General features: G+C 43.3%; 2 protein-coding genes across 3 annotated transcripts; one reads left to right on the top strand and one right to left on the bottom strand.

Moving 5' to 3' along the window:
* Positions 1 to 8,994: 8,994 nt before the first annotated feature.
* Positions 8,995 to 18,646, top strand: LOC111159771 (fibroblast growth factor 23). The gene is given in 6 exon segments (XM_022522369.1): positions 8,995 to 9,070; positions 9,073 to 9,129; positions 9,132 to 9,168; positions 9,170 to 9,369; positions 14,708 to 14,811; positions 16,386 to 18,646. Coding segments are annotated over 6 exon segments (912 nt in total). The 3' UTR covers positions 16,824 to 18,646.
* A 9,620-nt stretch (positions 18,647 to 28,266) lies between these two features.
* LOC111159813 (TP53 induced glycolysis regulatory phosphatase) lies at positions 28,267 to 58,162 on the bottom strand. Of its 2 annotated transcripts, XM_022522434.1 has the most exons (6): positions 58,051 to 58,162; positions 47,554 to 47,591; positions 43,235 to 43,356; positions 35,236 to 35,313; positions 31,197 to 31,307; positions 28,267 to 30,334 (listed from the first exon to the last, which is right to left on the bottom strand). In XM_022522434.1, exons 1-6 carry the CDS (start codon positions 58,080 to 58,082, stop codon positions 29,903 to 29,905), a joined length of 813 nt encoding a protein of 270 aa, XP_022378142.1. In that variant the 5' UTR covers positions 58,083 to 58,162; the 3' UTR covers positions 28,267 to 29,902. The 2 variants fall into 2 exon arrangements, with proteins under 2 accessions (XP_022378142.1, XP_022378143.1); XM_022522435.1 differs by lacking the exon at positions 31,197 to 31,307 and having other exon boundaries at positions 58,051 to 58,155.
* Positions 58,163 to 72,089: the final 13,927 nt, after the last annotated feature.

Here is a 72,089-nt window from a genome sequence, read left to right as displayed (position 1 = left end):
GGAGAGAGAGAGAGCGATCATAGGCAGACAGAGTGGCAGGCAGAGGCAGAGGGAGAAGCAGGTTCCCTGCCAAGCAAGGAGCCCGATGCAGGACTCGATGCCAGGACGCTGGGATCATGACCTGAGCCGAAGGCAGCTGCTTAACCAACTGAGCCACCCAGGCGTCCCTGTTTTTTTTGACAAGTTTTAAAGATCTATTTAAAATAAACATGAAGTAAAAAAAAAAAAAAAAAAAAGATTTTTCTTGGAGGGCAAGGAATGAGAAAGAGAAAGAGAGTCAAGGAGGGCCCTTGATATGTGAAATGTGCAGGGGATTTGGGGAGGGGGTTACAAAGGGACAGACTTTTTGCTGAGACTCCTTCATTCAAAAGCTGTGTCTCCCACGCTCCCCGGCTACCCGAGCTGCCCCATCTGACCCAAGTCTTTGGCTTTGCTCTCAGTGGAACAAACAGAACCCTGTTCTTATCACCCAAAGTGAACCTTTTTTGAAATGGTTCACACAGGCTGGGCCACTCCCCGCCCGGGACACATGTTGTCTTATCTCCCGCGGTGGAGGTGGAGGCCAGGAGAGGGTTTCCAGTAAGAAGAAGGGCGGTAGCGGAAGGGAGGAGGGGTGAGGAGAGAAGGGAAGGAAAAGGGGCTGGAAGCTGCAACGGTTGCACTTGTCCTCTGTCCTCAGGTCTCCAGTTGCATTCCGACCTCCAGGGCACGGGGGCTCCCCAGCGAAGGCACTGTCACCCCCTCGGTGGTGCTACATAAGCTTCTTGTTATGGCACCAAGGGCAAGGCAGCAGGGCGTGAATTCAGTAATCTTACAGAGGAAGGTGTATTTCATTTTGGAATGTATAATGAGGATACTATTTATGTATTTAGATTTACACTTGAGTACATTGGTCAGGCTGAGCTTGCTGTTATAGTGACCTATACTATCAAATTATAAAATATATATTATCATCTATGTGATAGTCAATATTAGATGAAAGGCACTTTCCTCCATTAAGTTTATCCTTAACCCAGTGTGGACATGATAAGCAAGGCAGGGGGAGAGAAATGATCCGGCACCAGAGAATTTAAGCCCCTCCCACCCCCATGCACAGGTAGACGATCGTGTGTAGCAGGTGACAAAGCACATAGTTTGGAAAGGGGTAGGGACTGGAAGACAAGCAGTGACCTTCTCCAGAGAAACGCCCAGCATCGCACACCCCACCTCCCCAGTTTCCAGCTAGAGAAACTTGGGTGCAGACAAAGGAAGTGATGTCCGTGCGGTTGCATGTACAGATTTAAAAAGAAATGAGTTCGGATTCTGATGGGGAGCTGCTCAATGGAACAGGGGTGGCTGAGAGATTTGCTTATGTCTTATTTAAAGGAACGGAAGTTAACTCATGAGCCATGTGCAGTGCAATACTTCCTGTTTTAGTGCATTTCATTGATCTGATCCTGAAATGAATCCTTCCAGGCAGTGATTAAATTTTAACACCTGTTGAGGCAAACACCACTGCTGGCCACTTTTTAAAACATACTTTTCGTGGGGGTTCCTGGTTGGCTCTGCCAGTTGAGTGACCAACTCTTGATTTTGGCTCAGGTCATGAGTTCAGGATTGTGGGATGAAGCCCCACGTCAGGCTGCACACTCAGCGGGGAGTCAGTTTGATATTCTCTCCCTCTCCCTTCTCTCTCTCGCTCTCAAATAGATGAATCTTAAAAAATAAAATAAAATATACTTTATTTTTTAGAGCAGCTACAAGTTAACAGAAAAATGAAGCAGAAAGTACAGGGAGTTCCCATATACTTTCCTCTCCCCGCTCCCTTCCCGCACACAATTTCCCCTATCATCAGCATCTGGCGTTAGGGTGGTACATTTGTTATGATTGCTGAACCAAACTGATACGTGATTACAAACCAAAGTCCAAAGTGTATTTACATCAGGGTTCACAAGCTTTATGTTGTGCATTCCATGGGCAAAGGTGTTTTGGCAAAGGCATCATGTCATGTACCCACCATTACAGTAACACACAGAGTAGTTTCAGTGCCCTAAAGATCCCCAGTGGTCCAGATCTTGGCTTTGTGTGCCCTCCTGGGGCCCAGCTCCCCTCACTGTGCAGTGGCTCACCGGGGGTGCCGTGGGACTCCCACCCACAAGGACAGCACAGCTGGCACCAACTGCAGGCAGTCAGCTCTGAGCCCTCGTAGCCTAGAGCGCCCCACTCACCGTGGAAAACCTTTGCTCTTAGGGATGCCCCTGGCAGTACCAATCCGGATCCTTCTCATCCCAGTATACCTTCTATCACTGTCTCTGAGGTCTCTCTTCCCATTCTTCTGTCTTCAGAATTCTCATACTCAGTATGGCTGTCTTATACTCTCAGAAAACTTCAAACCTCTAAGTAAACAAGCACTCAGATACACTTAATGGAAGCATATTTGATTGATTGATTGATTGATTGATATTTTCTGGTAAACAAATAGAAGTTTAATAACAAATATTATAGTAAAAGCAAGTTAAACTTATTTTGTTACTAAATCAAGTGTCAAATTATATGGAGGTATTTGTGCCAAATTGTAGGACTAAGAATTTCTTTTTTTCTTTTTTTTAGTTTTTGATGTAGTATTCAATGATTCATTAGTTGCATGTAACAACCAATGCTCATCATAACATGTGCTCTCCCTAATACCCATCCCCCACCCCTCCCTTCTGTAACCCTCAGTTTCTTTCCCAGGGTCCACAGTCTCTCATGGTTTGTCTCCTTCTCTGAATTCTTCCCATTCAGTTTTCCCTCCATTCCCCTGTGCTTCTCTGGACTATCCCTTATGTTCCACATATGAGTGAAACCATATGATAATTGTGTTGCTCTGCTTGACTTATTTCACTTAGCATAGCCCCCTTCAGTTCCATTTGAAAGCATATTTTAAGTTAAATATATGCTTGTGTTTTAATTAAATACTCTCAAACTGGCTATTTGTACAAAACAAAACATTTTTACATTGTGAAATAAGTTCAGAATAGGTGGTAAAATTTAATGTTATGCATTTGAAAATTGAACCCTTTTCTTTTTTTTAAATTTTTATCGTGTTATGTTAGTCACCATACATCATTAGTTTTTGTTGTAGTGTTCCAAGATTCATTGTTTATGTACCACACCCAGTGCTCCATGCAACCCGTGCCCTCCTTAATACCCACCACCAGGCTCACCCATCCCCCCACCCCCCTCCCCTCTAAAACCCTCAGTCTGTTTCTCAGAGTCCACAGTCTCTCATGGTTCATCTCCCCCTCCGATTTCCACCCCCCCTTCACTTTTCCTTTTCTTCTCCTAATGTCCTCCATGTTATTCCTTATGTTTCACAAGTAAGTGAACCCATATGATAATTGACTTTCTTAAACCTTTTCAAAAGGGTTAAGTATCTAGAACTCAGGTGCCTACCCTTCTCATCAATAGTCATTACTGGACCATCAGGGTCAATATTTATGAATTTATGAGACCCACTCGTGGGTTTCACTGGCCCAAGTGGCAAAAGTGAAAGCCATTGCCAGCTAAACCTTCTAGAGAAGCACCTTAACATTTCATATGGATTTGAACTCTTTTCCAAGCTTTGATGTTTCACTTTTGAGTGCTAGGCTTCAGTCCTAGGCATCCTTGGAAGAAGGCCTGTCCTGAAGACACATCTTCCCAGGTGCCTTTATTTGGGAAAAGCTACCATGATTAAAAAAAAAAAAAAAAAAAAAAAGGCTGGAAATTTTGTTTGGGAGAGGGGAAACTTAAACAACTCGTTTGGAGGGAAAGAAGAGAAGGGGAAAAGATTGACCTCACGGGACATACCAGTTCTGGACTAACAGGTAGTTAAGTTCCTGCGGTGACCTGCTGGCCCACCTCACACGACTGTTTTGAGCATCCAGTGGGGTACTAGATAAGAATGTGCAGGTTATAGGTTGTGAGTTGCTGGACAAATGCAAACTATATTCTGCTCAATGTGTTGTAGGCTCCTGGAAGAGCAGGACTATATATATTTTTTTCCATTCTTAGGCTTCCCTAAAGATTTTCTACAAAACACTAGCCATAAAATTGGCTTTCTGTAAATAGTTATGTGTTGATTGAATGAATACATTAGGACAAGAGAGAATCTGCACCCTCTAGGTGCAAAGGACAGGAACTGACTTACCCAAAGCCTTCCCCTTGCCCTCTCAAACTTCTAAGGAAGCATGTACGTTTTGGGGGGGTTTTTGTTTGTTTTTTTAGAAAGAAATCTTTTTTTAAAGATTTTATTTATTTATTTGACAGACAGAGATCACAAGTGGTAGAGAGGCATGCAGAGAGAGAGAGAGGAGGAGGTAGAAGGCTCCCTGCCAACCAGAGAGCCCAATGCGGGACTCGATCCCAGGACCCCAAGATCATGACCTGAGCCGAAGGCAGAGGCTTAACCCACTGAGCCACCCAGGCACCCAGGAAGCATGTTTTAACTGTCAGGAAAACAAGATACAGGAGTGGCATTTTCAGGAAGGCTGGAGCACCTTCCCCAGACAACTTTGAGAAGAGAAGAAACCACTATTTGTCCAGGATGGCTTAGAAATCCATCTCCCTGAGCCCAGGGAGTGAAGACAGTGAATGATGGAAACAAAGCTATGAAGAGGCAGGAATAGCGAGTGAGCAGGGGTCTGTAATCCTACCATCTGTAGATGGAGCTTTTAGACAGAGTGTCAAACAGAAAAGAAAACAGTGAGCCACCTTGGGACCCAGCTCCTGTTTTTTCCCTCACCTTGATCCCCTCTAGGTGCAAAGAGCAGGAACCAACTTACCCTGGACTCTCCTCTCACCCTCTGAAGCTTCTAAAGAGATGTCACACATACCAGGATCTAGGAAAAGGCTGCTCAGGGGTATGGTGTACTGATTTAGTGTTCATAACTAAAATCCCCTAGAGAGACTCCTTTACATCTTACCCTGTACATTTAGGCTGGAAATCCTGAAAGGAAGTGGAAAATCGAGCAGGCCACTGAAGGCAGGCTTGGTCTCTATGTACTAATTTCAGTGCATTGTTGGGACTCAAAGTGATGCTTTGGATGCATTAAGTGTATCCAGATTTAGTGCAGATTTTTGCCATTAGACTCCAACCTGGTCTCCCAAATGTTGTCTCCTGAACCCTGTCTCCTGAACCTCCTGTCTCCTGAACCACATCCCCTGGAGTTCTGGAAACTGCCTGATACCTGCAGAGAACTTTGGTCCCTCCTCTCATCTCCTGTCATCATCCATTGAGCACTTGAAGAGGTAGGCATGGCTGGCTTTCCCTGTGCATGTATCTTGCTACAGTTTTAAGGACCTTTGATTCTACACAGCAAGGTCACAGAAAACTATCAATTCAGTACAACAATAAGGACAAATCATTATTCCCATAAGAAGTTTACTTTAATGAAACAGAGACAGTGATTACTCCGTCATTCCTTCCATTTGCTCTAGGTTGAATCAGCTTGCATTCTTCTGTATCCTCGATGTACCTTTGACACATTCTTGTGAAGTAGGAGACCTTGTCTTTTTCCATACTCCTCCCCTCTTACCACAGTATCCCATATGTAGGTGAACATGAAGGGGCCCTCATTTGAATCACAGCTAACTGATCAACTGTGGATTGTGATCTAGCTTGTCGCAAACCTAAGCCTTAAAATCATTCCAGTGGCCTCATGTTGCCAAGCAGTTCCCAACAAGCCTAATCTGCCACTGAGGGGAAATTTCAGCTCCACAGAGAGGAATCACCAACCGATAGCAAACTGGGTACCTCTGAAGCCCCCAGGAAACATGCTGGAAGAATTGATGCATGGACGGTTCATGCGCTTGGTCAGACCCATCAAGACAACACACCTGGACAGTCTGTCTTTAGTACATCTTTCCTGAGAAGTTTTGTCAGACCAGAATATTAGAAACTCAGAGTTGGAAAGAGCCCCTGAGTTCATCTATTCCAACCCTAGGTCTGATACAGGAATCTTCTTTACATCTCTTGCTCCTTGCAAAGTCATTTAGTATCATCAACATCAAGGTGGGTGGTATCTCCCAGGTAGCTTTGGGGGAAAGTGCAAATAGTTAGGCTGCACATTCAGTAGGCCTAAGGTTAGTGTTGGGGTAGTTATGGTGATTCTAATGGGTCGCCAGGTTTGGAACCCACTGGTAGGGAATTCAGCTCGGAGCTGTACGTTCTGCTGTCTGTGTGTGCTAATGGGCATATCCTCTCCTCCACTCTCAATTTTTCCATATCTCAGTGGAAAGAATTATTCTGAGATTCTGTACTCTCCTTTGCTGTCACCAAGTGGGCAATGCTTCTTCTCCCTGCCCTGTACCCATTCCCGTCAGAAGTAAGTCTACTGTCCTAGACTGTCCTCTGCCTTCAGATCCAGTAGGTGTTCAGGGCTCCTTCTCGGAGAGAAGTCTGGAAGTGGATTAAGCTGGCACATCAATTCTCTTTTGTAAAAACATGAGCTGAAGCCACCAGGGAGGTCCCCCTCCAATCACCACAGGAACAAGTGAATAACCACGTACTTCCTGAGACACCTGCATTGCCTTCCCACTGCACTCAGGCAGGTGCTAGGAAGTGCCCTTCTCTGTCCATCCTACAAGGCCCCCTCAAGTCCCGCTTCCCTCAAAGCTCTTTTTGACCACAGTGTCCACCCTTTGTGCTCTCATCCTCTTCTGAATGTCATTAACATTTCCATTTTTAAAAGATTTTATTTATATATTTGAGAGAGAGAGAGAAGAAGCAAGCAGGAGAGGCAGAAGGAGAGGGAGAAGCAGACTCCCTGCTGAGAAGGGATGGCCCTGTTGCAGTACTCAATCCCAGGACCCTGAGATCATGACCTGAGCCAAAGGCAGACGTTCAACCAACTGAGCCACCCAGGCACCCCACTGTTAGCATGTCTTACACATCTAAGAATTTAGTTCTTTTCACACAATGCTTTGTACTAAACAAGGTTTTCTTCTGCTCAGTTATAGTAAAGACCTTCAAGGATGTTTGTTCTGCAACATTCCTGGAACTCCTTCCTCCTTTCTCTCTTGCACAGAGACGTTTCTTGATACCCGCTGATTGTTTCACGGTACTTCCCATCCCTACCTTTTGCAACCAGAAAAGGAAATGTGGAGTTCACCACTGGCAAATGTTCCTGAATGATTTGTATTTCAATTCTGAATTCTAAGATGTGGTACTATATTTATGGGTCATTCTATGATCATTATTAAAGAAGACTGTCTTATAAGTCCTAGATCATCTACCTAACCTGGGAAGGCAGCACCCCATATCTTAGAGGCACAACCTGAGCAAAGGCCTGTGTTTGCTAGAGAAACACTGGACACTACTATGCCTTGGTGCTACTTGCACTCTCTTACTGAATTCCTGGGTCCAAGCTCTTTTGCCCTAACATGTTGTATGGGTTTACACATCTAGCCAAGTCATTAAGCGGTCTGGGGCTGGACTGTCCAAATTCAAATCCAATGTCAATCCACATATTGGCTGTACATCTTGGGGACACAGTACTTAAACCATGGGCATCAGTTCCCTCATCTGTGTAAAGGAGGTAGCAGCATCTCCTCAAAGGGTTATTATGATGATGACATGAGGTACTACAAAGAAAGCACTTAGTAAGCTCTCAGTAAGTGTTAAGTTGTCATTGTGATTATTACTGGAGAAGCAACCTAGGGAACCAGGAGACCCTGTCCTAGCTCTCCCACTTAACTGCTTTGTGACTTTGGACATATGAATCCACGATTGCCATTTCTTCGTATATAAAATCAAAATATTGATAATGTCTAGTGGGACTGTCTCACAGGGTTGCAGTGAAATTCAGATGAGCTAATAGATGTAAAAATTAGCATTTTAAAATGTTTTCTAAGCCATTAAAAACCTGCACAAATACAGGATAACAAATGGCATCTCTTGTCTGCACCTGTATGATTGTACATTCCATTGTGCTTTGTGCAATGGTTACTTATGGTTTCTGCCTCCTCTGTTAGCTCATGACCTCACTGAAGCAGAGATCACCTAGCTCTGTCATCTGGCAACCGTGATGTCTAGCCTGCATGCACTCAGTGAGCGGAAAATTGGAAGAGGAGCAGTGTCCTCATGTATGTATTTTCCTAGTATGCGTTGCAGTAGTTGCTCCCCATTGGACTACAGGCACGGCACTCTCCCCCCCATCAAATGTAGCTTCCCAGAGTGCACACCTGTAAGCAGGGTCTGCAAGGAAGTGTCCAGCCCCAGAAGCCAGGCACCCAGGAGACACTAACACTGGGACACCCTGGCCTGCTGCTCTGCCCCTGGGACCTTCCCAGGTTCTGATCCCCTGTTCTCAGCCACCAGCCTTCCCATTTCCATGAAGTCTCTGAGTTACTCTATATACAGTTGAATATAATACCAGTTTAGTTGCCCTTACACAGTCCGAACTAGGAAAACTGAGAACTCAAATCTCAGAATTTCATAGAGCAGCAGTGACCTCAAGGCCTGGTTTCCTTTCTTCCTATTTTGAAATCTTCCCAAGGTGGCAACTTGGGCTTTTGGACCTCTGTTTGCATGAAGAAGGATCTCAGAGGGTGCTCTCTGCCTGATGGTGTCCTGTATTATTTCTGTACCTTCAAGACACCCACCCGGTGCTGTGCACAGAGAAAGCACCGGATACACAGTTGCTGATAGGAATTAAAAGGATGGAGAAAACCAAAATGAGTAGACTCAATGAGAGATTAATTGCACAGGAGTCTGTCGAGTGCAGGACCGAAGCTGGATTTTTTGTGTTTTTTTGGTTTTTTTTGTTTTTTTTCCAGAACTGCTGGCTCCCTTCACATTTCCTGGTGGAAGTGGGACAGGTCAACAGACAACCCAGAATCATAGATAACTTTTGCCCACACATCATTCATTTTTTGGAGCGCTGGCATGAAATTGAGGGGTGTGTGTATGTGTGCGTGTGTATAACGACGTGCCTTCCGTGAACCTTGGAGGGCTCTGCATTCTCTTCCAACGGGCTGGTTACAACACAGAGGATGTGGACAGTGGAGTTTTTCCTGTTTGATGTCACACGGCTACCCTTTAAAAGTCCGAGGGAAAAAAGGAGGGAATCCAGCTAGGATCCGCAGGCCAGATACCCACAAAGAAGAGGAGGAAAAGGCCTGGGAGGCACAGGCAGTGTCAGGTTTCAAACTCCAGCCAGCCATTCAGAGCAATGTCAGGGACCCGCCTTGGGCTCCTGGTCTCTGTCCTGTGCTGGGTAGTCAGAGCCTATCCCAACGCCTCCCCGCTCCTCGGCTCCAGCTGGGGTGGCCTGACCCACCTGTACACGGCCACCGCCAGGAACAGCTACCACCTGCAGATCCACAAGGATGGCCGTGTGGATGGCACACCCCACCAGACCATCTACAGTGAGTAGGGGGAGTACGGGCTTTTTTCCGACCGGGAAGGATGGAGAGCTCCTCCGTCCACCCACCTCCAAGGGATCTGGGGAGGCCTTGGGCTAGACCAGAGTACTACTCCAGCCTCCTAGCTTCTTGCCTGGAATCCAGTTGTGTGTGTGTGTGTGTGTGTGTGTGTGCACATGCACACATGTGTGCTTAGCCCCCTGGGAGAAGATTCTTAATTAGCATTTACTTGTTTCTTCCAACACGATTAATTTGTCTTAACTATAATCCCTCTTCCCACAATAGCAGCACTCTCACTTTGTCCTATACAAAGAGTCCAAAAATGCACAGAAAGAAAGGCAAGGAAGCTGAGAGGGGGAAAAACCAGATAGGTCATTGACACTGAGTTTGGCTCATAAACTTTGGATAGGGCTAACAATGGAGGTTACAGAGAAGATTCCTGTATCAGACCTAGGATTGGGATAGATGAACTCAGGGGCTCTTTCCAACTCTGAGTTTCTAATATTCTGGTCTGATAAAACTTCTCAGGAAAGATGAACTAAAGACAGACTGTCCAGGTGTGTTGTCTTGATGGGTCTGACCAAGCACATGAACCGTCCATGCATCCATGCTTCCAGCATGTTTCCTGGGGGCTTCAGAGGTACCCAGTTTGCTATCGGTTGGTGATTCCTCTCTGTGGAGCTGAAATTTCCACTCAGAGGCAGATTGACCTTGTTGGGAACTGCTTGGCAACATGAGGCCACTGGAATGATTTTAAGGTTTAGGTTTGCGACAAGCTGGATCACAGTCCACAGTTGATCAGTTAGCTGTGATTCAAATGAGGGAGCCTTCGTGAGCACCTATATCGGGGATTCTGTGGTGAGAGGGGGAGGAGTATGGAAAAAGACAAGGTCTTCTACTTCACAAGAATGTGTCAAAGGTACATCGAGGATACAGAAGAATGCAAGCTGATTCAACCTAGAGCAAATGGAAGGAATGACAGAGTATTCACGGTCTCTGTTTCATTAAAAGAAACTTCTTATGGGAATAATGATTTGCCCTTATTGTTGTACTGAACTAAATGATAATTTTCTGTGACCTTGCTGTGCGGAATCAAAGGTCCCTCAAACTGTAGCAAGATACATGCACAGGGAAAGCCAGCCGTGCCTACCTCTTCAAGTGCTCAATGGATGATGATGGGAGATGAGAGGAGGGACCAAAGTTCTCTGCAAGTACCAGGCAGTTTCCAGAACTCCAGGGGATGAGGTAGGGTTCGGGAGACAACATTTGGGAAACCAGATTGGAGTTTAATGGCAAAAATCTGCACTAAATCTGGATACACTTGGTGCATACAAAGTGTTGCTCATTTTATTCAAGAGATATTTAACAAAAGCTTTTACTGAAAGAAACCCTCAAAGACACGTCCTCGAGCATGATGGAGAGAATGTGAGAAGGCTCTGGTGAGATGTGTGTGGAACAGTGTGAGTGCTCTGCCTATAAGCCAGCAGCCTGAGCTGGAGAACTCTTTCCTCAAATATCTACTGGCATCAGGCTCAGAGGAGGCACTCATTCCAGTGGGGAGTGAATTAAAATGATTGAGAAGAAGCAAAATGCAGGGAAATTATTTCAGACTTTTTTGTTGTTGTTAGGAATGATTTTATTTTGTCAGATGTAGACAATAGCCAAGAATTATGTCTCTAGAAATCAACATAAATCATCAGAGGGCAACTCGGGTTGGGGGGTCCTGGTGGGGGGAAGGAGACTTACTTGTCCTACTTCACATAACCCTTTATACTATTCAAATCAGTCATTGTGTCATTACCCAAATAAATGTATATACAAAGGTCAAAAGCAAAAACGGAAAAAGGAAACACTGAGGCGTGCAGATAAGTAGCACAAGTCATTCACAGACTGGTGGAGGATATGCTTACACTGATGGAGGGTGTGTGGTGTTTTATCCCTCCTAATTAATTATACCTTGCTGGTGAAATATGGTTCATTTGATCATTGTGCTTTAGGCAATTCTTGATTAATAGCTGAGTGCCCAACCCATCTTTGGGTTGTCAGTCATTGTGAAATTACCTGCCTGTAAGATTCTATAACTTCCCTTGGGACTCACAGCACTGATGTCAGAGAGCCTCTCTGATATCTGTGTCTCTGATCCTACTATGAAGAAGGCCACCCTCCCACTCCCCACCATCCCCCTTTTGTTGAAAACAGCAGAAGAGATGCCTACTCCCTGTGGTTAATACCACGTCCAAGATCCTGATATTTTTCCTTCTTCCATTTTCCCCACTGGTGCTCTCTCTACTTGAAGCTGAATTATCCTGGGGCTCTTTAATCTTGCAAAATAGTATCTTTCTTTCCAGGAGCTCGAAGCACTTTACATCCACCATCATCATTTACCAGCATGAGAATAGAACAGAGCCAATCATTGTCTACTTTTTTTTTAAGATTTATTATTTATTTGATAGAGAGAGAGCATAAGGGGAGGGGCAGAAGAAGAGGGAAAGGGGGAGAATCCTCAAGCAGAGTCCCTGCTGGGCACAAATCCCAGGATCCTGAGATCATAACCTGAACCCAAATCAAGAGTTGGACGGTCAACCAACTGAGCCACCCAGGTGCTCCGATAATTTCCCACTTCTAGAGCAGAGTGAAGGCAAGTGGCAATAGTAAAATTACTAGCATTCTAGAAAGTGTTTTTATTGTGGAGAAAAATATTATCTCATTACACCCTCAAGATGACCAAACGAGGTCAACGATCCCACTACCTCTGAAAAACAAAGGTTAAGGAGCTACACTGGCTCGAGGTCACCCAACCCCATGCTTCTTTTGGGATCACAGGCCAGTCCATTAGGCCCACCTGGCTGCAATAGGTTGTCGTGCCTTCCTTCTGCCAGATTCTGCCCGAGAACCTCCGTGGCCTGTGAAAACACGCCTTCCGCACAGGCAAAGGGAAGGCCACCTGTCTCTTCCCTTTTTTGCACTTTCTCATTGGTTCCTATTGGTTTGACTCAAGACTGTGCATCATCTGTAGCAGCTGCTCAAGGTTCCCCTCCAGGCTGTTTGCTACTGGGACCAGCCCCAGAGCCCAGGAGCTCCCGTGGCTCGCACACGGCCCACGCCGACCCCGAGCACCAGACCCGCGTGGCTGCCCAAGTCTGGGCTTGCCATAAGTGGCAGGCCAGCACATGCTACCTAATGCCTTCCATTTGCTCCATGCTCCTTGAAAAAAGTCACTTTTCCAACCACCATTGCGTTTATTTCTGATCAGAACCCTGTAAAGTCAGCAGGCCAGCTACTATCACCCTCTTTACACAGCTAAGGAACCCGAGGCTGGAACAATGACTTGTCCAAGGCTACTGAGTTAGGAAGTGGCATAACTGGGACCAGAATCTACGTGCCCTGGTTCCTGGCTCAGTGCCCCTTCCCTGACCCTCTCAGGGGCAGTGTGACTTGGGGTTCTCACGGGTTCCACGGATCTTGGCACTTGGTTTTGTCTCCTCAGGCTGGGGGTGGTTTCTGTTGGAGGTGATTGCTGGGTTGTAGGAAGAGGATGTTAGAATGGCTGTCCTCACCTTAAATCCTGCCTCTGCACATAAATGGGGATGCTGCTGGCACCCATGTTAATACTAATAAGACTAACCAGATCCCAGTTGTTTTGAGAATTTAAAATCTGTAAAGTACCTAAGTGCAACCACTCAAAACCAGTGACTATGTGTAATTTTTTCCCAGTTAGACTGAAAATTCATCAGGACAGAAACTTATTTTTACACATTTGTTTCTCTCAGAGCTTGTCCTAGGATTAGCCATTTTTGAGACCCATAGGCAGACCTCATTATGGGCAATTTAAATAACCTCTGCACCTCCTATACCCCACCCCACTTCCAGAAGCTTCCCTCAAGGCTGACCCTTAGCCAAACGTGGGAACAAATTAATGTTTCTCCTTGGCCTTCTTGCTTTCTCATCTTTCTGGGCTTGCTCCCACCTTCCCTCCCTCTGTCCTATATCATTCCAATTTTAGTCCAAACGAAGCTCTATCCTCAGCTGGGGTCTAAGTATTGTCTGCTACTCTCCTCAGAGTTGAGCCTACTCAGGGAAAGGGCGGAGACCCAGGTGTAAGTCACCCCACTTCCTGGGCACAGATCCTGGGCATTTTCAACCTCTCCATACTACCTTTCTAAAACAGAAGTTCGAACAGCTGCCAGGGGGTTGTGAGGCCAAAGGAGACGCATATGGAAATTCTGTGGTAAGTAAATGCAAGTGACTCCAAAGACTTAAATGATTTTTAGCAGAAAATGTCAGGTAATTAAGCAGCATTTGGGGTGGAACTCTTGCTGAATGATACTCTTGCCACAAAACAGCTTTAGACTTTAACTGGTCCTTGGTACAATGCATTGCAATTGTTAAAATTACACGAGAGCAGGCAGTTACTGATTATTTAAAGTGTGGGTGGTATGTGTGGGGTTTAGGCCCTTGTTGGAGATTGGTTGTTGAGTGGGGACCCTGAAGGACCATGAGGGACTGACCTGGAGTGGACACCACCAAGCAAGAAGAGGAAGGACAGAGAGTAGCAGTAAAGACCCAAGAAGAAATTCTGTCCATCCATGGTATCTAATAGACACAGAGAAATAAGCCCTCTCCTCCCAGGGAGCTCACTCTAGGGGAGGCCCTAGATAACCTGAACTTGGTCAAGGTCGGGTGAATGACGTACACTCTGTAATGCAGGTGAGGGCATTCGTTCTGAATAGGGAGATTAGGAAATTCTTCATAGCAAGTGACATCTGAGCCTGGCCTGGAAGGATGAGAGACTTCAATAAGCAGAGAAGGGAGGGGGAGATCAATTCTCACACAGTTCTGGATTCATAACGGGTGTTGCGTGAGGGATCATGGACTACCGTGCAGATCCCTGAGTGAACATCAGGCTTTATATACAAGCTGGATCCTTAAAGGACATCTCGGTGTAGATTTAAAAATCCCAAAAGCCCAGAAGGCTTGTGAGAGCGTGATGACGGCCACAGACATGAAGAGGCATTAGCCGGGCAATGGGGGAAGTAGAGACAGAACAGGGGAGAGGGAAACACATGTCCGGCACGGAGGAGAGAATGCTGGGAGTTCAGAGTACTCCGTACAGACACGAGGTGGAAGTAGGGGGCAAACAGGGGGGCGGGGGGTGTGGGAGTTTGCAAGGGGGGAATCAGAAGAAATGAAGCTGAACAAGTAAGGACAAGGGAGGGTGAAGTGAAATCAGCACGCTGAGAATCCACCCAGCAAGTTTTCAGGCAGGTGCGTTTTCAGGAAGGGCTCGAAGTTAGGAATGGGACATGCAGCCAGGTTTTGACCTCGATGATTTTCTCCGTAGGTGCCCTGATGATCCGATCAGAGGATGCTGGCTTTGTGGTGATCACAGGGGTGATGAGCAGGCGGTACCTCTGTATGGACTTCAGAGGCAACATCTTTGGATCCGTGAGTTTCTTTTTTGGGCTGGCCACCATTTAAAGATAATCCGTTTCTTTGCCGGAACATAAAATCTTAGAAAGATTCCATTGGCAGTGCTTGGTGATGTTTTCACGGAGTTATTTAGTCAACCTAAGTAGCAGATGTTCAGGTTTATGCAGTTGGGGCTTGAACCCACGTAGTCTGGTTCTGGAGTTCTTAGCCTCTAGTCTGATCGCCTACGGGCACCCATCTATGCATCTACACAGCACCTTGTACATGGGTCCTCTAGTGAGAAGCCATGCGTGTCTTCCTGATTCTTTTACAACACCTTCTTGACCTCAGGCTGGTTCCCTCACTTTTCTCCACATCAGTTTCCTCACCTGGAAGAAGTAAATTGGGATCTCCCTCCAGTTAAAGATCTGTCATGGGGACACCTGGGTGGCTCAGTCAGTTGGGGACTTGCCTTTGGCTCAGATCATGATTCCAGAGTCCTGGGATCGAGTCCCTCATCTGGTTCCTTGTTCAGCAGGGAGTCTGCTTTTCCCTCTCCCTCTGCCTGCCACTACACCCCTGCTTGTGCTCATTCCCTCTCTCTCTGTCAAATAAACAAATAAAATCATTAAAAATTAGAAAAAAATGAAGACCTCTCATGAATGATCTCTGCCTTAACTGTGGTCGCTGGTCATTCAGATTGGTAAGCATAGGATTTCCCAAACCACAGGTTGCAGGCATATTCCAAAGGATTTTGAGATCATACCGTAGGAGGACTGCTCATCTCAGGAACCTCTTACCACCAGACAGACCCACTAGAAATACCATGACAGCAATGACTTCCTGTTTGGCTTGCTGCCGTGTCCCAGCACCTACTACAGTATCTGGCCACAAGTAGACAACTCTTTGTGGAACAATATAGGCATTCAATTAAAATATCTCTGGACCACATTTAGGCATATAGATAGTCCTCATCTGTAAAAACACTCCGTGGAGTTTGAGGATTAACAGAAACAACATGCGAAGGTCCTAGAAGGCTTTCGGTAAAACCCAGTACTAGTTAGTGGCAGAGTGAGGGTTCAAACCTAGTCATCTGTTGCCAGAGTTCCCAGCCCCAAATCCCAAAGGACATTATCTCTGAGTGTGAGTACCCTCAGTTATGTCTGACCCTACAAATCCCATCCCCCGTCCTTTCTCCAGGCAAGGAGACAGACCCAAGCCAACTTCCAGCCAAAGGCAGAGGCGGGAGGGCCCTGGTTGTACTGAAGTTGGCGGTCCCTCCAGAAGCTGAACAAAGGGCTGCGGTGGCCAGCCCAGAGCCGAGCCAGCGGGTGCAGGACGGGCGGAGGGCCCCGGGCTCGGGGGCTGTGGGGGACGCCGCTGCCGCTCCCTGCAATTCCCAGACGTGCTGCCTGCTTGGGCAACTGGAAAGCGCAGGCCAGATCCCCCGCAGAAGGGAGCGAGGGGTTAAGGACGGCCCCCTGATGGAGCCCCGCAGGGAGGGCTAAGCCAGGCCCAGCACCCCCACCCTGGAGGGGCTGGCGGAGTCCGGGGGCGGAGCAAGCGGCCCGGGGTACGCGGGGCGCTCACCCTACCGCCTTCCCTTTCAGCACCTCTTCAGCCCCGAGAGCTGCAGGTTCCGACAGCGGACACTGGAAAACGGCTACGACGTGTACCACTCCCCGCAGCACCGCTTCCTCGTCAGCCTGGGCCAGGCCAAGAGGGCCTTCCTGCCGGGCACCAACCCGCCGCCCTACTCCCAGTTCCTGTCCCGGAGGAACGAGATCCCCCTCATCCACTTCAACACCCCCAGACCGCGGCGGCACACGCGCAGCGCCGAGGACATGGAGCACGACCCGCTGAACGTGCTGAAGCCCCGGCCCCGCATGACCCCCGCACCGGCCTCCTGCTCTCAGGAGCTCCCGAGCGCTGAGGACAACAGTGTGGTGGCCAGCGACCCATTAGGGGTGCTCAGAGGCAACCGGGTGAACGTGCACGCGGGGGGGATGGGCGTGGACAGGTGCCGGCCCTTCCCCAAGTTCATCTAGGGAAACCAAAAAGGAATCCTTTCCCAGCAGCCTTTCAGAAAACCAAACTGTCTTCAGGGGGACCCGCGCCCTCCGCAGTGCAGGGAATGGGAAGGTGGGGGTGGAGCGGGCAGTTAGCGCCAGGAGGTCCCCCGAGAATGTACCTTTAAGGCCTGAGTCATGGCGGTTTCACCGCCTTCCCCACCCCGCCTATGCCACCTGTCCGAACTCTGAAGCCCAGAAAGATAAAACTAGAAGTTTCGCCTTGGTGAAGGAGAGAGGGATTCCCACCCCGACCACCACCCATCCCCCCAACACCCCAGGCAGTTCCTCTTCCCTATGCCTCTCCTCTTCATCAGTCCAGCATTAAAACCCAAGCACAGGCTTAGTGAGCTCACCGCCTGGAAGGTGAAGGGAAGAGCCAATGCCAGCAGCATCTCCACTGCTCCTGACGTTTGTGGCACCAGCCCCGCCCGACCCTGTTGGCATTTGAGTCTGCAACCTTGACTAGGGCATTAACAGCTGACCTGGGCAAATTGGTAAAATCCTAATCTCAAGGCTTTTCTCTTCCTTGAGCATCTCTGGAGAAGAGCTGTCAGAAAGATGGGCAGTAGGCTGGTCAAAAGGGAACTAGAACGCTGGGACAACCGAGGCAAGAAATCAAGCTAGAAAATTCAAACTCCCTATGGAGTGGACCCCCCTTGCCAGGCTCTCTCCCCTTCTATGTAGGCAGAGCCGAAGGGACGAGAAGGACCCTGCCTGCTCCCAAGCAGACCGTGACATAACCCTGTCTATGGGCCCCGTCTTGGGCTTTAGTGAATTTGGCCAGGGGAAGAGCTTTGGCATTGGCTCATGAAAATCTCCCCTGCTAGGAAATGGAAATTTTTTTTTTTTAATAAATTTTTAAATGGAAATAAATTCAAATTCCCCTCTGAGGCATTTATGAAGCCTACTTCCCAGCTGAGTAGTATTGCATTCAGGATTAAGTACCAAACCGACACAGGGAGGGAATCTTGGGACAATGGGATTGCTCTTGGGTTCCATTTTCTGTGGAAGTGAAGTGGCATCAAGGACTCAGGGGAAAAGAAGTCCGATAATCAGGGGACCAAAATGTAGGAGTTACCCAAAGACAACACTGTCGGCTCTTCTCTATGCTCTGCTTATAGCTCTCCAGCACTGGCTCCAGAGGTAAACACTCCTGGGCTGACATGTTCCGGTCTTGGCCACTTGCAAATTCTGGGGGCATTACATGAAGACAGTTTTTGGTTCCGTGAAAACCCATCCTCACTTACCCAACAGCTGAGGCACCAGCCAGGTGGGCCTGATGCTCAGCCTCCCTCTACCTAGCCTTAGCACCTGACTCAGAGTCTTTCTATGGAGTGGCGGGGGTTGGGGGTTCCCATGTTCCTACCTCTGTTAGATGGCCGCCCACAGAGCAGAATGCTAGCTAGCAACAGCTTCTTCACATCACCTTGCTTTTTCCCACTGCCATCATGCACCCAGCCTTAGAAACAAATCCGTTCTTTTTACTTCTGAAATATCGGACAACTCTTTTCACTTGATGGTTTTAAGCTGAACTTGAAGGACTGGTTCCTATTCTGAAATGCTAAAACTATGTATGCTCCCATATAGCAGTGCATGGCAAATATTTTCTCCATAGTTTTCATTTCCTGATAGAGATATTACACTGTTTATAAGCTTTTGGAAGCTCCCCCATACTGATAACTAGACATAAAATCCCAGAAAGGACTCTGGCAGAAAACTGGTCATTATCTTATACACGCAATACCATTTATTAGGGGTTCTTCCTTTGGCAGAGCCGGGGTGGTCCCCACAATTTCTTACGTTCCTTAGCATGTGGCAATATTTATTTATTTATTTGGAAAATTTGCTTATCGCTCAATATTTATAGATATTTATAAAAGTGTAACCCCACCTTTTTTCCTTCTTCTGTTTGAAAGAAAAATAAAATTTATCTCAGCTTCTGTTAGCTTTTTCCTCTCTGTATTACTACATGAAATCATGTCAGAATATGATAACGAAAGGGATTATGGGAGGGCAGCACTGTGAAAATCCAGAGACCACAATACTGAATTCAAATAGAGTGTCAGAATTTTAAAAGTCAGTCCTTGCCTTTCATAAGTGGACTCAGCAATTTTGATTGACAGCATTACTGAAAGCAAGGAAAATTTTTTATCGACCCTGAATTTCTGATCACTCCAGCTCAGAAGTGTTTTAAGGAGAGAATTTTGTATTTGGAAAATACCCACAGAGTTAACCACGTCAATATCCCAGTGAATAATTTGCGATGTACTTACTGGACACAGTGTTACTGCCCTATGAGACCTCGTAGCAGGACACTAAGATAATGAACCCACTTCTCTTTCTGAAGCTGGGGCCCCTAGAATTCGTTCTTTCATCTCTACCTGACAACTCCCCAAACACAGGGAGCAAAGATGCCCACGAGGCCTTTACATCACAATTACATACAAATACACATTTGTATTCAAATTTACATCAGCTCAAGACTACAGTTAGTTTTCACTGCCTAGCCTCTTTCCATAAAAAACGTAAAAGAATTTAGTGCCACGTTTGCTATTTTAACCCGCCTTCGAATGATCTTCTGACAACCCCAGACTGTCTTCTGACTGCATCCAAGAGTCTGAATACCAAGTCCTCTGTACCACAGAGAAGGGTGAGGGACAGGAATCAGGACAGATACAGGACTAGAGGTCAAATGCCTTATTTCTTTAATCACATAAAACGTTAAGACTTTCCAAAGGCAGATTATTGTTTTAAAATTTCTCCTGTTTTTGTTTTTAACATCGCCTCTGCTTCTAAGGTTCATCCCTCCATAGTATTTCTGAAATAAAAGGCAGAAGGGATAAGTGATTCTGTTTTATTTCTGGCCCAAATAGAACAGTGCCAAAGTAACCATTTTGGAATAAATAGGTCTTCCTTCCATTACAGAAGGAGAATTAAACGCTGTAGAGAAAAGATGTCCTATAAACATTGCCCCTCCACAGGCTTGGAAGAGTTCTGTTCTCTGTCCATGAAAGTTCTCCCTGAAGAGAGGAAAATTTAAAACTTTTAACACAACACAGTTAGTGGGGTGAGAGTGGGAGAAGGTAAGTGAAGAAAAATGTGTACATCCCACTTTTATGATACATTGTGCAATCCGGCTGCTAGAAGCTTCAGAGATCTAACCATAGGCAGGACACCCAGTATTTAAAGCCTAATCTTTATCTTGTCCTTACAATTATAAATCCTGGTGGGATAAAGATAGCATCACAGCCCTTACACGTATTTGTATAAATACTTACTGTTTGTGCATAACTTGCACACATCCTAACTTACTGCCTAACTTCCGGCCATAAGACAGAACTGGTACCAGATGTGCCATCTACCCAAACAGCTAGAAAACAGAATAGATGAGGCAATTGTTTTCAGACTATCATCTTTGGGAGAAAAGCAGCAAGTCCCCATGATCACCTCTCCTGTCCTCACAACATGGAGGAGACGGAGCCCAGGCAGGGGCGGCAACTGCCCTGCTCTGAGAAAGCAGCTGGCTTCGTGGGGGCAGGGGCGCTGGAAGGCGAGCTGCGCGGAGGGGAGCTGTCACAGTCTGCGCGTTCGCAGCAGGCCTCTGGCCAAGGGCTGGGTTGCACCTGCACAGGGCAAAATTCAGCAAGACCCTACAAAGACCTTCTGCTACAGAACTGGGAGATGAGCAGGGAGTGATACCAGAGGCCATAAAAATGCTGAGAACTATCAGAGGTCCAACGAGGCCAGGGTGAAGGGGCTCACTGAGCACATCAACATTTAACTGAGACATTGAAAGGCTACATCTTTAGAATGGGCCCTTAAGAGGACACACCCCAAAAACTAAATTTGAAACTGAAACAGACCTGCTGTAACAGGGAATCACACCATGCCTGACAAGGCCACAATGCTCTGCCGCTAATTTAACGGTCTTTCAAAACAAACTCGATGCCATTTAAAGGAAGATGACATAAACCAGACTCCATACATAGTATCACCCATACCCTGTGAGAAAAAGGGGAAAATGGCCCCAAGTCAAGAGAAAATACAATCCCTAGAAACCAACCCAGATGTTGTAATTAGCAGGCAAGAACTTTAAAGCAGCTATTATAAATACATGTGAGGTTTTAAAGGAAAGTATGACAGCAAAGAATAAACAGATCAGGAATCTCAGGAAATTTTTAAAAAATCTATACTTGAAAAAGAACAATAACTGGAAAGAAAAAAATTATTAAATAACCTTTAAAGTAGATTGGAAAGGAAAGAATAAATAGTGGGACGGCTGGGTGGCTCAGTTTGTTAAGTGTCTCCCCGGGATCGAGCCCCATGTCAGGCTCCCTGCTCGTCAGGGAGCCGGCTTCTCCCTCTTCCTCTGATGCTTTCCCTGTTTGTGCTCTCTCTCTCTTTCTCTCTTAAATAAATAAAATCTTTTAAAAAGGAAATCAGTAAGGATAGAAATATCTGAGAAACACTTTATTTATTTATTTGACAAACAGAGATCACAAGTAGGCAGAGAGGCAGGCAGAGAGAGAGGAAGGGAAGCAGGCTCCCCACTGAGCAGAGAGTCCGATGCGGGACTCGATCCCAGAACCCGGAGATCATGACCTGAGCTGAAGGCAGAGGCCCAACCCACTGAGCCACCCAGGTGCCCCTGAGAAACACTATTAATGAACTTCACAGAACTTACATTTTTAGGACACTAAACCCGACAACTATAGAAAAATACGCTTTTCAGGTCCAGGTACATACGAAATGTCCATCAAGATGGATCCTATACAGAGCCAATAAATAGTCTCAACTCAAAAATTCAAAATCTTACAGAAAAAAATCAGTGATTGAATAAATAAATAAATGAGGGAGAAGAGTCTACTCTCTCAGGCAGAATTCCAAAAAAATCACGTGGATACTCTGTCTTCAAGGAGGGGAATGTAAAACTCCGCCATTCAATCTGACTTTCTCCCTAAGGGTAACCTGACCACGGAGAGACTTCACAGACACTAGCTCAGCCAGGTGATCAAGATCAACATCGAAGTCAATGTCAATAATTAAAGGAATATGTCGTGTTCATATACATACTCTTGATATGGGATAAAAATGGTACTTTGCCTGTATTCTTCTCTCAAAAAATTATAACCCAACTCTAATCAGGAGAAAAACATTAAAGTCCCACAAAGAGGGATCTGACAAAACATCCAACCAGTGTCCCTCAAAACTACCAAGGTGATCAAAAACCAAAGTCTGACGATAAACTGACGAGCTAAGAGGGACCTGAGGAGACATAACAACTAAGTGTAATATGGTAAAAATGGGATTGGGAGTTCTGGAACAGAAAAAAAATTAGGTAAAAACTAAGGGAATCTGAATAAACAATGTGCTTTAGTTAATAATAAGGCATCGGCAGTGATTCATTAATTGTAACAAATGCACTATGATAATAAATGATATCAACGACAGAGGAAACTGAGCACAGGAAACTCTTGGTACTACCTTCTCAACTTTTCTGTAAAAAAATAAAGTCTGTTGAAAAATGTATATGGAAATACAAAGGACTTGCAACAGCCAAAGAAAAAGAAAATAAGAAAGCCAAAAATAGACCCACATTTACACGGTCAATTGATTTTTGGCAAAGGAATCAAAGCGATCCAGGGAGAAAGTCTTCTCCAATGCTGATGGAATAACGAGATATTCATGTGAAAAACCATGAACCTCAACCCCTTACACAAAAATTAATTCCAGAAAGAACAAAGACCAAAATGTAAAAGGGAAAACTATAAAACTTCTAAAACAAAACAATAGGTCTCCATAATCCAGTTAGGCAGAGATTTCTTAGACTACAGGAAGCAATAACCATAAATCAGTCTTACGAAAATTAACAACTCCTCATTAAAAATATCACTTAGAAAAGTCAGTTAAGTGTCTGCCTTCGGCTCAGGTCATGTGCTCAGAGTCCTAGGATCAAAGCAGACTCCCTGCTCAGTGGTGAGTCTGCTTCTCTTTCTCCCTCTGTGATCTCTCTCACTTTCACTCTCTCAAATAAATAAATAAAATCTTTGAAAAATATTAAAAATGAAAAAATAAAAACTGTAATATTATGAATCCATAAAAGTGTATATATGCTCACACATGCACACAGATAGCTGACAAAGAACTTATATCTCCATAACATATGAAGAGTTCAAGCTCAAAAATAAGAGGACAAACACAATTTTAAAAAGATATTTTGTGGGGCGCCTGGGTGGCTCAGTGGGTTAAAGCCTCTGCCTTCGGCTCAGGTCGTGGTCTCAGGGTCCTGGGATCGAGCCCCGCATCGGGCTCTCTGCTCAGCGGGGAACCTGCTTCCTCCTCTCTCTCAGCGTGCTACTCTGCCTACTTGTAATCTCTGTCTATCAAATAAATAAATAAAATCTTTAAAAAAATCAAAATAAAAAAATAAAAATAAAAAAGACACTTTGCAAAGAAAGCTACATAAATAGACAATATGCATGTGATAAAGTGCTCTATATCATTAGTGAAAATTAGTAAAAATTAGAAAAAAATTAATAAAAAATTATGACCTCTGCAAGATACCACCACATATCCACCATCATGGCTAAAACAAGACTTAGGATATCCAATGTTGGTGAGAATATGAATTGCCATACTTTACTGGTGGGCATAAGATGATATGACCACCCTGGAGAAAAGTCGGACAAATTTTTCATAGACTGAGCACACATCCACAACTACTCTGTTACCCAGCAATTGCACTCCCAGGTGGCTACCCAAGAGGAATGAAAACATATGTCCACAAAAGACTTGGAGAAAAAAAAAAGTATTTTCAGCAGCATTTTCATAATAGCTCCCAAGTTGGAAATGGTCTATGTGCTCAACAACAGAATAGACTATGGTATATTTACACACTGGAATTTAATGCAGTAATAACAAGGAAGACCAAGGGACGCCTGGGTGGCTCAGTCAGTTGACCGTCTACATTTGGCTCAGGTCATGGTCTCAGGGTCCTGGGATTGAGCCCCGCATCAGGCTCCTTGCTCAGAAGGGAACATGCTTCTCCCTCTGCCTGCCGCCCTGCACCCCACCCCCTTGCTTGTGAGTGCTCTCTCCCTCTTTCTCTGCCAAATAAATAAAAAATCTTAAAAGAACACCACCACCAACAAACAAACAACGAAGACGGAGATTAGCAACGGGCACACCTGGCATCCAGATCTTGGTGTCTAAATGTCATTTCCACTAAAAGGAAGCAGGGTTTTTGGAGAAAAAGCCAGTTCCCAGGACTGGGGCTGGAAAAGAATAATCCGAGTTGGGAGCACCTTATTATGCCGGAAAGTAGTGCTTAGAGAATGACGGGAATATACCAACAGCACACAAGAAGCACCTTGAAAGGGCCCTCATGGAACAAATTTGGGACCATCTGAGCACAAAATAACAATACTACTGGATTCTGAGTCACTGAATACCCCTGAGTTCACAGTGGTATAAATAAACAGGGAAGAAGGGAAAGTTCTTTCCTACTGTAGAATACCCACTAATAAATACAGAAGTAAAACCAGAAAATAATCAATGGGGTGCCTGGGTGGCTTAGTTGGTTAAGCATCTGACTTCAGCTCAGGTCATGATCCCTGGGATCGAGCTCCACATCAGGCTCCCTGCTCCACAGTGTCTGCTTCTCCCTCTCCCTCTGCTGCTTCCCCTCCTCGTGCTTTCTCTTTGTCAAATAAATAAATAAAATCTTTAAAAAAAAAAAAAGAATCAATGGAGACTAAAAGAGAGGGCAGAAACTCAACAAGGAACCATATAAACAGCAACTTTGTGGCAGACAGACTTAGACATACACCATGGACTTCCCGATGAGACTCATGAAAGACACAACCTTTCTAGGGTAATTCAGACAAAAAGCATCACATGAATGTAATAATAATGAGAAGTATCAGGAGAAAAATAATAAATAAATAAACAAACAAACACATACATAATTTCTTTTTTTTTAACAAGGTCAAGGAAGACAGAGAGGCGAAGAAATGATTCCACATCAGAGGAGAAGGAAGAGACCTGACAATTAAACGCAGCAGTCCTAGGCTGGACGCTAGAATGGGGAAAAATCAGCCATTAGGCACATCCATGGAATAATTAGAAACATTAGATATGGTCTGTGGATTAGATAATAGATTGTACCAATATCAAATTTTGGTATTTATTCTCTGGCTTTATATGAGAACGTCTTTGCTCTTAGGAAACACACAAAGAGCATGACATCTCCACCTTACTCTCAGGTTTCAGGAGGAAAACACACACACATAAACACATACATACATATGTTACTAGAACTATTCTCTATTTAGTGTGAGCAAACAGCAGCTCAGGTGTATTAAGAGACCTGATGAGCCACAAAGCTATGAGCCAGGCCTAGAACTTGCATTCAAGTCTTCTGACCACAAACCTTTCCTGGGTCACTGACTGCTCCCATCAGACAATGATCAATCAACAAACGCTCTCCATAATCCTTAGCGTAGGCCCACCTCCCCTTACCTTTAGCCTTCTTCTACTACCACTCTCCCAACTCCCACTGCAGGTCAAACGTGCAAAATAAGATCCCTGCTCAGGGTCTCTGCATTCTTTCTACTCCCTGCCTGGGTTGCTTTTCTCCCAGAGATCAGCAGAGCTCATTCTAGTCCTTCAGAACTCTGAGAACACTTTAGAAAGCCCTATTGTACTTAACCCTAAATAAAGCAGCATCTTCCCTCGTGTCTCTATTCCCCTTACCTTGCTCCATTTCTCTCTCTCACTGATCACACGCCGACATGTTACTTATCTGTCTTCCTTGACAGACTACAGGTTCCACGAGGATGGAGACTTGGTCTATTTTTTTGTTCACTGCTATATATTTGCAGCTCTGATAACAGTTCTAATAGTTCTTATAATAGCCTGACATGTGGGTGCCATGCTTGGGAAATATGTATTGAGTGACCAGATAAATTAACAAATGCACTGGATTCCAAATAAATCTGCAACTGAATTTTTCTGGAAACTGATTCTAAAATGTATATGGAAGAATAGAGGAGCACAAAAATAACTTGGACAGCTACAAAAATGAAACAAGAAAAATGACACAAAAGTAGCCACAGAGATCAGTACAACAGAATACAGTCCAGAAATCAACCCACACCATAGATGGTCAATTAATCTACAAAGGAGGCAAGAACATGCCACAGGAAAAAGACAGCATCTTCAACAAATGGTGCTGGGAAAACTGGATAGCTACATGCTTTCCTACCCCACACACAGAGACAAACCCAAAATGGACTGAAGACCTCAAGTGAGATGTGAAACCATAAAACTCCTAGGAGAAAATATAGGCAGTAATGTCTCTGACATCAGCCACGGAAACATTTTTCTAGATATGTCTCCCCAGACAAGAGAAACAAAGGCAAAATGAAACTATGGGACTATAGCAAAATAAAAAGTTTTTGCAGAGCAAAAAAACCATCCACAGAACGACAAAGCAATCTACTGATTGGGAAAAGATATCTGCAAATGATATATCTGATAAGGCATGAAAATTCAAGATATAGAAAGACTTTAATATAATCCAACACCAAAAAAATAAATGGCCCAATTAAAAATTAAAATTCTAATTTTAATTTAATTTAATTTAATTTTAATTAAATTTTAATTTAATTTAATTTTAATTAATTTAATTTAATTATAAATTAAAAATTTATAGACATTTTTCCAAAGAAGATATACAAACAGCCAACAGACAGATGAAAAGATGCTCAATATCATTAATCATTAGGAAAATACAAATCAAAATCACAAGGAGGTATCACATCTATCAGAATGGCTAAAATCCAAAAACCAGAAAATTACAAGTGTTAGCAAGGATACAGAGAAAAAGGAACCTCTGTGCCCTGTTGGTGGGAAAGCAAACTGAGGCAGCCACTGTGGAAAACAGTGTGGGGCTTACTCAAAAAATGAAAAATAGAATTACCATATGATCCAGTAATTCCACCACTGGGTATTTACCCAAGGAATATGAAAACACTAATTCAAAAAGATATATGCACCCGTATATTTACTGCAGCATTATTTACAATAGCCGAGACATGGAAGCAACGCAAGTGTCCATCAACAGATGAATCCATAAAGAAGATGTTGTATATATACACAAGGGAATATTACTCAGCCACAATAAAGAGATCTTGCTATTTGCAACAACATGGATGGACCTAGAGGGTATAATGCTAAGTGAACTAAGTCAAAGACAAATACCACATGATTTCACTCCTATGTGAAATTTAAGAAACAAAATAGAAGAAACAAAACAAAAAAAAAAAAAAGAAAGAAAGAAAAAAGAGACAAACAAAAAACCAGAATTTTAAGTGTACAAAACAGGTTACCAGAGGGGAGGTGGGTGGGGGCGTAGGGGAAATAGGTGCGGGGGATTATGAGTACACTTACCATGATGAACACTGAGTAACGCACAGAATTGTTGGATCATTATATGTGTACACCTGAAACTAATAAAACTTGAATTAAAAAAAAAAGAATGTAACAAGAGGAATTATGTACCCTACCAGATATTAAGTTACAAAGCTACAGGAACTAATTATGATATTGTTATGGGACTACCTAACTCACTAAAACAGAACCAAGCCCACCAACTCCAGCAAATATGGGCCCATGGAGGTATGAATAGAGTAGAATCACAAATCACTTGGAGAGACTCCTAATAATGACGTTGGGTAACTTTTTTACTACAAGGAAAAAATATATAAATTTTGAATTCTTACCATATATCATAGAAAAATAATCTCTAGATAATCTGAAGATCTAGCATTCAAAAAATCCTTTAAAAATATAAGAAAGTTGGAAGCCACTCTATGACCTCCTAGTAGAACACAATAATGGACACAATACAATGACCTGACTTAATAACAAAAGACACTTAACATTAAAAAAAAATGCTTAATAAACATCATGTAAAAGGTAAGTAAACTGGAAGATATTTGCCATGTTACTCTGCAGCTGACTAAGAAAAAGCCAAAGAGTCCAACAGTAAAACCAGGCAAAGATCGTACACCAGTGATTCACCAGTGAGGAGATCCTGTCAATACACATGGAAAAAATGCCCAGACTCGTTAGGAATCATGTACCAGTTCATTAAAGCAATGACATTATACTTTTCACTCATCAGATTCATAGAATTTCATCAGACAGCATCAAGTGTGACAGAAATGTAAAAAATAGGAACTTTCGAACATTGCCAGCAAGACGGAAAACCAGGCCGGCGACTCTTAAGACCCCTTTGACTCTTGTCAAACTGGAGATGCACATTTCTTATGCCACCGTACCAAGAGAGAGGCGGAAGGCTGTTCCCTGAAAGAAAATACTGAATATACACAAATGTCCACTACAGGAGACCAAATGAACAAAATGTGCCACGTGTATTTAATAGAATGCAGTGATACTAAGTACATCCATACATATCAATATAGATAGAGCCCCATGATATAGTACGTGAACATACAGAATACAGATTTGATGATATTTATGTACATTTGAAAAAACACTGAAGCAATACCGTTTCCTTAAGATCCAGGTAAACGTCGGGAATGGATAAATGGACACACAGACGCACCACCGCACCGTGGTGGTCTCTGCAGAGTACAAGAGGGCATGGCACTCTGGGGACTAGTTAAAGGAACCTCACTTACACCTCAGTGTGTTAATTTCTTTAAAAAAAAAAAAAGGAAGAAGGGGGAAGTTATTACTTCTGGATGGTGAGAATGCAGACATTTATTATTATTCATCCTTCTCGATCCCCTTTTCAAGTTTCTCACTTGCGGAGTCCTCCCTCCAGTGCCCAGCCACGTGCTCTCTTCCAGCGCCGGCAGGAGAGGGGCAGGGATGGAGCCGCTGAGAACGGTGTTAATACTGAACTTCACGTAGGACTTACAGGCTGTCCACGGTAAATTTGGACTACGTGTGATTTTGGCCTTCACCGACAAACTTTAGTATTAATACTCTCGTAAAGTGAGACTCACAGCATTCATCAGCATGATAACTTAAAAGCAAACTACACGGAAAACACTTTCATTTCGGTGAGGATTTTTTGCGGGGCCAATCTTGAGTACAAAATTCAGTTAACCAAAATCTCTTTGCTCTGGTGCCATCTGGTGGACAAAGGAAGCATTACCCCCCGCCCAAAACCCCACAGCTGGGATTACCAGAGCAACATTCTTTCCACGGAAGCATCCCCCTTCCTTCTGCGGTTACTGTGTAGTTCGCTAGTAACCACTGACTCTCATCAGCCTTCCCCAGACTAAATTCTTCAGCCTATAAATTGGTTGAGAAAGAGCTGCTCTTTTATCTTCTTTTGCTCAGAGATTCCTTCTTCAATGTTTCTTAGTCAAATGATGCTTTCTCTTCTTTCTCACCAGACCAGTCTGCAACCATGATCTCCATTCATCCATATTTCAAACCCTCCATAGTAAAAAATTCAGTTAAAAATTTCAGTGTCGTTTTGCTTTATACAAAACGGAGGATGGTTAAGAATTTTTAATTTAAAGGACTTTTAAAATACAGTATGTTCTTATTATAAATATGCAATGGGAATTATAAATAGTTCCTTCTTTTAAGCACTGGGTGATATAGTAAAAAGCATACAGTATCTTACCAAGAGCCAATAGAACAGGCTAGATTTTTCAGATATAAAAGAAAAATAACAACATAAAGAAAAAGCAAAAAAATAGTTACAAGGTCATGTATCCCTCAATTTGCAATACTGAATTCCTTGCTTCATTTACAATCCAAATATGTAACTGACCAGGGTGGTAAAATTACTTTGGAAAATGCCAAGTGTACTCAAGACAAGATAAGTCAGTCCTAAATGGTTTCCATTAGTGTTCTCTGTGGCCATGATTCCATTCAAGCTTTATAACCTGCTGTAATAGCTTTTTAACTGTTTCCAAATCAGCACTAGCAGAGGATGGAAACAAAAAAAAGCCAAAGGCACTCCCTCAGAAGTTCAAAATTGCTAGATTTTGATGTAGATTTAAATTTTAGCGAGTTTCAGTCCCTCCATTCAGATGATCCTGTAGGTACATACAAACACACTGGATTGTTGGATTCACTTCTCTTCCTTTCTCAAAGTTTACGATAAAGAGACTAATCCCTGTGTTGGGACTGACTGACATAAATTCGGACTTGTTCAGAGTAGAGGGTAAGGAACACTTAAGGTCAGTCAGAAAATAATTAAACAGGCTTTTCATGTAAGCGCCATGACTCACAACTAAGACACTGGCGACTAACGCTGGTGCGTCACTGTCTGAATTAGATTCAGAGGCACAGGTTTTCCCTAAAGGAAATATCTCTGCCAGAGAAGTTTCCAGACAGCTGCTCGGCGCTCCTTGGGAGAACTGTTCACTCTGACCTTCTTCTTGCAGGATCAGTTGACAAAGAATATCGAAAAAGTCTTTTCCACGCATTTTCACCTACAAGAAATTAAAATAAAGTGGCATTAATGACTGACTTAAAACACAAACATAAAACACGACTGACCGGATGTTTCTAATAGGTCAACAGAAGGATTACAGAAGCAGATAAGATTCTGTGTCTAGTCATCCGCTCAGCAGTAAATGCCTACCAAACTTCTGGAATGATGGAAGCACACTGGGGGACAAGACACAATTTCTAATTCCTCACTTTGAAGCGTTTACAATCTAGTTAGGGCAACTCACAACTAAAAAAGAAGCCCCTCGAAGTGTTAACTAGGTAACTGCATCTAGAGCACATCAGTTCGGTTAGAGCAACCACCGACAAGGACACAATGTCTTGCCTTGACTAAACTAACAGAAAGTCCTTCCAAGAAAATTACGAAAATAAAAAATAGAGGAAGCAATTCCCAATAATGCAAGCCAAAAGCAGAACACTCCAAAGAAAGGCAAGCGCGGCGATGGGGTCACTTACAGAGCTAAAGACACAGGAGGGAGAGACTTGAAGGTTGCGAGTCTTGAATTATTTTGCCTCGAGTGTTTTGCCTACCACTCTCCTTGAACAGCACCCACTGCTCTCCTGCCTACTACTACCACTGCTGAAGGTACTGCTGCAGATTCAAAGACTTTTCTTCAAGTACCATTTAATAACACATGTCCTTTAAGTCCGGTGTTGGCAATGATTGTCAACTTAACAGTAAATAAGAAAGACAGCTTAAAAAGGAAAAACAAAAACACGACACAGAGTTGTTTTAGGAACCAATGTTCAAACAGCTTAGCTAAGATTCAGAGATATTTCATTTACAAAAGAAACCCAATTTTACCTACTTTGATGTTGGCAAGTTCACCCAGGGCTATGTACCTGGTCTAAGGTCTCTCCTCCAGGTGGTGTGAACATAGGGCATTCTTCCCCAGCTGCTTTGGCCATGGCCCTTAGCTCACTTAGGGCCCTGCCTTCTGCAACCCCGTATTTCTGCAATGGTCCAATAGAAAAAAGTGCCTCAAGTGAATTTGCGATACAATGATTAAGTACATGCTTGCGACAAACTTGGAACAATCATTGTGGCAAGAAGCTTGGTTTCCTTCCACTTTATTATATCTTTTAAACTGATAATGGGGCTTTATTGGACAAATACAGAGACTTGCACAGACTCCAGGGCTAGGGATTAACACGCGAAGCGCACCATGATTCAGTCAGTCACCTCCTATCTGCACGTACTATCCGTACTCTCTCATTTGATCCTAATAACAGCACTACGAGATGGGTATCTTCAGCTCCATCTTCATAAATGGGAAAGCGGAGTTTCAGAGAGGTTAAGCAACTTGTCAGTATTCCCACAGCCAATACAGTGGAGCTGAAATTCAAACCCAGATCTGTGTGTTTTCAAAGCTCATTAGCTCTATAGATTCATAAAGACTGAGCCACAGCCAGGGACACAGAAGTCACCAAAGAAATACAAGTGACCAAGAAATAGGAAATGTACTGCAGCAGGAATCTATAATGTAAAAATTAAAATGGCATCTTTCAGAAGCTGTTAAATTAGAAGACCGAAGACTTCCAATTGCTAATGTCTATGTGAGAAAAACTTTCTCCTACGTCTTTCATGAGAAAAACATTCTCCTACATCAGGGAAATTTAGCAATATGTATAAAAAGCTTTAAAAAAAAAAAGTACACACTCAACAATTCCACTTCTAGGAAATGTATTAGGTGTGTGTATAAAGAACTACAAAGAAGGTTTATTTTAACATTATTTATATCAGTGCACAATCTAGTCACAACCCAGGAATCCACCAGTAGTAGCTATGCAATATCCATATATTGGAATAATGTAGTCACTAATTAGGTGATCATATCCATGTGCATTTATTAGCACTGAAATACACAGGGAGAAAAACTAGTTAAAAAACAACACATAGAGAGGCACCTAGATGGCTTAGTCAGTTGAGCGTCTGACCCTTGATTTCAGCTCAGGTCGTGATCTCGGGGTCATGAGGCTGAGCCCCGTGTCAGGCTCCCCGCTCAGTGGGGAGCAGACTGCTTGAGATTCTCTTCCTCTCCCCCAAGTTGTGCTTCTTTCCCCCCGCTCTAAGTTAAATAAATAAATCTTTTTAAAAAAACACATATAGTAGGGGTACATTTAGAAAAATGCGTACACGATCAGATAGACAGACAAACATGAAAAGAAGTCAAGAGCACACATACCAACATGTTCAGTTATTTGTGCAGGGTAGAAATTTTGAACTGTATTTTTCCCCAAACTGTTCTTACTTTTAATTCCCTACAATGATAACAGATTACTTGCATAATAAAATATTTAATAAAATATTGAGATAAATCGCTTGTTATGGTTTACGCTGATGGTGCCCCAAAATTCTAACATCGCCATCAGACAGAAGTCCTACAACGAAATGTTTTTTTTATAAGACCATATGCACAGTTGTCAGGTGCTCTTCCAATTCCCAAGTTCAAATTCTCACATCCTCACCTATAACTGGAACAACCTGTATTATAAAGGAGAACATTAAACATTGTTACTTTGTTTTTTTAAGAATAGAAACATGCATTCATTTGATATTCCGTGCTGGAACACATCAGGCAATGAGGCGAGAGCGGTGAAGAGACCAGGAGGGACACACAGCTCCCCACCCTTGCTGAGACCGCAGTGTGTGGGGTACTAACCTAGTGCCATAATGGAAGGAACTACTGGACATGGACACACACAGCAGAGACGGCTAATGTGCATTTGTGGGGCAGCAGCAGGTCAAAGCCTTAGGGTGAACGGAAGTTGGCCAGGTTTGGAGAGCACGTATCCCAGGCGGAGTGGAGTACAGATTCAGAAGTTCAGGGAGGAAAGAGCACAGGGTGTTTGGATGACTCTGAGCAGATCCGCAAGAGGCCTGTCACCAGCAGTCCAGAACATGGAATCCAGGGCCGGGTGGCCTCAGCCTGAATCTGAGCTGTGCCACACACTAACTCTAGGATGCTGGGCGCAGACTTGACCTCTGTGTGCCTTGCTTTCTGCAGCTGGAAAAATGAGGTTTCTAAGTCTTCATGACAGGGAGGTGTTGTGAAGATTAACAAAGCTGCAGGGATCGGACCGGGGCCAGCGTGTGGGGAGCACCATGCCAATGCTCGCTGGAATTATTAAGGCTGGGCGCGGAGCACAGGGAAGAGGAAGGAGGCAGATGGAGGCAACAGATCGTATCCTGCAGCATGCTGACAAGCCAGGCTGGAGCCTGGATGGGCTCCTGAAGGTAAAACGGAAACAGTGAACTGTTCTACACAGGTGCGCAGCAAACACGTTTTCCAGACTACTCCGGCTGCAGCACGGAGATCAGATGAGAAGAGTGAGCACAAGTCAGAGGACAGGAGAATCGCTGTTCCGAGGGAGCTAGGGGACGGAGGACACTGAATGTACAGGACAGCAGCAGTGGGTGCGCAGAGGGATGGGGCGCTCAGGAACTATGACACAACAGCAGATGGTAGGATGTGCAGGTGGGGGGCAAGTGCACATCAAGAACGTGTGGTCTGAACAAATGGGTAAAAGCAGGGGCTGGGGAGAGACGAGGAGGTGTGTCCAACTGAGCCGCAGGGCACACACGCAGAAATAAAAAGTAGGTAGTTTGATACGTGAGCTTAGGCAAGAGATCTCAGCTGAACATAAATATATACATGGACACCCACTGAGATCACAGGGGAGGATGGAGCTACTCAAGAAGAGAGCACGGAGTGAGAAGAGACAGCCCGGCCAACGCTCCCACTCTCCCCACTGTGGGTGACAGGCCCCGCCCAGCATTCCACTGAACTCACAATGCTGGTTTAGCACTGGGCCATGGCTTCTCACGCAGAGTGAGCCTTTCTGAGCAGCAGCTCTGAGCAAGTTGTAGTGTATATTTTGGATGAGCACAGAGAACGCGTGCAAATTATGAAAAGCAATTCTTTAGAGATGCCCCAGCCATTCGACGTTCCTCCCCAGTACAGAAGAAATCACAGGGCTGCCAGGGACATCAGCCTGCTTACAGGCCTGCACTGGAGCAACAACTGCCGCTCTAGGAGGAAACGTGGGGTCAAATCGCAGATCTGCAATTGAAGTGTGGCTTTAGCTAGATCCCCATTTCATCAAGATTCATTTCTAATAGATATAAAATGGGCATAATAGAGTCTATTGAAGCTTAAACTCAGGAAGTATGATAGGGAGGCTGAGACGAGAACTTTGCACTTTTACATTCCACTCTCCTGCACTAGTTCTCACGAGCAGACGTTGCTTTTACAATGTAGGATGCCTGCCTTACACAAATTCAGTAATTACATAAGATACTATGTATGAGCACATGTAAAGCCACAGTCACACAGCAGGTTCTTAACATGTGTGAGCTGGTTCCACATCCCTCACAAGAACGCATCAGATAGGGCGCCTGGGTGGCTCAGTTGGTTGAGCAACTGCCTTCGGCTCAGGTCATGATCCTGGAGTCCCAGGATCAAGTCCCGCATCAGGCTCCCTGTTTGGCAGGGAGTCTGCTTCTCCCTCTGATCCACCCTCTTCTCATGCTCTCTCTCTCTCATTGTCTCTCTCTAATAAATAAATAAAATCTTTAAAAAAACAAAAACAAAAACGAATGTATCACATAGGGGCACCTGGGTGGCTCAGTCATTAAACATCTACCTTTGGCTCAGGTCATGATCTCAGGGTCTTGGAATCGAGTCCTGCATCAGGCTCCCTGCTCAGTGGGAAGCCTGTTCCTCCCTCTCCCACTCCCCCTGCTTGTGTTCCCTCTCTCGCTGTCTGTCAAGTCAATAAATAAAATCTTTAAAAAAAAAAAAAAAAGAATGCCTCAGATAAACTGAGGTGATTTACTGATAACTCACGGTGAAGAAAAATATGTAATTAAGTTACTTACTCTTTCTCGAAGTCTTGAATCATACTTGACTGTCAAATCTTTGCAAACGTTGCTTTTCTCCAAAATCCCATGCACAGTCTGAAAGCAGAAAAACAAGTTTCTTTTCTCATAAAAATAGTCATTCTGGCCAAAATGTCAAAATACATCATAGTAAAAACAACAACAACAACCACCTGGGGGCACCTGGGTGGCTTAGTGGGTTAAAGTCTCTGCCTTCTGCTCAGGTCATGGTCCCAGGGTCCTGGGATCGAGCCCGAGTCGGGCTCTCTGCTCAGCGGGAAGCCTGCTTCCCCCTCTCTCTCTCCCTGCTTCTCTGCCTACCTGTGATCTCTCTCTGTCAATAAATAAATAAAATCTTTAAAAACAACAAAACAAAACAAAACCTAGAGGGGTGCCTGGGTGGCTCAGTCCATTAAGCATCTGCCTTTGGCTTAGGTCATGATCCCAGAGTCCTAGGATTGAGTTCTGAGTCGGGCTCCCCACTCAGTGGGGAGTCTACTTCTCCCTCTGCCACTTCCCCTGCTTGTGCTCTCTCCCTCACTCTGTCTCTCAAATAAATACAATCTTAAAAAAAATAAATAAAAATAATTTTCCTTTGTGAAAGTTGCCTCTCTTCTGTACTGCTCACCCTTTGTCTCTTCACACCAATTTGGATATTTCCTTCTGCACTATATTCTAGTTCAGAGGTCAGCAAACCATATCCCAAATCCAGACAGTGGCTTGTTGTGAATGAAGAGCTATTAGAAAACAACTGCTTACATATCATTTGTGGATGCTCTCATAGTACAACAGCGGAGGTGAACGACTGTGACGGAGAACATACAGTCCATAAAACTTAAAATATGTACTATCTGGCCCTTTACAGAAAAGGTTCCAGTTCATTAATTCTCCATTCAGGTGTGCCTAAATTACTGTTAAACCCATCTACCAAGTCTTAATTTCAGTTACATTTTCCTTTCTAGAATTCACACTTTGTTCTTCTACATCGTTTCCAGTTGTCTGCTGAAATTCTCAATGCCATTTTTTAATCTATGCATTCAACGATTATTTTAAAGTCTGTGTCTGGTAACCAGTTATCAAAGAACTCTAACAGCTCTTTCTGTTGTCTTTTGTTTGGGCTCATTTTTGTTCACATTCCTTTCTCTCCTGGTGTGCCTGGTTACTTTTGATTGGCAAGACGTGGTACTTGCAAAACTGTAGAAATAATTTAAGTCCACTATCTGCCTTTTTAATCCCCTCCCCATACACTAAACATTGTCATCATTATGGTTCTCTATTATCAATATTTGTTTACCTTTATCTTTACCTTTACCAATGTCTTTGCTCACCACTCTTTTCTGAAACTCAGACTTCCATTCTGGCACTATTTTCCTTCTTCAATTATCCTTTCAACGTTTCTTTATAGCCTGTTTGTCCAAAATGTCTTCATATCACCTATACTTGAGAAAATGTTTTGCTGGACATAAAACTCTAAGTTAGTCTTTATTAAAACTCAGTACGTTAAAAATAAAAACTAATTATTAATACTAACAAATTTGTTGAGAGTCTAATACTGGCCATTAGTGGATGATGTCTGTCCTTCTTATCCTCTGGAGCTTTGCAATTTTGTTATTGTAAGCATAGATATGAGTTTCTTTTTATTTATCTTGACTGGGATTTTTCACACTTACTAGAACCAACAGTTCTGGAAAATTATCAACTGTGACTTCTTTGACCCCTTTCCCATTTTAATATTTCCTTCTAAAAGACACCAGACTTCATCATTTCTTGATTTCCTTTAAGCTCTTATATTTTAATTTATTACGTTGTGCTACATTTCAGTTACTATCTTGCATTTACTTAATGAGCTAGCGACTATTTCAGCCATGTTTAATCTATAATTCAGTACATCCACTGATGTTTTCATTTTTGGTTTATTTACTTGTTCTGTATTTTTAAACCAATTTTATTGAGGTACAATTTACAGCAAAAAAAATACACCTATTTGAGTGTACAATTCACTGAGTTTTAAAAAATGTATACACCTATCTAAATACCACCAAAATCAAGATATGGAAGAATTCTGTCACCCTAAAACATTCCTTCGTGTTTGTCCCAGTCAATCCCTCCCACTCCTGGCCCCTGGCAGTCACGGATCTGCTTTACATAACTGAAGATTAGATCTGTCTTTTCTAGAGTCTCCCATAAATGGAATCCTCCAATATGTACTCTTCTGTGCCTGGCTTTTTTTGTTCAGCGTGTCTTTGAGACTCTTCCATGCTCCTGCTGATCTGTAGTCCACCGTGTGAAGGTATCACAGTTCATTTATCCATTCACCTACTGTTGAGCACAGGCAATCCGATTCTTTGCTTATTACAAACAAGGGTGTTCAAAAGTTACATACAAGTCTTTCTGTAAACATATGCTATTTCTCCTGGATAAATTCTTAGGACCGAAATTGCCGGATCCTATGATTAATATATGTTAAACGTGCACGGGTTTCTAAAGTAGTTGTTCATTTTACATTCTCAATAGCAATGTAGGAGTTCTAGTTGTTCCACATTCTTTTATCTTTTTTATTTTAGGCAGTTTCAAATGCTCGCGTAATAGTATCTTACTGTGGTTTTAATTTGCATTCCCGTTAAGATCAATTCTACCTAGCATCTTTTCATCTGCTCACTGACTTTCCATATTGTCTCTTCTTTTAAAAAGTGCCTGGTCAAATTCAACTCCATTTGAAAGTGAGTGTTTGTCTAATTACTGAGTTGAAAAAAAATTAGATAAAATTTAGATTAAAAAGTTAACCCAGAGAGAAAGCAGTGGGGTTATGGACATTGGGGAAAGCGTGTGCTATGGTGAGTGCTGTGAAGTGTGTAAACCTGGCGATTCGTAGACCAGTACTCCTATGGCTATTAATACATTATATGTTAATAAAAAAATAATAATAATAAACAAAAATAAAAAATAAACCTAGATAATTTGTCAGCTATATACACACATGTTATATATGTAATATACACATTTATAATTTTCTCCCAACTGCATCTTATTTATGCTTTGTACTAAATTTATAGTACAAAGTACTATATTTAGTATATATACTAAATTTGTATAAATTTATCTTACTTATAAAGATTTTTTTCTGTTTTCTTATAGAAAATATACAGATTCAGCTTTCAGATTTGTGCTGAGATCAACTATGTTAATTTTTGTGTTATAGGAGGTAAAGGCCAAAGTTGATATTTTTCCATATGGATAGCCCATTGTTTCAGGCCATTTTATTGAAAAGAATACCTTTCACGTGCTGAATTACCTTGGGACCCTTGTCAAAACCTAACTGATAAAAAAGATTCTGACTTCCAGGGAAAATGTTGAAGTAGGAACCTAAGTTCACCTTCTCCCATGGATACAACTAGGTAACATTCACATCAGTGTAAGTAACCCAGAAAATGACCCAAAGACTGGCAGAACAAATTCCACAACTGACGGTAGAGAAGAGGCCACACTGAGGACCGTAGAGTAGAAAGGACAGAGATGTGATGGGGAACGAAACAGACCCACAGGCCACCCACAGGAGGGAGGGAGCCAAAGGCCTGGAGAAGGAAGAGAAACAGACCCTCACATCAGGAGGCACAGGAAGTACGTGTGGGGAAGGTAAATCCCTCATAACATTTGGCTTTGAAAACCAGAGGGTCCGAATTTTGTGAGTTTTTACAAATTGCCTGGCTTAAAACCTGGAATTTAAAAAACCAAGAGATTGGCTCTGGGAGAGCCCTGAGAGCAAGAGCAAGCCGAGTCCAAGCCCTTAAAGAGACAGCACAACAAACTGTGCAACAAGACAGAGCACAGAAGCAGCAGTCTGAAAAATGCCTGCAGCATACTGCAGAGAGAGTTATTTACCAATCTCAGGGCAAGTCCAGAGCAGCAGCAGTCACGAGGAGACTCCCCCAGGAACAAATTGGGGCTGACATGCACCATCTCCCACCCAGGGCCCCGCAGCATTCACACATGGCCCCGGTGGGACCCAGCGAGGCAGGCATCACTACCAACTTACTAACTTGCCACCCCACCCCCCAGCACCTTGGGGATCCACCGCCTCCAATACAATGTTGGCCCAGCCCAACCAGGGTGGTGCCATGGGTCTGGCAGTGTGTAAGGAGCCCAGGCAGTGGCCAGTGCCACTCCAAAGTGACTCCTGCCCTGGACATGTATCAGACTGTGGCCCCAGCAGTGGGATGAAGGCAGATAACCGGTCTGCCAGCAGGCCGGCCCACCAATGAAAGCTTCTTGGAGGACAACAAGGTGAGGGAGGGGGGGATCGCCCTGCAGTCTGGTGCTACCACAGCTCTGGCAAATGCCTGGTCTGACTCAACTCAAGCCCAAGGTGGCCCCGCCAAACTGGCCCGCTAACAACACAGGGACCAACCCTGCGCACAACAGGCAAAGAGAGTCACTGCACATGACTGGTCTGAAGGCAAAAGCGGCTCAGCCATGACAGCAGGGTGCCAACAGCATATAGGAGACACCCCTGAAGCGCCAGGTGCTGATGAAGAGGGGACATTGCGCTGCAGGACGCTAGAGGACCTCTTCGTCATGAGGCCATGACTTTCAACAGCAGCAGACGTAGCTGACTTTCCTAATACACAGAAATAGACACAGTGGGTTACACAAAATGAGGAGACAGGGATATGCCCCAAATGAAAGAAAAGGACAAGATCACAGCAAGAGACCCAAGTGAAATGGAGATAAGTGACACAGCCCATGGAGAATTTGAAGCAACGCTCACTGGATACTCACTGGAGTTGAGAAAAAAGTGGAGGACATCAGTGAGGCATTTAACACAAAGAAAGAACCAATCAGAAATGAAGAACACACAAAATGGATTACTGGGACTTCATCAAGATAGAGTCAATATTTACCTGTCAATAATTACTTTGAATGTGAACAGACTAAACGTTCCAATCAAAAGAAATAGGGTGACAGAATGGATTAAAGAAAAAAAAAAAACCTATCTATACGCTGCCCACAAGAGACTCATTTCAGATGTAAAGACACATGCAGATTGAAAGTGAGGGGATGGAGAAACATTTATCATACAAATGGGTGTCAAAAGAAAGCTAGAGGGCAAGACTGATATTAGACAAAATAGACTGAAACAAAGACTGTAATAAGAGACAAAGAAAAATACTATATAATAATAAACAGAACAACCCAACAAGAAGATAAAACTATTGTAAATATTGATGCATCCAGCAAGGGAGCATGCAAATACATAAGTGAATTAATAACAAACACAAAGGCAGTAATTGATAGGAATACAATAATGGTTGGGGACTTTAACATCCCACTTGCATCAACAGATCGTCTAAACAAAATCAACAAGGAAACAGTGGCTTCAAATGACACACTGGACCAACTGGATTTAACAGACTGATATATTCAAGCATTTTATCCTAAAACAGCAGACTACACATCCTTTTCAAGTATACATGGAACACTCTCCAGAACAGAGCACATTATTAGGGCACAAAACAAGTCTCAACAAATTCAGAAAGACCAAAGTCCCACCATGTATCTTTTCTAACCACAACAGTATGAAACTAGAAATCAACCACAAGAAAAAATCTGGAAAGGGCACAAATACATGCTCTTTCACATGTTTAAAAGACACGCTACTAAATAATGAGTGAGTCAACCAAGAAATTAAAGAGGAAACCAAAACATACATGGAGACAAATTAAAATGAAAACACAAGGGTCCACGATTTTTCCCAAGATTTTCCTTTGGGCTGCAGCAAAATCTATCCTAAGAGGGAAGTTTATAGAAACACAGGCCTACCTCAAGAAGCAAGAAAAATCTCAAATAAACAACCTAACTTATACCTAAAGGGGCTCGAAAAAGAACAAAACCTAAAACTAGCAGAAGGAAGGAAATTATAATAAACAGCGGAAATAAATGAAGTAGAAACTAAAAGAAGAATAAAACAGGTCAATGAAACCAAGAGCTGATTCTTTGAAAAGATCAATAAAACTGATAAACCTTTAGCCAGACTCCTTTAAAAATAATAATGAGAGGACTAAAAAAGACCCATTGACCAAAAAACCCCAAACCAATTAAAAAAAAAAAAGAAAGAAAAAACCCACAACAACAAAAACACCCTGACCATATAGGTGTGGGTCTACTTCAGGCCCCCCAATTGAGGCTCTTCATTTTTTCTTTAAAGATTTATTCATTTATTTGAAACGGGGTGGGGGGGGGAGAGCGAGCGAGCATAAGTGCACACGAGTGGGGGAAAGGGCAGAGGGAGAGAATCTCAAGCAGACTCCCTTCTCAATCATGGGGCTCGATCCCACAACCCATGGATCATGACCTGAACCCAAATCACGAGTTAGACACTTAACGAACTGAGCCACCCAGGTGTCCCCATTTTTCCATTTTTAGTCTTGTTTCTTAATTTGGGGATGTTGTTTCTCTATTTCAAATTTCTATGACTTCATGTTCACTGACCTCTTCTTCAACAGTGTCTAACCTGCTAGTAATTCCCTCCTGTCAAATTTTCTTTTTTCTTTTTTTTTTTTTCAAAGATTTTATTTATTTATTTGACAGACAGAGATCACAGGTAGGCAGAGAGGCAGGCAGAGAGAGTAAGGGAAGCAGGCTCCCTGCTGAGCAGAGAGCCTGATGTGGGGCTCAATCCCAGGACCCTGGGATCATGACCTGAGCCAAAGGCAGAGGCTTTAACCCGCTGAGCCACCCAGGCGCCCCACCTGTCAAATTTTCATTTCAGAATATTGTATTTTGATCTCATGAAGGTGAATTTGGTTCTTTTGTATCTTTATTTCTTTCCTCATTATGTTCCTCTGAGCACAGATCAGCCTCACTGTTAAGGTGTGATTTGGTTCTTTCTATATCTTCTATTTCTTTCCTCATTGTGTTCCTCTGAGCACAGATCAGCCTCACTATTAAGGTGTGATTTTTCTGAAGTTTCCACTGCATAGTTTGATATATTTAAAAAAATCTCTCCACTCTGGATGGTAGCAACTCAAATGATTCCCAACCTGTGGGAGTTCTTGACATTGTCTGGCTTCTGGCTCCCCAGCAACCGTTCTCTCCCATAGTTGTTTTACACCTGGCCTCATGCAATTTCACCTATGCACATGCAGACTCTAGTCCACTAAGGATTTTAGGGGTTCTCTATCCATATTTCTAGAGTTCTTTCTCTGTGTAGCTCCCTCTTTCAACACTCTGATCCACAATCTTTAGTTATTTAATCTTCCCAAATCCCAAGTGCTATCTTCTCAACTCACTGAGGCCACTGGCTCTATCTGGCTTCTCCTACCAGCATCAGAAAGTTGCATCAGGTGGAAGACCAGGATAATCCAAGGCTCACCTCATTTGTTTCACTTCATTTGGGGATCACAGGCCCACACTGTCTGAAGTCCAATGTCTGCAAACAGCTGTTTCACAAATTTTGTTCTGTTTCACTAGTGGCTTATATGCAGGCAGACTATACTCCAAGCCTGTTATTCCCTCATGGGGAATTATTCCCTCCATGGAGTTTTTAGAAATATATTTGGTTCCTTTTTAATTCTCTGGGGTCATTTATATAGTAAACTGTACTAATCTGTTCCCTAAAGATATTTCAAACATGTCTTTTATTTCTTTACAGTAACATAGTTGTTTTCTTTTTTAACTGTGTCTGGATTCCAATATTTGATGTCTTTGTGGGTTAAATTCTCCTGTCTGGTATTTCTGCTGGCTCTCTCTCATAAACCTTCTTTGTCTTTGTAAAGATACTTTGTTAGACATTTTCCCCAAGCTACTTTAATTTAAAGATTACCAAAATAAAATAAAGTACAAAAGTAAAATGAAAAGAAAGAAGTTCTGTTGGTGGGGAAGGAGAGGACTGGGGATGGTATCTGCGTGTGACTGAATTTCCTACAGATTCTGGAAGCAGTTTTTAAGGTTATAATTGTTGAGACTCTTGACTCATCAGTCTCAACCTTGACTTTAAACTTACCTGCTTCGTCCTCATGAGGTCACTGGAGAAAACATGAGTAAACTTCACATTATTAAGAAATATGCCAGCAGCAGCTGCTTGTTTAAATCCAGTTTCTGAAAGAGGCTCATCTACTCCTTGTCCTGTGGTAGTCAGAGAAGGAATAAGAACACTCAAATGTAAATATAACCGATGCAAACAAATCACATGTAAGAAAATATAAATGGAATTTATCTACATTTTATTAAAAGATTTCCTTGGGTACCCTTCTATATAATTTTTCAGAGAACCAAAAAAGGAAGTAAAATTAAGCTATAATCCTATAAAGGCTTAGGTATTCAAATGTTTCCCAAAAGAATGTCTGCCTAAAGGTAATCAGATGATGATGAGAATATTCATTTGTCTCCAGCTCCCCTCTCTCATGTCTGTCCATCCCCTCATTAGCTGTATTTTATTAATCCTGGCTCTGATCTTACGTTCTCAACCCAGGTGCTGCATTTGAAAGGCAGGATCCTCACCTAAAGAGTTTCCCTTCTTTACCTCCACTGCCCAAATGCTCAATATTGTATTATTGCCCCTCACTCTTGTTCCCTTCCTCCTTCCTTCCTTTTCCTTAACAACAACAACAACTTTGGAACCTTCCTTTTCAGGAGAAGGGCTAAAGGGTCCTTCTATTGCAAAAGAACTAAATGGTTGTGTTTGTGTATGTGTGTGTTTGCTGCTCACAGGAAAATCTCTAAGAGGAAATGCAAAGCAACCAAAATACCCTAAGTTGAAATCTGAATATTAACATTAAAAATATGGAGTTGCCAGGATATCAGCACAAGCAAGCGAGCAGCTGGGGGAGGGAGACTACTGTGTGGCACAGCAAGGTGGGGAGGACTGAACTCAGCATTCCTGGAAGCCAGAGATCCTACAAGGAAGCTAGTATAGTGTCAGGTCAATAGTATATATTAAAATCCAATGCAAATTCGCTTCAGAGCAAATCTGACTGAATAAAGGCTAACAAGTTTCCTACTAAGAGCAAATAATAGTTCAGTCATTAACTTAACATACAAGAAAATTATCCATCGTGAATGAAAGTCAGCAGAAACAACAAAAAGCAGATTCAGAATAATTAATACTTCAGACATTAAAATCAGCAGATACAGACTCCAAACTGTAAATAAAACATAAGGATGGAATCCCAAAAATTAGCAGTTAACAAGAAACCATCAAAAACAACCAGGGAGCTTTCTAAAAGAACCAGATGGATCTTTTAATAATGAAAAATATTATGAATTGCTGAGGAAGGAAATAATCCCTCAGGGAATAAAGGGAGATTCAGTCACAGAAAGGCTTACTGAACTCAAAGACAGGGCTGAGGTATTACCCCACATGCAGCATAAAGGAGATGAAACACATCTCACTTCTATTAGAGACATGAATGACAGAATGATATTCCCTAACATACATCTGACCGGCACTCCAGAAAGAAGAAAGAAAATGGAAGAGAGAAAATATGAAGAGATAATGGCTGAGAATTTTCCAGAAATGATGGAAAACATGAATCTACAGATAAAGAAAACACCAAGCAGGATAAATTAAAAGAAAAAAAAAATCTATCCTAGATATATTAAGGGAAACTATAGAATACTAAAATCAAACAAAAGATTTCAGAAGTAGATGCAGAGAAAGACTGATTACCTACCATGGAATAAGATTTGGCTGAGAAGACTTCTTAACAGGAGCAATGGAAGCCAAAGAAACAGCACAACAGTATCTTCCAAATTCTAAGAGAACTGTCAGTCTAAATTATCTAGGCTAAAGAAGGTTGAATAGAATAGAAATAGAATTGTTTGGAATAAAAACACTTAAAACTATCTTTACCAGCAACTAACTGCCTAGGGGACCTTTCAAAGAAGACACTTCAGGAATGAAGGTCTGAGATGGAAAAGAAATGAGGAGGAGAGAAACCGGTGAATATATTTGTAAATGTAAACAAACATTGTCTAAATAACAAAGCAAACAATAATGCTTATGTCCTGTGGTTTAAAAAGGATAGGACTAAGATACTAAGCAACAGTCATATAAGTTCCTTGTATTTTGGGGGGAAAGGAGATAATTGATACTATACTTCATTAGATATGAATGGTAAAAATTTAAAGGTAACCATTGAAAGAATGGAAATAGTTTATCATTCCAAAGCCAGTAGGGAAAGGGTGGGGGGACAGAACCAAAATCAGCTCCGTAGTATTTATGAGGTAACGCTTAAGCCATCAGCACCCAGAAAGGTTGAAAGGAAAGCAAGAGATTAACACATACCAGGCAAATTCCGAGCCCAAAATAGCCAGAGAAGCTATATTATACTCAGAAATGCAAGACTTTATGATGAAAGTCTTAGGATCGGGAGGATATTATAAATAATCAATGACCCAATTCACTGGGAAGACAGAACAATTTTTAAACTTGTGTATGTGCCTAATAAAATATACTCAACTATATCAGAGCAGAACACATAAAGCACAAATTGACAGAATGTCAGGTACTAAACTATAAGCTGGCCATCACCATGGCAAATCCCACATCTCACCCATAAACTGGTATTTCGGTCATGCAGGCAAATCAGTAAATTTACAAAATTAGCAAAGCAAAGAAGATCTGAACAACAAAACAGAGGTTAATTATTTGACCTATAACTCCAAACCCAATAATCAGAAAACATAGCTTGTTCTCAAGCACACAATGGTAGATGTATAAACACTGAGCATGTTAACAGATTGCAAAGAGGATCATCAAATAAGCCATCTTATCAGAATACAAAATGTAACTGGAAGCCAGTCATAAAAGATGAAAAGCAGAAACAAAAAGTCCAGTCATCCAGAAATGTAAAAACCAGTTCTAAACAATTCATTGGGCACTGAAGAAATCATAGTGGGAATTTAAGACACCTGGTGCTGAATACCTATGAAATGACTACATATCAACACTGTAGTTATGCAACAAAAATGGCACTTGGAAATATATAAGGTTTGAATGTTTTTTTTTTTAATTTTTTTATTTATTTGACAGACAGAGATCACAAGTAGGCAGAGAGGCAGACAGAGAGAGAGGGAAGCAGGCTCCCCGCTGAGCAGAAGCCCGATGCGGGGCTCGATCCCAGGACCTGGGATCATGACCTGAGCCGAAGGCAGAGGCTTTAACCCACTGAGCCACCCAGGTGCCCAGGTTTGAATGTTTTAACTTAAAGAACTAATAAACATCTAACTGACAGAGGTAGGGAATGTACACAAAACAAATAGCAAAACCAGCTGAGACCACAAAAATTTGTATTGCTGCCCCACTGTCGGTGTCTAATGAAATGAGACAGGTGAGCAGTACTAAAAGACAGGGTGATAAGGCACAGGAAGTACAGAGGCTAATTTGGGTGGGGTACATGTCACTGGAAACAAAGGGTTCATTTAATTATCAGACTAGTTTTCAGAAGAGGGAGTGGGGCACCCTGGGTATGAAAATCAGGTTCTGCAAACTCCAGATGTCCCTAAGCAAAAAAATAAAGCTAAACGCTTTTATAATCACAGCACAGAAATAGCCTGTCTGGCTGAGAGTTTACCCAAGATATTTTTTAAAAGCCAGCCTTGCTGGATCATAGGGAGATTAAAAGGTCTGAACCCAAATTAGCAGAACAAGGGAGGAAGAATCTGTCAGAATAAAGTAAGAATCCCGCGTGAGAATAGGAATTCTTTTTTTTTTTTAAAGATTTTATTTATTTATTTGTTAGAGAGAGAGAGAGCATGAGCACAGGCAGACAGAGAGGTCGGCAGAGGCAGAGGGAGAAGCAGGCTCCCCGCTGAGCAAGGAGCCCGATGTGGGACTCGATCCCAGGATGCTGGGATCATGACCTGAGCTGAAGGCAGCCGCTTAACCAACTGAGCCACCCAGGCGTCCCAGGAATTCTCTTTTTAAAACCTCTTCTTTGTTATTCTAAAAATAATATAACTATCTTAGCTGAAAAATACCATTAACACCAGCCAGCAACCTTCATGTTTCCAAATATGAAATCATTTTAAGTTACAGAAGTTATATTTTAAGACTACTAGACTCAACATAACTCCTGAATCAGCTGACTGGGCACTTGAAGCTACCTATAAACAACTTGGAATCCTGTTCTTTACATTCAGTTCACTTAAGAGACTTATTCCTCTTGGTGACCATCTGCTCTGATCATATTTCCATGCTTATGACACTTTCTCTAAAGCTGTTCACAATACAGAGCTGCCCCCGGTCTACCCTCCCCCACCCAATCTGATTAACTCACACATCACATTAACACTAAAGGAAAAAGCTAAGAGTATACTAACCTTGAATTATTTTCTCCTTGTTAAATCTTGTTTCACCACTAAAATAGAGAGGGTGGGGGGAAAAAACTTTTATTACCAAATTAGGTTATTTTTGAAATGAGAAAAAAAAAATCAACGAAATGATGTAAACCATCAATGTAATGATATTCACAAAGGTAGCATATGACTCTGTAGCATACTCTTTTTTTTAAGATTTTATTAATTTATTTGACAGAGAGAGAGAGATCACAAGTAGGCTGAGAAAGGCAGAGAGAGGGGGGGAAGCAGGCTCCCTGCTGAGCAGAGAGCCTGATTCAGGGCTCAATCCCAGGACCCTGAGATCATGACCTGAGCCAAAGGCAGAGGCTTAACCCACTGAGCCACCCAGGTGCCCCTGTAGCGTACTTTATAATCTAACCTGTAAACATGTGTTCTAAACTGCTATTTGCAATTGTCTAATGTATTTAGTTGATGAGCCAAGAATTTCATACTGTCACAAATTAAAATGTATAGATCATGAATCTAATCGTAAGTAAACTGTAAGAAGAAAATTCTATTAAAATACATATGTAATTTTTATTAAATAATCTTGTGAAAATAAATACATTGACTAAAATTCTTTTTACAAGCACGAGGAAACTGTGAGTCCGTGTGTTGCTGGACTGAATAAGCAAGCGCCAGGGAACCTGAATTCAGTAGGAAAGAAGTCCACAGGCCTTCAGATGTCCTGGCTTCTCCTAGCTCCTAGATCTCAAGCTGTTCTTTCTCGTAATGCTGACAACTATCTTGCAGACCACGCTGAAAAACTGAGGTTTGGGGACTGTGGTTTGAAGAATTTAAAAGCCAAAACTAAATCAATCCTGAGGTTACCAGAAGAGGGAATAGACTGGGAACTTTATCACAAAACAACCATCATTTGAGGCTGGAGGGGTAAGAAAGTGGAGGGGATGTGCTACCTGGACCAGACCAGAGACAGCAGGGTATTCCAACAAAAGCAATCAAATACATGAAAAGCTATCAAGAACTGAGTGGAAAATTCTTTGAAGCCTTTCTATGTGCTAAGTAGAGCACCAGGCACTGGTAACGGAGAAACAAAGGACGGGTGGCAGACTGGGAGAAAGGAGCTGGTTTGTTCTGTATGGACACTGGACACAGAATTGGAAATGGTAGGTTAAAATAGTGAATGGGTTTCTTCAGATCAAGTTGTTTCCTCATTTGGTATCAAATGCCCACGATTTATATGATTCTATGTCAATGAGAGGTGAAAATCCTTTAAAGTAAACTTCACTGCCACACAGCCGGCTGAGGAACAAAACTGCTTTGGCTGTATCCTTAGTAGCTCGGTTAGGCTTGGGTGCCTCTGTTCTTCGTCTGTAAAATGGGGACAATAATAGCCCTATTGAAACAAGACTCTTGGGGCACCTGGGTGGCTCTGTCGGTGAAGTGTCTGGCTCTTGATTTCATCTCCAATCATGACCTCAGGGCTGTGGGATCGAGCCCACACTAGGCGCGCACTCAGTGGGGGGGTTGTCTGTTTGAGATCCTCTCTCTCCCTCTGCCCCTCACTGCCCTTCTCACCTGTGTGCACGCTCTATGTCTCTCTCTAAAAATAAATAAATCTTTAAATAGGACTCTTTGGGTAACTGAATGAATACAGGCCAGGCAAAGTGTATTGCAGATAAAGGGTTTCAAAACCGCTCAGCTTTTAGTAAGCACTCAATAGTTCTATTTATAGGTCGTTCTTGGTTGGACAGAGCTACCCAGAAATCAGAGTCAACTTAGTGCATTTTAAATCCTGTAAAAATTGTGAAATAAACCATAGAAACAAATAACATACCATAAAGCCAACATTCAGGTGACCCCAGCCAAGGTAACAGATCACCACCAGCCTCCTAGACCTTGTCTCTTTCTGATCACAATGTCATCCCACCCCCAGGGGATCCACAACGTGGACATTTAGATGCCCACTTGCTTCCCCTTTCTCCATGGCTTTCCCACCCATGTATGGCACAGATTAGTTCCCCTGTCCTTGAACCTTATAATGAATTGCTTCTGTGTTGCTTCTGTTCTTTAACATAGTTTGTGAGATGCATCAGTGTTGCTGAGGGCAGCTACTTACCTTCTCATGATTGTATAACGTGCTTAAGAGTTTACCACAATGTATTTATATGTTCTATTCTTGATATCTACATTGTTTCCAGTTTAGAGCTAAGCTGCTATGAATATCCTTGTAGAGAGTGCCTCAAATTCTCTAGGGCAGTGGTTCTCAAGGTGTGGCCTCTGGATCAGCATCACTGACACTGCAGGAGGGCTTTGGAAATGCAAATTCTCAGCCCCACCCCAGACCCCTGAATCAGAAACTCAGGGGTTGGGGTCCAGTTAATCTGTGTTTTAATAAACCCACCTGGTGATTCCGATGCACATTCATGTTTGAGAAACACTCGAGGAATGACAAATGACTATTTTTATAAGCAGTTTTATTGGAATACAGTCACACATGTGTTCGTATGTTGTTTATGACTTCTTTCACACTATACTGGTGGAATTGAGAGTGCACAGCTTGTAAAGCCTAAACAACTTCCTTCCCTTTAAATAAAAGTTTGCTAACCCACACCTAGTGATAGAGGCCTAGCACTAGACTTGCTGAGCCACAGAGTATGCAAACATTCGACTTTATTAGATGTTACTGCAGTGGTCATAGCAATTTACATGCCCCAGCAGCGTTCCACATCCTCTCCAACATTTTGCAAGGTCAGAGTTTCCCATTTGTGCGAATCTGGCACTAGAACAGTTTATCTCAGTTTGATCCGAATTTGTATTTCCCTGATTACTGTGAAGGCATATCCCCCTTGCTCTGTTTTAAATAAAGCACTAGTTAAAAAAACAAAACAAAAGCACTCACACGGGATTGATTTACCCAGATCCAGAGAGGAACTCCATCAGACCTGAGAGTCAGAATCACAAACCCAGGCCTCGGCCTGGAACCCTGTCCCTTGTTTACAGAAATAGTTGTTGGCCAACCTCTGCTTATAGCAGTGGTCCTCAAACTGGAGCGTGTTATCAAAATCCCCTGGAGGGCTTATTAAAACATAGACTGCTGAACCCGGCAAATCCGTTCTCGTTCTTCAAGACCCAACACAGAGAGCCAGCTCTCTGTGGGAGTCTTTCCTTCCCAGCGCATTTCCCCACCTACCTATCCCATTTAATGCCCACAATGTTACGCTTCCATTTTACCCAGCACCACTATTATAAGTTACCACCTGTATGCTAATTCACTTTTTCAGTTGTGTGTCTACCTGGCTCCAGCTCCTTAAAGGCACAGCCAGAGGTTGCCTCACCTTAACATGCCCATTACCTGGAGAAAACCCTGGGAAATAATAGAACCTCAGTGTGTGCACTGAGCCAATGGAGGGCCATGGAAATACCTACCCAAATAACAAATCTGTTTGCCCTTTGACCCAGCAACCCCATAACTGGGAATATCTGCATTCATCCATATTTAAAACAATTGCCAGTCACGATTTTCTTTCTAATAGCAAAAGATGCTAAATAACCTAAATGTCCATTAATAGGGAACTGGTCGCATTAACAAATAGATGGTGGTGTAGCTACACAATGGAATACTACGTAACTGTGTCCCCTAAAAAGAGAGTGATTTATGTAAAGACATGGAAAAATCTCCAAAATATAATAAAGGGAAAAATCAAGGTGCAGGATAATATTAAAAAATGTTACCTTTTTAGAAAGGTGGGAAATAAGAATAAACATTTGGACCTGCACAAAATAAAACAAAGAAAACACTGGAAGAATACATAAGAAACTAATAAATATGATCATTGAAGGGATGAGAGGAGAAGAGGTTAAGACCAGGGAAAATTGTTTTGATTTCTAAATATGTGGATGTAGCTTTAAAAAAATATACGACAGGGGTACCTGGGTGGCTCAGTTGGTTAAGCGTCTGCCTTGGATTCAGGTCATGATCTCCAGGCCCTGGCATAGAGCCCCATGTTGGGCTCTCTGCTTAGCGGGGAGCTTGCTTCTCCCTCTCCCCCACCCCTGCTCATGCTCTCTCTTGCTATCTCTCTCTCTCACATAAATAACATCCTTTAAAAAAGATGTATAACAAATAAATTCATTTTCTCAGAACTACTTAGCACTGATTTGCCATTATTATCACTGTTGTAGTTAATATTAATGTCTTATACTCTAAAATTTATTCAGAATCATACAAAATAGATGTGAAAGAGGACATTAATCTCTACCATTCAGATAGATAAAGCATCCAGGGTGAGGATGAAGAAATTGTCATTTCTAATACAGAAAATGGTTCCCAAACATTGGGTGCACTTCCTGTCTCAGCCTCATAATCTTGCTGAGATCAAGAATAAAAAACTGCTGTTAAATACAAGTAATGTCCTCTTTAGACAGTAGCTTTGTAGCCAATTCAATTTCCAGCAAAATTCAAAGAACCTTCCCTATACCATGTTTACTTTTATACAGGAACCTCAAAAGCTTCTGCCTACTTTATTGCCTACTTTATGCTCTCCTGCTCATTTTATAAATTTAAAATCAAGGATGAGGAGAAATTTAATAATTTTTTAAAGATTTTATTTATTTATTTATTTGACAGAGAGAGAGACAGAGAGAGAGGAAACACAAGCAGAGGGTGTGGGAGAGGGAGAAGCAGGCTTCCCTCCGACGAGCCTGATGCAGGGCTCGATCCCAGGACCCTGGGATCGTGACCTGTGCCGGAGGTAGACACTTAACAACTGAGCCACCCAGGCGCCAGAAATGTAATAATTTTGCCAGTGCAGGCTGTTACGAATACAAATTCAACAGATCAGAACTTTTTGTATGCTTGCTAAAAAGACAGCTCACAATTTTAGTTTAAACTCAATAGCTGATTTGGTAAGATGCAGAATAACATAAAAGATTTTCTTTTTTTTTAAAGATTTTATTTATCTATTTGACAAACAAGTAGGCAGCGAGGCAGGCAGAGAGAGAGGAGAAAGCAGGCTCCCCGCCGAGCAGAGAGCCCGATGCAGGACTTGATCCCAGGGCCCTGGGATCATGACCTGAACCGAAGGCAGAGGCTTAACCCACTGAGCCACCCAGGTGCCCCAATATAAAAGATTCTATTATCAAAATGTTATACTATAACATAAATATATAAAATATAAAATTTTTTATATATAATTTTTATTATATTATATTATATTATATATAATTATATATATAATTTTATTTATATAAAAATATAAAAATGTAATACCAGTACTCTGACGGTTTTCTAATGGTACTGCCACACCATCTAACTATTTTTGACAAAGGGAGAAAACGACAGTAATGATATAATGAAGGATTTTATTTAGCTATAAGTCAATAAGTCAATAGGGACCACCGCCAACATGATTATATTATTAACAATTGCTGGCGTTCTGCTGGGCATTTTTTGCTTTGAAATCCCTTCATAAATATTACAGAGTGGGAAACCTAGAAATAGAATTTTCCCCCCAAACTTTCATAAATATTTAGTTTTACAGCTTTTATCAGCTTTATCAAGAGGTTTATATAAATCCTTAAGGCAAATGTTTAAAAGTCTGTTTTGGGAGTAGGAAAGAAAAGTAGGTAGCTAAAATAGTTTTACTATTAATCTACTTCCCTTAGCCAAAGTTTGGCTTGTGATAGCAGTAGAGAAAGTAGAGGAAGCCAAAAGGTCAGAGGGATATATTTTGAAGGAGTCAGGAATAACACTACTCATTTTCAAAACCTGCGGTGTGATCCATTTCCAAAGCAGAACACCCGACTCTGGAAGAATCCAAATGCTCATGCCAAGAAGTTGAGTCTTATGACCAGCCATTTATAGGCCCTCCAAATATGCATCATTCATTTTGTAGGTTATTACACAGTTCTTCACTTCGAAAGGTATTGTATTTTGTTAGCTCTGGTTTATAGGCTATGGGATTTCTTTAGGAGTCATTTCTAAAACTTAATTTCCCATTCATATCCCTGTAAAGAATTCAAATTCAATCAACAACTACTGTTTGCCACAAGACGGAGATAAATCTTAAGAAATTAGTAGAGTTGGGGACATGTTTTCAAAATAGGTATGCTTTAGCATACATGGAAATGCAAAGCCTCACCTGATATTTAATCATGAATAAAGCTTTATCCTAATTCCTCTCTATCAAATAATTCATTCAAAAATATAGAAGATTTTAAGGGCTAATAACACAGAGACTCTCACTAGATAGGTTGTGGGGGAAAAAATGTAACATACCCAACTCATGATATGTTTTTGTTTATAAAGAAGTTAGTCCTAGTTGTAAACGGTCTCCCAATTGATCAACTGTATTTTCAGAAAACAAATACCACAGTAACAAAACAATCACAAAGATGTTTATAAAAGTTTACAGATGACCTAGCATTTACTATACTTGCTTTATTAACGACCAGAACAATTATTGGCATTCAACAAAAAGTAACTGCCAGTAGAGGTAGCGTAAAAAACAAAAAAAAGAAAGAAAGAAAGAAAGAAAGAAACAGTTTTGCTATCAATAACTTTACTAATCACCTTTAAGTCAATAAAAGTAAATTTAATTGGGGTGCCTGAGTGGCTCAGTGGGTTAAAGACTCTGCCTTAGGCTCAGGTCATGATCCCAGGGTCCTGGGATCGAGTCCTGCATCGGGCTCTCTGCTCAGCGGGGAGCCTGCTTTCCCCTCTGTCTCTGCCTGCTGCTCTGCCTACTTGTGATCTCTGTCAAATAAATAAATAAAATCTTAAAAAAAAAGTAAATTTAATTTAGTTTGTAAAAAATTTGTTTAAGTTTTAAGAGCCAGCTAAAAATGGAAGTGAAGGGACACCTGGGTGGCTCAGTCAGTTGAGTGGCTGCCTTTGGCTCAAGTCATGATCCCAGCATCCTGGGTTGGAGCCCCGCATCAGGCTCCTTGATCAGCAGAGAGCCTACTTCTCCCTCTGCCTCTGCTTGCCTCTCCCCCTGCTTGTGCACGCTTTCTCTCTCTCTCTCTCTCTCTAAATAAAATTAAAAAAAAAAAAAAAGGTAAATTGGGGCGCCTGGGTGGCTCAGTGGGTTAAAGCCTCTGCCTTCGGCTCAGGTCATGGTCTCGGAGTCCTGGGATCGAGCCCCGCATCGGGCTCTCTGCTCAGCAGGGAGCTGCTTCCTCTCTCTCTCTCTGCCTACTTGTGATCTCTGTCTGTCAAATAAATAAATAAAATGTTAAAAAAAAAAAAAGTAAATAAAAAAATAAAAATGGAAGTGAAATGGGATGACTTTGTAGGCAACTAATTGCAAACACACACAAATAATATTTCAAGGGAACTGCGGCCTTTCAATGGGTTGTATAGGTGATGGAAATGCCAACCTACATATTTTGGGGTTTTCAACAATGCTGTGCTACAAGATCATAAGAGGCTACAGTTTAATAATATTAAAAGACTTCAAGTTTGGAATGTTGGATATTCTATTCCAAAAATGATACATACCCATAAGTATAATGAAGAAAAACACATATGTAGTAACAGTACAACATTCATGAAGGATTTGGTTGAACTTAAAAAGATTGCATTTCAAAAGTCTTCTTGCATTATCTGAAGATACTGCTCAATAAAATTAACCATCTCTTAAAAAATACTGATCATGCCATCAGTTTCAAAGCACTTGACTATCTTAGTTATACAGAATCAGGTCATGGAAAAGGTTAGTGCTATTCCCAATATTATGCTAAATGACCCAATCTTCTGGATTCCAATAAGAGTCATCGTATTTAACTATGGTGACTATTATTAGCCAAGTTTGAAATCGTTTCTTTCCCTGAAAGAATCTTCAATTCTTAGTTTGGAGGACTCAGAAGGGAAAAGAGGAATGATCCAAACAGAGTTAACCATAACCCTACCAATTATTTCAAAACTTTTTATTCTACTTCCCACAAATAAAACAGAACAAAGCAAACTATTCATATCACTTTTCACAATTATATTAGCAGAAATAAAAAGTAGTCATGAAAATGGCTGGTGATATTCCAGCAATCTATCTATCTATCTATCTATATCTATATCTATATCTATCTATCTATATATATATATATATATATTTTTTTTTTTTTTTTAATTTGACAGAGATCACAAGTAGGCAGAGAGAGATGGGGAAGCAGGCTCCTCGCTGAGCAGAGAGCCCGATGCGAGGCTCGATCCCAGGACCCCGGGATCATGACCGGAGCCGAAGGCAGAGGCTTTAACCCACTGAGCCACCCAGGTGCCCCTCCAGCAATCTACAAATACTAGGTTTTAACTCAATAAAACAGGAGGCAGAAGAGTACAATGGTTGAGAGACTGGGCTGCAGAGTCATGCTCCTTTGGTTCAAATCCCAGCCCCCCATCTAGCCAGGTAACAAGTTACAGGCCCTCAGCATCTGTTCCCTCACCTGCTAACTAAGCAGTTCTTACCTCACTGGATTGTTGTCAGAACTTAATTACAATGGTGCCTGGCACATAGTAATTTATAAAGACTCACTTCTGAATTGATTCTTCATAGGATATCTTTTTTTTTTTTTAAAGATTTTATTTGTTTATTTGACAGAGAGAGATCACAAGTAGGCAGAGAGGCAGGCAGAGAGAGAGGAAGAAGCAGGCTCCCCGCTGAGCAGAGAGCCCGACGCGGGACTCGATCCCAGGACCCTGAGATCATGACCCGAGCCGAAGGCAGCGGCTTAACCCACTGAGCCACCAAGGCGCCCCTGTTTCTTCATAGGATATCTTTAAGGAATCAATTTTTAAAACCAAGGCCCTTTTAAGAACAGGAAGAGACAAAATCCAGATTCATATAAGTACTGCCCAACAAGAATCTAATTAGACATCACCTTACTTTTCAAGGGATGGTGTAATCCAGATTTCCTACAACTTCTGAGCTTCACTTACATGTCAGGCATGGTGCTGCCTGAGTCAAGACATCCAAAAAGTGCAGTAACACTAGAAAATGAGGGCTCTATTTCCTGCTCTGCTACCAATAAGCTATATGGTGTTAAGTAGGTCATAAAATGGTCATAAAGCATTCTATAAAATGGAAGGGTGGGGAAAGAAGAGACAGAGAGAATTTCTGGTTTAGTCATCAAAATCCTGTGAGTCCTAAAGGGAAAATTCTGCGGACTTCCAAGATTATCCTCCTATAAAGGAAGAACAGGGCCAAAAAAAAAAAAAAAAAGATAGCAGTTAAAGGGGCACCTGGGTGGCTCAGTGGGTTAAAGCCTCTGCCTTCAGCTCAGGTCATGATCCCAGGGTCCTGGGATCGAGCCCCGCATTGGGCTCTCTGTTCAGCGGGGAGCCTGCTTCCCTTCCTCTCTCTCTGCCTGCCTCTCTGCCTAGTTGTGATCTCTGTCTGTCAAATAAATAAATAAAATCTTAAAAAAAAAAAAAAAAGATAGCAGTTAAAGTCAGCTTGACCAGGTTAAGTCCTATTAGTATTCTTCTGAGCTCCAGAAGGTAAAAAAATGGTATCTTATTTATCTGTATAGCCCAGTACACTGGAACGCAGTGTACAAGATGCTGGTCTGATAGAACTACACATAAATATGGAGGATTAACTACATTTTTATTAGAGATGTGTTAGAGAATTAGAAGTTATCTAATTCTTGAGATATATTTATTTCTTCCTCTCCATTGAGCTATACACTTCGCCTTTGCCTCTAGTTCTTACACTAGCCCAGTGAGGTCGGTATTATTATCATTACCCCACTGAATGCATCCGGAGATTGAGGCTGTTCACGGAAGCCCTGGTTACAAGGTTCCTCCTAGCCAGAGCCCGGATTCTAACCCACGTCTATCTCGCTTGCAAAATCTGTGCTCTCAACCACCCTGGGCTGCACTCCCATCAACACTCGGCCAAACCGCGTTCAGAAAGAAAAAAGATAACAGACTTAAAGACATATCTGCCTTTCGCTCCACCATGTAATGCTACGATAAAAATATGTGTTCGGGACGGTGCGGTCGGCTGAGACGAGGGCGGAGGCCCCCTTCCTCTGCCAGCAATGTCATCTCCGGGGGGAGGAAGTAAATCTCGGATCTGTGCCTGCGGCTGCCCGGGCGAGCGAGGCGGGACAGCAGACGGGCAGAGAGAGGACAGCGGGAGGCGGCCGGCACAAACACATCTGCCTTGGGCGAGCCGTCCCGCAGACTCCGCCGCGCAGCAAAAAGCGGCGCCCGGGGAAGTGCGGGGACAGGGCTGTCCTCCTTCAGTTTTAACTCCGCCGAGGGGCTGCGAGCCTCCGGACCTCAGTGCGCTCATCGGCAGTGCGGGACTCGGGCTACTTAGGACCCGCCTTCCTCGCTCGGCGGTGCTCGGGGGAAGGGGGTGTCCGCGGGAGACGGCCCTGGCGAAGACATCTCCGAGACAGCCGGGTCCAAGCCCGCCCCACGAGGGGACAGCAAGGGGGAGGGGCAACGGTCTGGTCAACCTGTCCAGAACTCACTGACCAGAAGGCGAGGCGGCACCCTGCAATACTCACTGCCGGACCACGGTCAGAGCGAAGCGCGTCATCTTCCTGCCGCCCAGAGGGACGGAAAGTAGTGGCTGCAGCTCGGCTCGCGGGCCCAATACCCTCCCGCGCGCCGCTTCTCCGCACTGCGGGACACCTCGCCCACACCACTTCCGCCAAGCCCCGCCGGCCGGCCGGCTCCGCTGCCATAGGCCGAGACGGCCATCAACGTCATCCCCGCGGGGCCACTCAGGGGGACTCGAGGCCCGCAGGCTGGTGGAGATTGGTGAGCGATGAGGCCCCGCCCAGGGCCGTAGCGCTTGCGCCCCTGCGCGCAGGCCTGTGATTGGCGCGCGGCAGGTGCGTGCGGGACCCGCCCCGGAGTCCGCAGTGGAGGCGATTCTTGCCCGGGCAAGTTTGGAACCGGGAGGCTCCGGGGGGGATAAGGGAATCAGCTCACGGTTTTGGGGTTGATTTCGTTTGAAGCTGTAACGCAGCTCGTAGTCCTACCTCAGGGCTGCACTGCGCCAGCCACATTGGGTCCAATGTGGCTGGCGCAGTGGGGTTTTACTGTTAGCCCCTAACACGGGGGGTGTGGGGTCAGCAAGGCCTGGGGACTTGGACCCGTCCGGTTTGGGTCCCCGCGCGCGCCTCAGCAGACACACTCGTGCTGCAAACTTTGCTCAGATTTGTTTTGAGCGCGTTTCTAGACTAGGCCTCGTCCTCGGCCTGCTGAGCCGGGTTTCACCGAAGACCCCTGCGGAACTAATTAACCGAGAATCTTCTCGCCCATCGTATGTGATCAAGTTCCTCTTCCTCCACCCGTGGTTCTTAAAGGGACTCCCCTTCCTCCGTCCTTGGTTTCAAGTTCCTCTTCCCCCTCTCCTGGTCTAACCGACTTCCTCGGAGTCTCCGTGCCCTCCCTCACTCCGCCCCCTGGCTGTAAACCTCCACTGGTCTCCGCTGTATTTGGAGTTGAATTCAGTCTCTCCTCCCCTTGCAATAGCCTTAATCCCAGTTGCAGTGGACTTAAGTGAAGTCTCCCCCCCCCACCCGCCCTTTTTTAAAGAGCATCTGGCGAATAATGTTTTTTTAACAGCTCTCGGGGCCTTGGGAGTTACTTAACCTCTCGGTTACTGGTAAGTGAAATGGTAACAAAGCTTACTCGTGCTAGCTTTACAATGATAGAGCTTCATAATGTTAACCTTTACATTGTTTTCCATTCATTTTTACTTAAATTCCCCTATTTGATAATGCATCTCCCCCCAATTATATATGCGAAGATGGGTTTAGAGAAGTCAAGTGATGCATGGGATTTCTAGGCACACATTTCAAAACAGTTTCACACGTGTGATCACATTTGGCCCTCAGAACAAGTCCGAGGTAAACAGGGTATCCTCACTTAAGATAGGAAGAATCTGGCCTAGAGAGAAATGAAGCAATTACTCTAGGTAATTGTCCATGGAGACACAGGACTGGTTCAGTGATTCTCAAACCTACCCATACACTGGAGCCATCTAGGACTTTTTGAATGCCAGGCCACACCCCAGAAAAATTAAATCTGAACCTCTGCAGAAGAGATCCAGACATCGTAATTTTTTTTTCTTTTTTTTTTTTTTTTTAGTCCCCAGCTCTTTCCAATCTCTTTCCAATGTACTGTCAGCTTTGAGAACTAGAAGCTTAAGACAGTGCTCCTCCAACTTGAACACTCGTACAAATCGCTTGGGGATTTAGTTAAAATGATTCTGATTTAGTAGACCAGGAGTAGAGGCCAAATTCAGCATCTCTAGCAAGCTTCCAGGGAAACAGACATTTTCAGAATGATGGTGGAAGGATAATTCAGAAGGTTCTAAAAGGAGGCCCAAATTATCATGGGAGTACACTGCCTACACATAGTAGATAGTTCATATAAATCTGCATGCCTGAATGAATGAATCAGTCCAACAGATTGTCCTGGAAGTTTGAACTAGAAAAGGGAAATTAATTATTTAGTTATATGTGAAGGCTAAAGAGAAAAAGCATCAAGAGAAACTAAGTTCAGAGCAATAAGGAGCATATAGCCTGAAGCTATGAAGAGACTGAAACCACGAATAATTTAAGCTTGAGAACAGATTTACAGAGTAGGGAGTAAGAACAAGCAAGGTAATGGAAGAAATCAGTAAACACACAGACAGAAGCAGACACAAGTGTGTAATGCAGAGACTACCCGGTCCCTTGTCCCTCCAGCTGCCATAATAACATATTTTGTGGTTTCTGTTTTTATAATTAAACCTCTTTCTCTTTAAGGGAGTCTGAGTACATTTCTAAAGCTTAACTAAAACCAGACTTCCACTTTGTCTCATTTAACATAGTAATCTGCAAGGTATGAATTATTAATTTAATCTATTTTTTAAGGTTTTATTTATTTATTTGAGACAGGAAGAGACAGAGCATGAGCCGTGGGGAGAGGGAGAGGGAGAGGGAGAAGCAGGCTCCCCACTGAGCAGGGAGCCCAGACAGGGCTCCATCCCAAGACCCTGAGATCATGACCTGAGCCAAAGGCAAATGCTTAACCAACTAAGCCACTCAGGCATCCCTGTTTTTATTTTATAGTTGAAGAAAATAAGGCAAAGAGAAGTTAAGTAATTTCCCATCTCTCAAGGTCTCAAAACTGAGTTTGACCCCAGGTAAGTATGTTCCAGGTGGCATCAAAACTGTAACTATGAAAGTGAGTGCTGGCTTTGTTTCATTATGTCCCTGGCTCCTATCAAAATGCTTAAAACACAGTAGGGACTCAATTAAAATTTGTTAAATGCATGAATGAGGAATATTTGTTATAATCAATTTCTCAAATTAACCAATATCTAAAAAAAATTATCTGATAAAATGGGAGAGTATTAATTTAGGAGAAATTTAGAAAATTATAAAAAAATTTAGAAAATTTATAAAATTATAAAGAAAATTATAAAGAAATTTAGAAAATTATAATTATAAAATTATAAATTATTAACTTAAAGAATTATGCAAGAAATATGTATAGAAAGAGTGTTTTCATTAACTTTAAGAATAAAAAAATAAAGTTGAGAAATGAGGATCTTTGAAAGAATGGACATAATCTTGCATTATCCAGTCAACAGTTCTGGGATTTCTCTTCAGCTTCTAAAATGAACAGGAAGGGGCACCTTGGTGGCTCAGTGGGTTAAAGCCTCTGCCTTCGGCTCAGGTCATGATCCCAGGGTCCTGGGATAGAGCCCCACATGGAGCCCCACATCAGGCTCTCTGCTCAGCAGGGAGCCTGCTTCCTCGTCTCTCTCTGCCTGCCTCTTTGCCTACTTGTGATCTCTGTCTGTCAAATAAATAAATAAAATCTTAAAAATAAAATAAAATGAACAGGGAGTTGGTTTAAACTTTGTTTAGATAGAAGCTAGAAATACCACTGATAGACTTTTGTTGACAGCCTATCACATCACATATGCCCTTTTGTAAAAAATGAAAAATGGTTCTTTGTTGCGGTATAGCATGTGATGGAATTCTGAATTAGTTAGGATGGGCCAAATTATGGGGCGCCTGGGTGGCTCAGTCATTAAGCATCTGCCTCCGGCTCAGGTTATGATCTGAGGTCCTGGGATAGAGCCCAACATCGGGCTCCCTGCTCAGCGGGAAACCTGCTTTACCCTCTCCCACTCCCCCTGCTTGTGTGCCCTCTCTCACTGTGTCTCTCTCTGTCAAATAAATAAATAAAATCTTAAAAAAAAAAAAAAAGATGGACCAAGTTATGCTGAGGTAACAAATTAACCCTGAAGTTTCCCGTGCCTTACCGCATGAAAGTTTCTCTCTCGTGTAACTTGTCTGACATGGATCAGAAAGGGCCTTTGCTCCACATAGTTACTCAGGAATTAGGGTTGACAGACATATCAATTTAAACACATAGATTCATGAGTCCTGAGACAGGAGAGAAGAATAATTGAAGGTCTTGAACCAGTTCTTAGATGCTTCTGCTGTGCATTATCCAGAGCTACTGACATAGCCCTATTTTACTGCAAAAGTAATGGGAAATGTGGGGAATGCACACATGTTTAGTGAGTGGACAATGCCATCAACACTGGGCGAGTTGGAGTATCCCAGGATTCTGCCCTAAGCTCTTTTCACCTAACCGTGCAGTCTCCTACGTGATCCTACCCTGTGTATAGATACTTTTATCTCCAGTCTGCAAGTTTCCAGTCTACTCCTTCATTTTCCCAGGTACCTACCCAGCATCTTCAGTTAGATCCCCAGTGAGCATCACAGGCTAACTTTGTCCACAGGGAATCTTCCATTTTTTTACCTCCTAAGACTGCTCACTCCTCCTCAAGTCTTTCTCATCTCAGGCAATACCTTCTACCCAGTTGCCCATGCAATCCTACATTCTTAACCTTAACCTAACACTCTTCATCAAATTCATCACAAACTTCTGTAGGCTCAATAATGCTGTGAGTTTTAGTCTGGTCTTTTAGTCACGTTTTCAAATAAAGATTTCATTATAGTCTTCATTGAAAATGAGCCAAGGGTGAAAATGCTTGATCTACTCAGGATGTGGGACCAGGGAGGAGAGATACTTCCAGATACTTTCAACAATAGCATTAAGGGTGAAGTTAATTATATCGGTACCAAATACTGGCTTTCTGGTTAATAGGAGTCAGTGAAATTTCTATTTTTCTTGTTTATAATTTTTTTAACTAAAGGAGTTTTTTCTTATTCTGAGCGTAAGACTGAAATAGTCATAGACTTCAATCTGTAGGATTTCAAAGATCTTTAAAGATAGACATCTTTGAAATTTGTGGAGATTTGTTTTGTCAACTCATCCATGGTCATTTTGGATATATTCTTCAGGAAGAATGTGGGTTCACTTGTTATTGGTGCAGACCTCTATGTATGTCTGAATTGAGCTGACTTATTGTTCAAATCTTCATCAATCAACCAATAAATCTAAAAGCTTACAAAAAAGTTCTTGTGTGCTTTATCACTAAGTCTATGTGCTGAGTCCATCGTTCTTCCTTATGACATTACTACCTCCTATCCTAAGCTCTATCATCTCTTGCCTGGATGACGGTAGGAGTCTGTGCTCTTGTAAGCTACACAGCATCGCTACACAGCATCTCCTACTCAGCGGCCAAACGGATGTCTTTATGATCACATCATGCCAGCCCCTTGGTGGAAAATTCTATAATGGAGTCTCACTGCCACTAGAATAGAGTACCAACTCCTTATCCAACTCTTACAAGGCCTGGGTGACTTGGGCCCCCTCTAGGTCTCCAGTCCCATTTCTCTGTTCACTCTCCTTCTTCACCAAGCTGTAGTTATAATGCTTATTTCTCTTCCTAGACCATGACATGCTCATTCCTATCTCAGGGTCTTTGCATTTTTTTGTTGTTGTTGTTGTTCCTTCTGCTTCCGAGCTCTTCCATGAGATGTTTGAGTGGTTATTTCCTTTTCAGCTTTCAGATCCTAACTCAAGTCACCTTGTCAAGAGGCTTTCCTGCAAGCAAAGTAGCCTGCCTGGAGACCATCTATCATCCTATTTTATCTGAAACTATACCACTTATTTACTGTTTTTACAGGTTTATCACCTGTCTGTCTCTGCTAGAATGTAAATTCCCTGAGGCCAGGGACTTCCTTGTTCTCTTTCATGCCTTCAGTGCCTAGAATAGTGCCAGACACATTGTAGGAACTCGGTCAATATTCACCACTATTGGAAATCATGTTCCTAAGGAATAGCTAATGATATGGTAACATTCCCCTGATACGTGATTAAATGGGGGGAAAATGGTAGGATAGAAAACTATTCACTGTGAGACTGATGTAAGAAAAAATACAGACATTTGGGGGAAAAACACAAGAAGAAATGTGCTATTTGTGTCAAAGTTTTCTCTAGGCGATATTTATAATGTTAAAAATGTTTATGCTGTTTTTATTACTAAAGGACTTTTTCCATAAATATATGCAAGACGCCTTTCACAAAGAAAACTATTCAGGGGGTGGGTGAGAATGTATGTACGTGTTCTCTCTATGTAGCCACTCACACACGCGAAGGCAAGCCAACTTAGTATTATTACCATTTAATACAGTTGAATAATCAAAAAAGAAATCTGAGTTCATGAGCTTTTTTGTTTTTGGTTTTCTGCTTACTTTTACAGAGTTTGGCTCTGATGATGTCACTTTATGATTCTAAGAGCGTCTGTAAGACCAGAATAGAGACAAGAACATTTTTTTATAATTAAAAAAAAATTTTTTTATAAGCATAGAATGCATTATTAGCCCCAGGGGTACAGGTCTGTGAATCGCCAGGTTTACACACTTCACAGCACTCACCATAGCACATACCCTCCCCAGTGTCCATAACCCAGCCACCCTCTCCCAACCCCCCTCCCCCTGGCAACCCTCAGTTTATTTTGTGAGATTAAGAGACTCTTATGGTTGAGACAAGAAAAATTTAAAACTAAAAATGGACAGACAAAACTGACAGCAGATACCGGTACAAATGAGGGCCAACAAAGAATCGTGGCTTTGCAATTACCCAAGTTATTCCAACAACACTACTTTGCTTTTTCCTTCTATCGCTTTTAAGTTGGAAATTATAGTGGCTTATGCAAATTTAATAAAAGAGAAAGTCTTGGACTTTCACTGGCAGGGATTTCCTTGCCCCACCCACTGTCATAATTGATTACATGCTGTACCCTGATGGAAAAACAGAATTTCTAGGCCAACAGAAAATCACAAATACATGGTAAACCATCTGCTTTGTCCGCTGACTGAGAAATAATAATGTGACCGATGATCCGCGCGAGAAGGAGCTGCCGGTCCAACAGTGCCCAGTCCTCCATCAGCTTGCTGTCTGAAGGTGGAGGGAGATTTGTTTTGGCAGCCCCCTTGCCAACATCTGACATCTGTCATGCATGGTTCTCCATTATTGCTCGTTCCAAAAAAAAATCATATCTGTCCGTCAAATAGCTTTTCTACTGATGGACAGTCGAAGGATGCCTTCTCAGCCTGACGCGCTTCTGGGGAACTCCCCTTTATGTGAATACATGTATCCACTAATCCCTTTTCATGCCTCGCCTTTGAGCCTGTCACTTAGTGGGGAAAAGAACTCTCCCCAAGCCCAAGTTCATAGCTGTTTGGAAGAACGGCAGCAGCACAGAGAGGTTACTGTGAAAGTTATAAATGCTTACAGTTTTATTGCCGTGGTATCAAGAGTGCTCCCCTCCATCAGGATCCACAGAAAAACAACATCCCCTTCCACCCTGGGCTTTTGGGAAATTAACACGTGCATACATAATGCCTTTAAAAAACAATTCATACAGCTCTGACACGTTTGCATGTATTCAGACTGGCTGATTCTTGTTGTTCCTATGTAGTACACTTGACATAGACTACCTCACTTAATCCTCTTAATCCAGTGAGGAGAGACAACGAGAGAGGGAACACAGCACAGGGAGTGGGAAAGGGAGAAGCAGGCTCCGCACTGAGCAGGGAGTCCAATGCGGGGCTCGATCCCAGGACCTGAGGATCATGACCTGAGCCGAAGGCAGACGCTCAACCGACTGAGCCACCCAGAGCTCTTGCTGTTCATCAGTGGAAGCCCTGGGATTCAAACGCAGATCTTCTTGCTTAAGTGAGACTTTCCGCTACAGCACCCTGACTCTCCCTGTCACGATGCATGTGACACTTTGTATGAAACATACAAGTGCAGGGCACTGTCAGTAATACTCCACTCCAAGCACTGGGGGATAGCGAGTGGGAAGGCCCGGGCTCTTGCTTCTGCCACAGCCCTGACAGAATGCTAAGGAAAAAAGAAGACCTTTAGGACCCTGAAATCTTGGTCTCTTGGCCCTAGTATCTGGAAATATTTAGAGTATGAAGCAAGGACGGCAGTAGGAAATGCCATATCAAAGCAAATCTTCCATAGTGCTTTCATTTTGATTTTACAGAGACATATGGAAAATATAAGTAAATGATTGCTCTTGCTTTTTTTTTTTCTTTTTCCAAAAAAAAAAAATCTCGTAACCTCTACACCCAATGTGGGGCTCAAACTCGTGACCCTCAGATCAAGAGTCACATGCTCTTCCAACTGAACCAGCCAGGCACTCCTAAATGATTGTTTTTATTTTTGTTTGTTTGTTTGTTTGTTTGTTTTAAGATTTTATTTATTTGTCAGAGAGAAAGCGAGCACAAGCAGGGGGAGCGGCAGGCAGAGGGAGAAGCAGGCTCCCCACTGAGCAGGGAGCCTGATGCAGGACTCAATGATCCTAGGACCGTGGGATCATGACCTGAGCTGAAGGCAGACGCTTAACCAACTGAGCCACCCAGACGTCCCTGAATGATTGCTTTTAGACTATCTAAGGCATCAAGAATTTCCAAGAACTGCAGACCCTGAATTCTCAGACCACCTCAATGCCTCAACTGCTGGGCGACCCTAACCTCAGAATGACAGAACCCTTGCAGGGCCTCGGGACATAAATTTGGGGACTCGGGGAGAGGAAGGAGGAGCTCCCCTGGAGGTGGAGAGACCCCAGAGAAGGAGCAGTTGTGTAGCACCCTGGGCAGCCTTTGTCTTTTGGTCCCCAGCCCCCAGCCTAGTGTGGGAACAACAGAATATTTCTTTTCCATTCCAGAGTAGCGAAAACGTCACCGAGACAGGCCCAGTAGCAATGTTCACAATTTTCTTGAAATATTTCAGAACATGTGGCCTCTGTGGGTGATTCACGTAAGCTATAACCCAGGGGCTACCAGCATTCCTTGTTGGCTCCAGCTGCTATAACAGAACACCACCGCGGGGGGCGTGGGGGGCTTCGCCAGCTGACGTTTGTTTCGCACGGGTCTGGAGGCTGCAAGTCCGGGACTGGGTGCCAGCAGGATCCGGTGCTGGTGAGAGCCCTCTGCTGGGTGACCGACCACCCTCTTCTCTTTGTATCCTCACGAGGTGGAGAGAGAGCTAGCTAGCCCTCGGGCTTCTTCTTATAAAGCCCCTAATCCCATTCATGACCCGGTCAACTCCCAAAGTCCCCACCTCCAAATACCATCAAGTTTCATTAATAATTTTCAACATATGAATTGGGGGGGGTGGCACACAAACATCCCAGTCAAGGATGTGCAATCCAAGGGTGGTCCAGAGGTACCCTAATCAGGAGAACCACAGTCCATAGAACTTCAGTTACCTGTATCCCGATTGCTTATGGGTACTTTAATGAGCATCCTGAATTTCAGAAATGAGGATGTAGTGGTGAAAATAGCAGCCTGTGAACTGTAACAATGCGAGTTAGTTTGGGCCTCATTGAAATCGACATCGGTATATTGACCTGCTGAAGCCATCTCAGAGACACTCCTCGCCTCTGAATAAACAGGTGGGCTGGCCCGCTCCTCATATCTTAAACAGCCCTGTGTCCAGCCACAGGATGAGGAGGCCTTCTGATTGCTTGTTGCTGACTCTAAAAGTAAGAGACTCCTCCTACCTTTGGAATATTTACCCGGAGGAATGAAAGCTTCACGCAAGCTGGTGGTAGAGACAGAGCTCTGAGCTCTTCCAGCACTATGGGGACAGGTGTGAAGCACTTAGGGATTGCCGTGTCTGCTAAATGTCTGTATGGACGAGGGGCAAAACTTAGTCCAAGCTTTGCTCTCCCTGTAAGTTGATAGCAAGGTTGCGAGGGAGTGGCCAAGGCTCACACACTTAAAATTTTTTTTTTAAGATTTTATTTATTTTATTTGACAGAGATCACAAGTAGGCAGAGAGGCAGGCAGAGAGAGAGAGAGGAGGAAGCAGGCTCCCTGCCGAGCAGAGAGCCCGATGCGGGGCTCGATCCCAAGACCCTGGGATCATGACCTGAGCCGAAGGCAGAGGCTTTAATCCACTGAGCCACCCAGGCGCCCCCACACTTAAAATTTTTTAATGGCTACAGATATCAACAAAGAGGCTCTAAGAATTCATTTAGGTCAGTATGCAAAGTCATTGATCCCGAAGAGGGTTTGCAGGCTTGAACTGGAGACCCAAGGATCCCATTTCCACCCCGCCCCTCCATCCTGCCCTGAGTGCTGGGGCGAGGCAAACCCAACTGAGAATGCAAACCTGGGAAGAGGGAGAACACACTAAGAATGGCCCAAGAGGCAGATTCTTCCGATCAGAACTAGTTTCAGGGGAAAGCAATTACGTTCCTGCACGTGTGTGTGCCGGGCGGACATAGTGGCTCCACATTTAGAAACCGCATGTACCAAGAAGAACCTACCTGAACAGAACCACTGCCCCTCGCTCGAGAGGCATGGCAAAAATGCTTAAAGAAAATGCCCCTTCCAGAGTCCAGATCCACCCAAAACTTCTCCTTGGACTTCAAGGCCTCTTTCTTTCTCCTTGGACCTTGTCTTCATTGAAGGGGACGTTCCAGCTGGTGATTTCCACCAGTGGTGTCGTCCCACCGACCCCATCCCGGCTGAAAGTTTCAGTCTCTCAGCTCAGTCCTCATTAAGCAAAATACAAACACATCCAGCCACCCAGCGTGTTCGTAACATTGAGTTGCCACACCTGGTTCCAGTCCTCCTCTGCCAGCTTCCCATGAGCTGTACCACACTCCGGTCACTTAACCATGAGACAAGTACCGGATGCAAAGCGGGGATATGTAGATTACATAGGATACATGGGAAGAACTTTTTGAAAAAGTTTTTTTTTTTTTTTAAAGATTTTATTTATTTGACAGACAGATCACAAGTAGGCAGAGAGGCAGGCAGAGAGAGAGGGGGAAGCAGGCTCCCCGCAGAGCAGAGAGCCCGATGTGGGGCTTGATCCCAGGAACCTGGGATCATGACCTGAGCCGAAGGCAGAGGCTTTAACCCACTGAGCCACCCATGGGAAGAACTTTTTGAAACCACAAAATGCCCTTAGCTGCTAATGATCTAAGATGTCTCCCTTCTCTCAAAGCTGAAGTTGGCTGGGCTGAGTAGCTAAACAATGGGTACCTGTTGGTGACATTAATTTTTAAAAAGACTGAATTAGGCTCCTATCTCACAGGCCGCCTTCACCTGAGGTTCGTAAGCTCTGGCTGTGTGCCAGGCACGCGGAAGTGCTCAAATGAATGAACCCGGGAGGTACCACTATTATTTCATCCCATTTCACAGATAAAGAAACTAGCCCGCTGAAGAGAGGGAGTGACATGCCCAAGGCCACAGAGCTAGTGGGTGGACCATCAGGGATTCCGGCCTGTGAGAGCACTGTGCTCTTGGCCACTGCACTCAGGAGCAGGCGTCCTGTGACTTCTCTGTCTCTTCCACTGAGCCACTGAGATCGAGCAGGCAGGGATGTTGTTGTTCCTAGAAAAGAAGGTGCTTAAGAAACATTTGTTGACCCACCATGTTGCATGGTGGGTTAAGGGGGTAGGAGAAGAGTAAATGAAACAAGATGGGATTGGGAGGGAGACAAACCATAAGTGACTCTTAATCTCACAAAACAAACTGAGGGTTAATGGGGGGAGGGGGGTTGGGGGGGGTGGGATTATGGACATGGGGGAGGGTATGTGCTCTGGTGAGTGCTGTGAAGTGTGTAATCCTGGCAATTCACAGACCTGTACCCCTGGGGATAAAAATATATGTTTATAAAAAATAAAATTAAAAAAAAAAAGAAACATTTGTTGAATGAGGTGTTTGGTGCAGAATGCCTGGCATCTGACCAGCCCAAGACAGTCTGTTGGAGGAATGAGCAATGCCCAGGAGCCCGATGTGTCACCTTGATGGGCGGATCATTGAGCTTGCCATGGGATTTGTACTTTTTCAACAGATCTCAAAATGTCACACGTGCATCTTCTCATGGGGTCACTGAGGCACCACAAGAACACAAAGAGGCTACAAAAAAACCCAGAGGTAGTTGATCTTCAACCTTGTCCCCCCTGCCCACCTGCAGACCCCAGTGTGAACTGAGCACCGGGGTCTCGAAGGAACTTCAAACATCTGGCTCAGCCCCTAGGTATCTGATAACTCAAAACCCATAAAGAGAGGAAGGGGATTATGAAGCCTCACGAGGAACAGAGGTCTTTATTTGGGGCAGAAAAGTGGAGAGAGAATCCCAAGCGTGTTCTCTCCCCCTGAGGCATACAGAGGTCCTACTTCAGAGCAGACAGGTAAGGCAGACACATTCTTGCTGCAGAGCTGCAAACACAGTAGGTGACACGCACGTGGCATCAAGGAGTGACTCAGGTTCAGTGGGTGCTGAGCGGGCAGAGAAGGGTCAGACCATCCTCAGCTGCCACCCCGACTGCCCCTCTGGCGGGTCGTTGCCAGGACGTGGATTTACCAAGAGTAGTTAAAATCCCAACTCTTAAGTGAAAGCTCTCCTCTTACATTGACAATAAGACCAAGGCAGTTTAAATCCTGGTGGGAGGCCAACTAAATATTAAAGATGTCTGCAGACTGCCAATCACTGAGAAGAATCAGAAGTCATGAATGCACCAGCCACTCCCAGACGGAGTCCGAATGTAGTACTAGCCCAGAGAGAAGCAGGTGAGGGAACTGCTGGTCCCTCTGGTGGCCAGAGAGGGGTGCGGTCTGGGCAGTCGTCCCACAACTCGGGGCAAAAGGGTCTTTTTGGAAGTTGTTCCCGTCTGTGGTGTTGGCGCCACCTAGTGGGCTTCCCAGGAAGCACCGCACGTTTAGACCTGTGTTCAACAGACTCCTCCTGCTAAGGCCAGAGGGTGGTCAGGGCTGGGGGGTGACAAGTAAAAGCCAGAGCCAAAGCAAATCACCACAAATGAAACGCAAGCCACGTTTTGGATAAAGGAGAAACTCAAGGCTCCAGCAGGATACCGAGGTGGCGTCAGAGGGGACAGCAGTGCTCTGTCTTGCTATCTTCTCAGGCCACCCACTGCTGCTTGACCAAGATTGCGGTCAGGGCTGAGGGACTCTGCCCCTCTTTCGTGCAGGGGAGGCCCCCAGCGCCCAGAGCATGAAAGCCACCAGTCATCATCTTGAAAGTGCCAGCCTTGGTCCTTTGAGCCTAGGAGAAATTAGGTGGGTGGGCATCCCAAATTAGTGTTTGTGGTTGAATTCATCCTGTTTTGTGAGGATAATATCCGTGTTTACAGCAGATTCATTATATCATGTGTGTTCTTCAAGCTATCTGAATATTTTCCCTTCATTTTTAATTTGCATTACCCCCTCACGTCCCATTGCTTTATTTATGGAAAGGGTCAAACTGTTTCTCTGGTAGTTTCCAAACTGTGCTGCTTTTTACCAAGTGTTTTCCTAAGACGCATTTGCTTGAGGAACTCTGTCCTCTGTCTCCTCAGAAAGTGTCCCTTCCCACCCTTGGGTATCAATTTACTCCACAGGCATTGGCATTTGCTGTGAGAGCTACATGCATTCTTGTAGGCTATGTGTTTTGTTTCCACACTGAAAGCTCCTTAACCACAGGGCGCAGGTTTTGCCTTCTCCGCTTTTCCTTGAAAGCTCAGCATAGACCCTGCACACATGGGTGTTGGCTGTAGATGCCCAGCTTTTCCTGATAGGCTGAACCTTCCCAGCCACAGACACCAGCCCTTCTGCTGTCATTATTACTAGGAGAGCAGGGGAGAAAAAAATTGTGTGCAATATTCAGTTTTGAATACTCGTTTCATGGCAGTATGTTGAGAATATTATGAAGCCAATTGGAACGTTTTATATTGGTGTTACCTCTATGTACGGCATAACAGTTCCAGATCTTGGGAAAGCCTTAGAGGTATGAGAGTAGTCACTAGAGCGCAGAAGACCTGAGATCTCTAGTTCTTCCCTCCACCACTAACTTCCACTTTCAGAAAAGGCACTTTTGTCTCAGGTTTGAGATTTTCCAAGTGTAGGAAGAGATGGTTCTGACTGAGCATGTGAAGGGGCCCTTAAATTTATCACTAGCCAGCTGTGTGGAATGAAGCACCTGTTTTGTCTCCTCCCTTCCCACCCTTAACCATCCGCAGTTCTGAATGGAAGAAGCCCGTGGTGTTTCTGGATGGCATTTGGAGGAAAGAATGGTGTTGTGGTGTTAAGTAACACATAGGCACCGATACTGTATGCAGGGCAAACAGTTGGGGGAATGGGCCGGGGGG

Source organism: Enhydra lutris, unplaced genomic scaffold (genome assembly GCF_002288905.1).
Source record: "Enhydra lutris kenyoni isolate GAN:26980312 unplaced genomic scaffold, ASM228890v2 scaffoldscaffold69, whole genome shotgun sequence".
In the NCBI taxonomy this organism is placed as follows: domain Eukaryota; kingdom Metazoa; phylum Chordata; class Mammalia; order Carnivora; family Mustelidae; genus Enhydra; species Enhydra lutris.
The sequence above is the reverse complement of the archived record's forward strand: the minus strand, read 5'-3'. Positions and strand labels throughout refer to the sequence as shown.

Coding starts and splice junctions, on each gene's coding strand:
- LOC111159813 (XM_022522434.1), bottom strand. CDS start 58,082: ATGACGCGCTTCGCTCTGACCGTGGTCCGGCA. Junction 43,357..47,553: donor CAAGGAGAAAATAATTCAAG/GTTAGTATACTC, acceptor TGACTACCACAG/GACAAGGAGTAGATGAGCCT. Junction 30,335..31,196: donor GAGGAGAGACCTTAGACCAG/GTACATAGCCCT, acceptor AATTTCTTGTAG/GTGAAAATGCGTGGAAAAGA.